The sequence below is a fragment of the Coregonus lavaretus genome, assembly GCF_964263955.1.
Source record: "Coregonus lavaretus genome assembly, chromosome: 6".
Taxonomy (NCBI): domain Eukaryota; kingdom Metazoa; phylum Chordata; class Actinopteri; order Salmoniformes; family Salmonidae; genus Coregonus; species Coregonus lavaretus.
In genome coordinates, this window is record NC_139993.1 from 49,007,048 (window position 1) to 49,078,875 (window position 71,828).

Genomic DNA, 71,828 nt, shown 5'->3' on the forward strand with positions numbered 1-71,828 from the left:
ATTTCACACATATATCATTTAGTTTATGTAAAGACAAGATTAAATCAAGAATAGTCTAATGGGTGACAACATTAGCCTATCACTTGTGAATGATATATTATCACTTGTGAATGATGCCCAGCTTGTGTGCAGCAAGGCAAGAAACAGCACATGCCTTTTTTTTTGTGACTTTTTCAAATCATAGTTGCATCTCATGTAGCCTAGCCCATAGGCCTATATGTTTTGATAAGGTTTGTATCACAACTAAAGTAGCCAAATAACTTCTTAAAATGAAGCACATCAATCCACTTTACAAACGGTGTAGAGCCTAACTGGCATACATAGGGGGTGCGTGAGTTTCAAGTTTGGGGAAGATAATTTTCACTATAAAAATGCAACTTTATAATAAAGCATTACATGCATAATTGCATTTGCGGTTACTTTTCAGAATGGTGTTTTCCCGCTAATTGATTGCATTTTGGAACATTCGCGCTTATAGCCTACTGTCGTGTGCGCAATGCTGCGCTTATAATGTGAAGATATACACTACTATTCAAAAGTTTGGACACACCTACTCATTCAAGGGTTTTTCTTTATTTTTACTATTTTTTACATTGTAGAACTATAGTGAAACATCAAAACTATGAAATAACACATATGGAATCGGGAAGTACTGGTGGCCTACCTTGGCTAAGGACGTGAGGGTGTATGTCTCCTCCTGCTCAGTGTGTGCCCAGAGTAAGGCATCTAGGCACCTTCCAGCGGGTAAGTTACATCCCTTACCAGTTCCACAACGGCCATGGTCCCACTTATCGATTGATTTTCTAACTGATCTTCCCCTCTCTCAAGGTAACACCACCATCCTGGTCGTTGTGGACCGCTTCTCTACAGCCTGCCGCCTCCTTCCTCTGCCCGGTCTCCCCACGGCCCTGCAAACTGCGGAAGCACTGTTTACTCACGTCTTCCGGCACTACAGGGTGCCAGAAGACATAGTGTCTGACCGGGGTCCCCAGTTTACGTCTAGGGTCTGGAAGGCGTTCATGGAATGTCTGGGGGTCTCAGTCAGCCTGACCTCTGGGAATCACCCCGAATCTAATGGGCAGGTGGAACGGGTGAATCAGGATGTGGGTAGGTTCCTGCGGTCCTACTGCCAGGACCGGCCCGGGGGAGTGGTTGGTGTTCTTGCCATGGGTCGAATATGCCCAGAACTCTCTCCGCCACTCATCCACTAACCTGTCATAATTTCAATGTGTTTTAGGGTATCAGCCGGTCCTGGCACCGTGGCATCAGAGCCAGACCGAAGCTCCTGTCCACCTCCAGCACGCCGTGCGTCGCCAGAAGGCCAACGCTGACCGCCACTGCAGTGAGGCCCCGGTCTTTGTACCGGGTGATCGGGTCTGGCTCTTGACCCAGAACCTGCTCCTCCGCCTGCCCTGCCGGAAGCTGAGCCCGCGGTTTGTGGGGCCGTTCGAAGTCCTGAGGAGAGTGAACGAGGTTACGTATAGGTTGCTGCTCCCTCTTGATTACCGTATTAACCCCTCGTTTCATGTGTCTCTCCTCAGGCCGGTAGTGGCTGGTCCGCTCCAGGAGTCTGAGGTGCGGGAGGTCCCTCGACCCCCTCTGGACATCGAGGGGGCCCCGGCGAACTCTGTCCGTTCAATCCTGGATTCGAGGCATCGGGTGGGGGGCCTTCAGTACCTCGTGGAGTGGGAGGGGTATGGTCCAGAGGAGCGGTGCTGGGTCCCGGTGAAGGATGTCCTCGATCCCTCCCTGTTGCGGGATTTCCACCATCGCCATCCGGATCACCCTGCTCCGCGTCCTCCTGGCCGTCCCCAAGGCCGGTGTCAACACGCTGCTGGAGATGCGCATCAAGGGGGGGATACTGTCGCGACTTCCTCTGAAGCTGCCTCCTCTCCTTGTTCGGGCAGACTTCGGCGTTCGTCGTCACCGGCCTTCTAGCCACTGCCACTCCTCTTTTCATCATTCCATTTGTTTTGTTTGTTTTTCACACACACCTGGTTCATACCCCCTCATCAGTCTCTGTATAAGTATTCCCTCTGCTCCCCATGTCTTTGTGTGTTATTGTTTTCATGTGGAGGTGTCGCTAGCTCGGTTGAGCATCATGGTACTTTTGTCGCCGGGATATTCACCGGCGTGTTTTGTTTTCCCAGTGCGCTTTTAAGTCACACTGTGTTTTGGTTTACGCATTGCTGCGAACTGCTGTATTTGATGAATAAGCCATATTCAGTGATTCACACCTCCTGCGCCTGACTCCGTCCTAATCACTCGCTACACCATCATTACTTTAAGACATGAAGGTCAGTCAATTCGGAACATTTCAAGAACTTTGAAAGTTTCTTCAAGTGCAGTCGCAAAAACCATCAAGCGCTATGATGAAACTGGCTCTCATGAGGACCACCATAGGAATGGAAGACGCAGAGTTACCTCTGCTGCAGAGGATAAGTTCATTAGAGTTACCAGCCTCAGAAATTGCAGCCCAAATAAATGCTTCACAGAGTTCAAGTCACAGATATCTCAACATCAACTGTTCAGAGGGGACTGTGTGAATCAGGCCTTCATGGTCGAATTGCTGCAAAGAAACCACTACTAAAGGACACCAATAATAAGGAGAGACCTGCTTGGGCCAAGAAACACAAGCAATGGACATTAGACCAGTGGAAATGTGTCCTTTGGTCTGGAGTCCAAATTTGAGATTTTTGGTTCCAACTGCTGTGTCTTTGTGAGACGCGGTGTGGGTGAACGGATGATCGCCGCATGTGTAGTTCCCACCGTAAAGCACAGAGGAGGAGGTGTTATGGTGTGGGGGTTCTTTGCTGGTGATACTGTCTGTGATTTATTTAGAATTCAAGGCACACTTAACCAGCATGGCTACCACAGTATTCTGCAGCAATACGCCTTCCCATCTGGTTTGGGCTTAGTGGCACTATCACTTTGTTTTCAACAGGACAATAATCCAACACACCTCCAGGCTGTGTAAGGGCTATTATACCAAGAAGGAGAGTGATGGAGTGCTGCATCAGATGACCTAGCCTCCATAATCCCCCGACCTCAACCCAATTGAGATGGTTTGGGATGAGTCGGATGGCAGAGTGAAGGAAAAGCAGCCAACAAGTGCTCAGCATATGTTAGAACTCCTTCAAAACTTTTAGAAAAGCATTCTAGGTGAAGCTGGTTGAGAGAATGCTAAGAGTTTGCAAAGCTGTCATCAAGGCAAAGGGTGGCTATTTGAAGAATCTCAAATATAAAATATATTTTGATTTGTTTTACACTTTTATGGTTACTACATGATTCCATATGTGTTATTTCATACTTTTGATATCTTCACTATTATTCTACAATGTAGAAAATAGTAAAAATAAAGAAAACCTCTTGAATGAGTAGCTGTGTCCAAACTTTTGACTGGTACTGTAGCCTAATACGTTATCAACATTTTAAGCTAAATGTTCTGATCTGTTGCATCTGCCTCATTGCTTTTAAAATGTTTTTTGATGCTAGTGGTTGTATTATTTTGGGATCTATCGCATCCCACAACTGTCCCAGACTATGTTTAGAATATTTATTTATCACACATAACTTTTGTACTATGGGGGATAGTAGATTGACATAGGCTAGTGCTTTTGCTGTTCGTTAGGTCTACTCATCTTGTTGGCTGATGAAAGGTGAATGTGGACAGTTCTTCCAACATCTTCAATATGTGCCTCGGAATTCGATAAGAAGGACAAGCGCAGTTGCATACCCGTTGAGTCTGTCTTCACTTCTAGCCTACTTCGGAGCTGAAATGTGAGAAGGGCCCGATCACATGATGGGCAGTGGCTAATAAGAATTGAGATATCCGAGAGAGCGATGTGAGTGAGAGGTGCGTTTACAATGCCAGGGTTGTGGGTTCGATTCCCACGGGGGGCCAGTGTGAAATATGTATGCACTCACTAACTGTAAGTCGCTCTGGATAAGAGCGTCTGCTAAATGACTAAAATGTAAAATGTAAATATTCAGCCCAAGGGCACAACGGACACTGGCTGCAAAAGGCATTCTTTTTTTTAGGGGGCATTACGGCCACACAAGGGGGATGCCGTCAGGAAATTTGAGGCATTATCAAGTGCTTGTCAAATTGTGAATGAGAGACTGATGAAGTGTGTCCAGCCTGCGCAAAAAACTAAGCAGAGCTCATGCCTTCATTCAACTTTTTTCAAATCATCATTAGAGTTGCGTCATGCAGCCTTAGAATGTATTTAAAATCCAAACATATAGCCCAACATTTGTATCACAGCTAAAGTTGCATAAATAGCTCTAAATTAAGCATATTGGAGGACTTGTTTCTTTGTTAACCGCTTAACCTCTCAACACATAATAGCCGCATAACTCCCTCAGAAATTGTTTGAAGAAAATATCCTTTCTATTTTATTCAGATTTGTTCAATTGTATTCTTCATACTATAAAATAATAGAAAATAATGCCACGGAATTCTAAGCAAATCTTGTCTGCTAAATTCAGTAGTGTAGCCCACAGCCATATGGCATAGCCAGATCAGTGCCTGACATAAGGACAACTCAGAGTATGCTATTCTGTTCTTCTGAAATTTATTTTTATTTCATACCATGTTTCTTTAGACCTGTCTAAAATAAATAATGGATTTATTGTGATGGTGTAGGCTATATTATATAGATTTATTAGACTTGTTTAAATGTAGATGTTCCAAAGGTCTGCACCATTGGCTTGTAGGCTATGCATGGAAGCCAGTAGATGCTAAATGTGTTTATGTTAATTAACGGGACATTACCGTGACACCTGCAGTTATTTGCTTGACTATCACCGGCTGACAAAATTTCATGACAGTCACAGCCATAGGTATTGTACAGCGGCTCTGCGTGGAACTGTTATTGTGGGGTGAGCCTGCAGACAGACTGGTGTTATTGTGAAGGCACACAGACCCACTGAGACCGACAGATTACTCATTACACACCTACAGAAGACAGCAGCAGCAACCCAGGCAGACAAAACAACCCAGACAGAGAAAAGGTAAAACCTTTCTAAGTAATAACATTGCTGCTCTGGATCGGGAGTGCCCCCCCCCCCCCCGCAACACCCAGATGGTGTGTCTTGCCACAGAGACACAGAGCCAAAAACTAAGGCTCTCCTCCCAGCTGAGCTTTTAACATGAGCAACAGCGGCCCACAGCTACTCTGTGCCAGGCGAACCCCACTGCCAAAGGAGAGAGGAGAGGAGAGGGAGAGAAGCCTAGTAGAGACAGAGCTCCCCACAGTGGCTGATAGTATGGTGGTCATGGGATGTCATCTGGGGATGTGGTGATGCATACAATCAGGTACTGTACTGTACTGTACACCAAATGGAAAGAGAGAGAGGGGGGGGGGGTGGATTTAGAGGGGAATATGGTTGTTATTGTAACATTGGAAGTGAACAGGGGTCTCCCGGTAAGCCTTGTGGTCAAATGCTAACTAGGGTGCAGTGTTGCCACAGAGCAAACAGAACAGAGGAGAGACAGGGGAGATGAAGGCTGCTGGCTAATCAACTCTCCAATCAGTTTGGCATGGTAATCATCATGACTCCTTGTGAGAATACAAATCAAATGAATTACATATGAACATCCCAGTCCTATTTCTCCTCTCATAAGAAAAGTTAATTAAGAAAGTAATAATTCAATTAAAATGTCTTGTTCGTATCCCATGTCTCTCTATCTCATTCTGTCTCTCTGTTTTTCCATCTTTCTCAATCTCCCATTTTCTCCCAATAGGGAGAATGAATTTGAGTGAATAGAGAGAGATTTGATCAGAAATCAATGCAATGTTATTTTCTTCTCCCTATATAAAATAAAACATTTATTCAGTATGCATGGAGAGCAGTGTTGGTTGTTCAAAACAGGAGTTGAGCTGAGCCAAACTACTTCAGGGAGTCTCTCTTGCCCCTGCAAATAGCCGGAAGTTTGCACACTGTTTACCTAAAGGTATGCATGAAGGTCAATAAATAAAGGTAAACAAATGAATTAATCACAAGCCTCAACGGGACTGAGATTTCTCAGCTTGTGAATGGATGAATAGAGGGAGGTTGGCTGGGAGATTAAAGGCTGTTTCATTCAGCTTGGCCGAGGCACTGAGCCCAATGAATAAACTGGCCTTCACCTGCCATGGCAATAGTTCAGAAGGAATTCATGCAAGACAAATACATGACAAATAGGAAAAGGGCTAAGCCAGGACACAGGCCAAGTAAAAGGCCACGGCAAACCACAGAACAGGGATGGCCAGTAATGGTTATGGAGAGCAGCAATGTGTACAGGCTTTTGTAACACTGAATTCAACACTAACCACCTAATATATGCTCTTAAAATAGTCCAAGGTTAGTTGAATCAGGTGTGTAAGTGCTGGACTGAACAAATACCTGCATACATTATGGAACATGGCACAGAGGCTCAGGGGAGGGAATGATCAGATCTGCCAGGTTTTGTTTGGGTAGCCAGATTCCCAGCTGCAGCAGTCAGAGCAGCAGTGTTTTACAGCACCTGTTCTCATTCTCCTAGCTGTCCCCACAGCATCCCGTCGAGGGTCCACAAATCAGTCGTCGGTACTGGAGAGGGGTGGACAGGTAGAGACACTCTGCTGTCTCTGTCCCCGTTGCTGTCACTCATCCCCATTTGTTCACTACACTGCCAGTTGTTCTGTCATCAGTCATTTTCATAGCTGGGGCACGAGTGTCTGTCTCGGTCCCCCCATCTAGCAGAGATAGTGGTGTCTACCTCCCTCCCTTCTCCAACCCCCTTCTGCCTGTCTTCATATGAGAGTGATGGGTGAAGAGTTTGTCGTTGAACTGGGTCAAACATCTCTCTCTGACTTTTCAAGCTTCCCTGATTCCCACCCTGGGAATTTCAAAGTTAAAAAAAAGCACAGTAAAGACTCTGAGTCACCTCTTAAGCCTCCCATCTGCCAATCCTCCTCCCAGCCCAACATGTGGAGACTTGTGTGTTCTAGCCAGAGGGGAATAGCAAACAGGGGAATATAATAGGGAAGTCTAACTAGAACTAGGAAAAACATCAGAGGTTGTTGAGCATATCTATGAATGCTGATCTTCAGGACGAACAAACTCTGCTTTTCACGGATATTGAAGGGAATTTGTGTAATCATATGCATACATTGTAAGTATCAGCTTTGAGCTTTGATTTGGCTGTATAGAGAAATAGAGAAATGCTTGTTACGTGACCACTCCTTTCACATTCCTTTCATTCTGTACCAAACATGGTTGGTTGACCTACAGTATATTGGTTTGCTTCAGTTTTTTGCATTTCTAAGCACAAGGGAGTTATGCGTCATTGTAAGTGATTAGTAGTTCATAGATAGGTAGTCTCTATTCACATTTGTGTATAAAATAAATGTTTGATACAGAACACTGCTCATTGATAATTGGTCAAAATTAGTTTAACTCTGGCTAATACTATTATCGATTAATGAATCAATAATCAGAATGGATGACCAGTGTCTTCTTAAACGGCTGCAGATTCTGACTGCTGAAGTTATGAGATTTCCTGTTTCTGTCCCATCATTCATAGCAAAACTGGCCGGTTGCTGTTCTGCTTCTGCATTTTTCGGCACAAAAACATCTCTGACTAGACAGGCTTCCTGTGCTCTCTGTTGCCTCTCTGTCTTTCTCCCTCATTTTAGATCAGCTGTTTCCATCATCCCTCTCTCATGTTAGAAGGTCTGATATCAGGTGAAGGGGCATGTACAGGAAGTAAGTCTACATTCTGTTCTGTATAAATGTAAACCATTTGAACATCATCATCATCATCATCATCATCATCAAAAACAAAACAATTAAGAGTCTCTAGGCTTTTTTGTTGTTTTTGTAGGGCCCCCAAGCCCCCCATCGATGAAGTTGTGTCATGGCGGCTGTCCCTCAAAAAACTTCAGGAGTCTAAAAGTAAGACAATGTACTCTACTCTCTCTCTCTACTACTATTGATACTGTTGATTGATAATGTTGATACAGTCCAACCAAAACATGTGCAGGGAAGTGGTACCAGTATAAGCCTAAAGTCATTGGAACAGGGGGGACAAGCTGGCTGTCGTTGTACACATTTTGTCTTGTGTCGATTAGAGTCAGTTCTCCAGCTGTGATTTATGTTAAGCAATTAGTGTGAGTAATGTAGGCGGATGCAGTTTTCTGTTTGTTTGTATTCCCAAAAGACTAATGAAAAATGGCACACCTGCATGGTGTAGTAGGCTAAGCAATTTGAGAAGGAACAGTAGGCTACAGGACACAAAGGACAATTATTCTCCCATAAGACATCTGCAATGGTTCACTAACATCTAAAACATGTTTTATGACATTGTACATGTTGTTTTAGGCAACAAAGGTTATTCTATTGTTTGCTATTTTACCTGCATTGGTCAGCAACTGTAAATGTCCCATTTTAAAATGGAAGCCCAGAACATCTGTTGGTGAGCTTGAAAAAGCATCTCTTTAATAACTCCCTGTCAATTTCCTGAATCAGTTTGACAACTTTGTGGGCCAGCCTGCTCTCTCTAACTAAACCTGCGTTCTGCAGGTCATGGTCAGTGGCCATGCTTGCATGTGTGTGCCTGCCTGTGTGAATGTGTGTGTTTCTGTCTGTAATTGTAAGTTCACACCATTTCCTTTTTCTGTCTCTACTGTGTAGCAGGGCAGCTGGCCTTCAGAGAGTTCCTGAGGACAGAGTACAGCGAGGAGAACATCTTGTTCTGGCTGGCCTGTGAGGAGTACAAGACCATCACCTCCAGCAATGAGATAGCTGTAGCGGCCAAAAGGATCTACACAGAGTTTGTACAGGTCGACGCTCCCAGACAGGTACGTAAAGACATCAGGCGGAATGGTGTAGCTTAATCTTCTTTCCCCGTCTCACTTTCTTTAATTTAATTGTTTTGATCGTTAGCTCTCCCCCTCAAGCTGTCTCTCAATCATTATCTCTATGTATACCTCTCTCTGTCCAACATAATGGCTGCACAAAAGACAATGTTTCATTCAATACTCAATTCCAGATAAACATCGACTGTGGGACCAGGCAGGAGATTACAAACAGCATGTCTCAGCCGACCCTGAGCTGCTTCGACAAGGCACAGAGACTGATATACAAGCTGATGAAAAAGGACTGTTATCCCAGATTCCTGAAATCTGAAATCTATCAGGGTCTTTTAGAACCGTCAGAAGCCAGCTGAGATTCCAGAACCAGGCGGAGAATAATACCTGTCAACAACCAACAGGCTGTGGGCTGACAGTGATTCAACTCTCTCCTCTCTAACTAGCTGCCCATGTTAGTTCAGCATGGTTTAACTCTGGGCTGGAGCACAAAACACAGGGCCCATGCTCTGTAGTCTCTCTAATGATAGTTCATCATCTAGCTCAGTGGCTCCCAATCCTATTCTGAGGTGTGGCCAACGAAAATATTTTCATCGTAAGGCGGGATACTCTCTCCATATAAATATGCTAATATTATATATAATAATAGATATGATTACATATTTTACACAGTACTGACTTTATTTACAGTATAAAGCATTAAGTATGTTTTATAACTTATTATTATCCATTGATAATCAATGGATTGTTACTTTGAACTGTAATAGTTCATAGTATTCTCCTGATGTCAATGTAAACTAGGATATTTCAGACTTGCCATTAAAGTCATTAAAATACATTCAAAGTTTCAGTCTATTTGTTAATTTACAGTGCCTTGCAAAAGTATTCATCCCCCTTGGCGTTTTTCTTATTTTGTTGCATTACAACCTGTAATTTAAATGGATTTTTATTTGCATTTTATGTAATGGACATACACAAAATAGTCCAAATTGGTGAAGTGGAAATTAAAAAATATCTTGTTTCAAAAAATTTGAAAACATAAATAACGGAAAAGTTGTGCGTGCATATGTATTCACCCCCTTTGCTATGAAGCCCCTAAATAAGATCTGGTGCAACCAATTACCTTCAGAAGTCACATAATTAGTTAAATAAAGTCCACCTGTGTGCAATCTAAGTGTCACATGATCTGTCACATGATCTCAGTATATATACACCTGTTCTGAAAGGCCCCAGAGTCTGCAACACCACTAAGCAAGGGGCACCAACAAGCAAGTGGCACCATGAAGACCAAGGAGTTCACCAAACAGGTCTGGGACAAAGTTGTGGAGAAGTACAGATCAGGGTTGGGTTATAAAAATATATCAGAAACTTTGAACATCCCACGGAACACCATTAAATCCAATATAAAATAATGGAAAGAATATGGCACCACATAAAACCTGCCAAGAGAGGGCCGCCCACCAAAACTCACGGACCAGGCAAGGAGGGCATTAATCAGAGAGGCAACAAAGAGACCAAAGATAACCCTGAAGGAGCTGCAAAGTTCCACAGCGGAGATTGGAGTATCTGTCCATAGGACCACTTTAAGCCGTACACTCCACAGAGCTGGGCTTTACGGAAGAGTGGCCAGAAAAAAGCCATTGCTTAAAGAAAAAAATAAGCAAACACGTTTGGTGTTCGCAAAAAGGCATGTGGGAGACTCCCCAAACATATGGAAGAAGGTACTCTGGTCAGATGAGACTAAAATTGAGCTTTTTGGCCATCAAGGAAAACGCTATGTCTGGCACAAACCCAACTCCTCTCATCACCCCGAGAACACCATCCGGTGAAGCATGGTGGTGGCAGCATCATGCTGTGGGGGTGTTTTTCATCGGCAGGGTCTGGGAAACTGGTCAGAATTGAAGGAATGATCGATGGCAATAAATACAGGGAAATTCTTGAGGGAAACCTGTTTCAGTCTTCCAGAGATTTGAGACTGGGACGGAGGTTCACCTTCCAGCAGGACAATGACCCTAAGCATACTGCTAAAGCAACACTCTAGTGGTTTAAGGGGAAACATTTAAATGTCTTGGAATGGCCTAGTCAAAGCCCAGACCTCAATCCAATTGAGAATATGTGGTATGACTTAAAGATTGCTGTACACAAGCGGAACCCATCCAACTTGAAGGAGCTGGAGCAGTCTTGCCTTGAAGAATGGGCAAAAATCCCAGTGGCTAGATGTGCCAAGCTTATAAAGACATACCCCAAGATACTTGCAGCTGTAATTGCTGCAAAAGGTGGCTCTACAAAGTATTGACTTTGGGGGGGTGAATACATTTACATTTTAGTAATTTAGCAGACGCTCTTATCCAGAGCGACTTACAGTTAGTGAGTGCATACATTTTTCATACTGCCCCCCCGTGGGAATCAAACCCACAACCCTGGCATTGCAAAGGCCATGCTCTACAAACTGAGCTACAGGAGGGAATAGTTATGCACGCTCAAGTTTTCTGTTTTTTTGTCTTATTTCTTGTTTGTTTCACCCCAAAAAATATTTTGCATCTTCAAAGTGGTAGGCATGTTGTGTAAATGAAATGATACAAACCCCCAAAAATCCATTTTAATTCCAGGTTGTAAGGCAACAAAATAGGAAAAATGCCAAGGGGGGTGAATACTTTCGCAAACCACTGTATGTGTTGTTTCTGTCTATGACAGGAATTCAACAAGCCAACTCAACGCAGTGCTGTGTGTGCAGGTGTATGTAATTAGGATTCAGAAGTCCAATCCAACACAATCAGTGCAGCTTCAGCTGAGGTCATAGTCTCTGTCTATCAGTCGTACCCTCATGTTGTTCCTCTTTATCTCTCAGACCCAGAGCAACCCCAAACGCTCTGTTCCCTAGGCAACCAGGCCAGTGGGCCATCTTTGTGACCTCTCTCTCCCATCTCTTCCTCTCTCTTGTGTGTTGTGTTTTCACACATTGTACAGTGTGATTTCATGTTGTCTACATTAATATGGCCTCTCAGTGTTATGTGTAACACCAGTCCTGGTGTGTATAGTTTCTCCCCAGCAACGTCTGTGTACGCTATCCCTGATGCAGTGAAAATATATATATTTTTTAATGAAGTAAGCTTTATGCAACATCTTTTTGAGTACGGACCCATCACACCTTTTATATCTCCACAGCATGAGGACATGAACTCTAGAAGGATCAACCACCTGCCTCCACTGCAACACACCAGACACCTCCTTTCCTCCACACACCCCCACAAGGATATACACCTGGTATCTTCCACTAGTAAACATAGACACAATTAAATGTAGCGCATACCAACCTGTTCTAGAATACGATACCATGTTCATGGCTTCCCTCAGTGAGTCCGACCAAACTTATGTGTTGCTGGTATACATCAGTCCCTGCAGGAGGCTGAAGCATACTGAGAGTAAACAGTAGGGAGTCCAACACAGCCTTCAACATACTGGACTATGGTCTTATTTCTGTCATTAGGCCTATATCTTCATGATATAGCCCCATGACGTCCTCCCCTTAGTACAAACCTGTGGCGCTTTCAGTAAACATTTATGTCCATTCATATCAACAAATGTAATCACTGTAATCACTGGACATCTTTCCAATTCGCTATATTACATGAAAGCCATGTCTCTGAAACGCTGCCTGAATCAGATGTATTCATTAGCTCTGAAATGGCATGTGGTTTTCTGTTTTACAGATGCATGAAAATAAATAGAGTTAGGATTATTATGTGGAATGGTGTTGCCTTTCCAGGAATACATTGGGAGAATATGATGCTGATGTTTCTGCCATAAAGCAGGTGGTTCTACAATGCGACCCATCTGTTACTAAGGCTCTAAGTGTGTGTGTGTGTGTGTGTGTGTGTGTGTGTGTGTGTGTGTGTGTGTGTGTGTGTGTGTGTGTGTGTGTGTGTGTGTGTGTGTGTGTGTGTGTGTGTGTGTGTGTGTTTGTGTGCGTGTGTGTGTGTGTGTGTGTGTGTGTGTGTGTGTGTGTTTGTGTGTGTGTGTGTGTGTGTGTGTGTGTGTGTGTGTGTGTGAATGTCTGAAAATATCTGAAACCTTACCTCTTCTAAGAGGATCTTAAATAATCCCACTGCACCCCCCCCCCCCCCCCCCCCCCATTTTACTATGATATCTTACGAAGGTCCTGAACCTCCCCATTTGTAACATTTCTACTGATATTGCCCTAAAAATAAATACTTTACCCAAGAGTGTAATGATATTTCCCATTGACTATCGTGGTTTTTCAGATCTCCTAACAATACAGTTTGCAGGTCCATCTGAACCCTGATATTATGACATAACAACCATTCCTGGACCTGACTCCAAAAGCGAGCCATCGATGGACAGTACCAATAAATATGTTCTATTTATTCTGTTTCCTCATGGCAGAGTCTGCACAAGGCTGACTGTTCAATGCCCAATAAATATGTTGAGCATTCTTTATGTAGCAAGTATTTTATATAATAGCTTAAATTGAAACAAACAGATAGATGTGTCATTTGTTGTTTTATATGTCAGTTCATAGACCCGATTCCAAGGTATTGGGACATCAAAAACCTGTTGAAGTTGAGGACTCAAGAGAAAACTTAATCAGCATACATGAATACTTTTGTCACTAATCCCTTAATTTCTTGCCCCTTAATGTTATCATTAGATTTTTTATCAATATCAAAAATAACTTTATATCGCTGGTTTCAAACTTCCAACCTTCAGAATCAGAGGCAGATGCCACAATGTTCTAGCAAAATCGAAACCTACTTGAAGGTAACAGTGCTCACTGTTGCCCCCTAGTGGTCGTTTCAAGGTCATCTCCCGACCTCCTCACACATGGATGGACATCGAATACTGACTTGTGTCACAGGTGACCTGGCTAAATAATTAAGTATGGTGACAGAGGGCAACCTTGTTTTACGCCTCTTGAAAATTCAAAGTTCTCAGAGAAGTAACTTTTATTTATTATTTCACATAAAGGATTGCTGTACATTACTTTTACCCATCTTATGAGATTATACCTGGTTTCCCTGCATTCTCATAGCTTTCCATTATTTCTAGTAGTTGTCTAATGTTGCTAAATTACTCAAATGGAAATGGAAAGAAATCCTAACTGTGAGAAGGCAGCAATTTAATCCCATTCCATCCCTATTCTGATAGACCCCTGTGATGGCTGGGCGCTGAGTTGGGGGGCGGAGAGGGAGGGGAGGGAGGTGGTGATGCCCCAGCAGATAGGCCTACTCTGCTGAGGAGATAACTCCCTGGGACTTTTGGTCTGGTAAAGTAGCAGCGGAAGAACTCACGGAGGGAGGGAGATAAGGTGTCTGAGACTCTGCTGAGTCCCACAAATTGTCCCTGGTCCTGACTGGGGAAGGCTGAAGTCCTTTCACAGCTTACCTCCTGCAGTAGGGCTTCCTGCACTCTAATACCAAGCTTTAAAGGTTTAGAAATGGGTTTCTTACATTATCTGGGAACATACCTTATCCCTAGTTCCTTCTGAACACCCCATTCTGAACACACACACACACACACACACACACACACACACACACACACACACACACATACATACACACACACACACACACTCCTCTCTTCTGATTCCCTCACCCCAGATGCTGCTTTGACAGTAAAGGTTAACAGATCAGTATCTATGATGAAGGGTTTGCAGGTTTGTTTGGTAAGTCAGTATTTAAGGAGAGTTAGAATCAATTTTTTTAAATGTATTTTTTAAATCATATTTGCTCCCTTCTCAGCATTACGACTCCCGAGTGGCACAGTGGTCTAAGGCACTGCATCGCAGTGCTAGCTGTGCCACTAGAGATCCTGGTTCAAGTCCAGGCTCTGTCGCAGCTGGCCGCGACTGGGAGACCCATGGGCGGCGCACAATTGGTCCAGCGTCGTCCAAGGTAGGGGAGGGTTTGGCCGGCAGGGATGTGGGTTCGTTTCCCACGGGGGGCCAGTATGAAAAAAACAACAACAAAAAAACATGTATGCATTCACTAACTGTAAGTCGCTCTGGATAAGAGCATCTGCTAAATGACCTAAATGTAAAAAGTACTCTACTACTGAAAGTACAGCTCGGTTTCTTATTCATATCCACTAGATGGCAGCAAAGACGCCATTTCAAATGCACCATGTTACAGAAGCAATAACTTCTCTTATATTTAAAAAATTTTAACAAATGAACAATCTAAAGTCAAAGTTTCAAAGAGAAATTCAACTTCATGACCAAATAAATCATGGACCAGCTTATTTTTTTGAATATTTTTTTTTTTTTATCTCAACCTAAACATTTAACAGGGGCCTATTCTATTGTCTCTGAATAATGCCATTGCATAAACTCTTTTCACTTTTGTGAACAAGTAAACCAAGTCTCTAGTCCTTGCAACCACACTGTAGATTCTGCTGACCAAGGCCCGACACACATGAGGATTTGAACCATAACGCCTGAGCTGTTTTTTTCTATGAGGGGATTTCAGAAACCACAAAATATAAAACTGTCAGTCTGACTTCTCCTGAATCCCCTGTGTTTCCTCGGGTGCCAAGCCGTTTCACTTCCACCTCAGTTCAGAGGAAGTCTGTGAGGGTTTTGCAGACACAGGCACCCACCATGTCCTCAGAGCTGTGGAGAATGGTGTCCTTCATCCTAAAACTCAGAGCTGTGCAGAATGGTGTCCCTCATCCCAACACTCAGAGCTGTGCAGAATGGTGTCCCTCATCCCAACACTCAGAGCTGTGGAGAATGGTGTCCCTCATCCCAACACTCAGAGCTGTGGAGAATGGTGTCCCTCATCCCAACACTCAGAGCTGTGCAAAATGGTGTCCCTCCTCCTTGACAATGGGTGTCAGCTCGCTCTAGCACACAGCCCATATTGCTTTTACCTCTACACCGGTTTTACGATTTCAGGTAAAGGAAAGGAGGAGAACAGGAAGCCACTTTAGATTATTGGGACCCACATTAAGTCCTGCATCACAAAACTATGATAACCTCACCTATCGTCGGTGTGTACGTCATAAGCAGCAGCAGAATAGGAAGTGTGTGCACGTCCACTCAATAAAGCTTCAGCAGCACACTGGCATTTTAATGTTGCTTTGCATAGTTTGACAATAACATTGGCACTCCTAAAATGAGATTGTCCTCATATATTTGCATTTTTTCCCCAATATACAATAGTTAACAGATAATATGCCTCTTCACATCTTCTACTGTACCTTCATGTTGTAACACTATAGTAATCTGCCTCCCTGTTCTTACACTATGTAAATGGCTGTGTTGTTCCCAGGTTATTTTTGTAAACATAATTTGTTTGCTAAATAAAAGTGAGAAGCTAGTGCAATGCAACAACTCCTGCTAGTATGTCAGATATTATTGACAGTAAGAACAAAACTGAGTACTGAGAACTGAGGCAAGACTGAGACTCCTTTCTCAACATTTTGAATATTGAAGTACAGAATTTCACAATTCACACTATGTTGCTAAATTGAGTTAAAATCAGTAGCGCTTTCACAATAGGGATTGCCAAAACACTGTAATCGGAGGAAATAAACGGTTACATTGACATCCTGAGGCGAATGTGAGAAAAGTTATGTTTCTAGTCATATCAGAGATGGTTAGGTGACAGTTGATTTGAGTGCATTCTTTGTAAACCAAATTGATGTTTTATCAAGCACATCTAGGACCTCTTTCTTGGTACAACACCATCTTACAAGGAAGCACACAAGTCAATGACAAAACAATAACTTTACCAACTGTCTGCTGACACAATAACAAAATTACAGAACAGAACAAATTGTCTCTACAAGACTTCATGCTCTACCACAAATACAGCTGTTTGGGTTCAATGTACGTCATGGACAGTGGTGTGGCCGTCCCTCTCCCAGACAGACCCAGACAGACTAACAGAGCTAACAGGGTCCTACTCTATTCACAGGCCAGGCAATTAATGAATTGACTGTTTCATCTGCTGTCTCTTAGCTACTCATTATCATTTAATTACAGCAACATTTAATTAGCCAGTCATCTAAAGACCTCATAATAGGAGTCACAGGCTGAGGCTCCACTTGAGAGAAGAGAGAGAGAGAGAAAGAGAGAGAGAAAGAGAGAAAGAGAGAGAGCGAGACAGAGAGAGAGAGGGGGGGGGGGGGGGGGGGGGGGGGGGGGGGTAAGAGGGATAGCTGCTCTAAGGGAGACTTTCTCTGCTGGAAGATACAGTAGCACAGTATAGTTTCCACTACACATGTAGGTATGTCACATCAGATATCACAATATAAAATCCCTCTGTCAGGGTTTAACCTCCAGGTCATTGTCTACAAATAGGAATAATGGTATTTTTAGTGATTTTTTAGTTGCCCTATTGGGTGGACAATTACCTTTTTATATAGTAAGTCATTAAATTAAGTTGAATGAATGTTGACTTCGATTGTAAAAAAAAAAGTGCTAGAGTAATAATGCAGATTCTAAGAATTGAGTCATTTACAATTTTAATCCATCTGTCTGTATACTAAAGCAGGAAGCACCAGTGACTCGGTTAATAAAAAAGTGGTCAGATGACGCAGATGCTAAGCTACAGGACTGTTTTGCTAGCACAGACTAGAACATGTTCCGGGATTCTTCAGATAGCATTGAGGAGTACACCACATCAGTCACTGGCTTTATCAATAAGTGCATCGATGATGTCGTCCCCACAGTGACCGTACATGCATACCCCAACCAGAAGCCATGGATTACAGGAAACATCCGCACTGAGCTAAAGGGTAGAGCTGCCGCTTTCAAGGAGCGGGACTCTAACCCGGACGCTTATAAGAAATCCCGCTATGCCCTCCGAAGAACCATCAAACAGGCAAAGAGTCAATACAGGACTAAGATTGAATTGTACTACACCGGCTCTGACGCTCGTCGGATGTGACAGGGCTTGAAAACTATTACAGACTACAAAGGTAAGCACAGCCGCGAGCTGCCCAGTGACACAAGACTTGCAGATGAGCTAAACCACTTCTATGCTCGCTTCGAGGCAAGCAACACTGAAGCATGCATGAGAGCACCAGCTGTTCTGGATGACTATGTGATCACGCTCTCCGTAGCCGATGTGAGTAAGACTTTTAAGCAGGTCAACATTCACAAGGCCGCAGGGCCAGACGGATTACCAGGACATGTTCTCCGAGCATGTGCTGACCAACTAGCAAGTGTCTTCACTGACATTTTCAACATGTCCCTGACTGAGTCTGTAATACCAACATGTTTCAAGCAGACCACCATAGTCCCCGTGCCCAAGGACACTAAGATAACCTGCCTAAATGACTACCGACCCGTAGCACTGACGTCTATAGCCATGAAGTGCTTTGAAAGGCTGGTCATGGCTCACATCAACACCATTATCCCAGAAACCCTAGACCCACTCCAATTTGCATACCGCTCCAACAGATCCACAGATGATGCAATCTCTATTGCATTCCACACTGCCCTTTCCCACCTGGACAAGAGGAACACCTACGTGAGAATGCTATTCATTGACTACAGCTCAGCATTCAACACCATAGTGCCCTCAAAGCTCATCACTAAGCTAAGGATCCTGGGACTAAACACCTCCCTCTGCAACTGGATCCTGGACTTCCTGACGGGCCGCCCCCAGGTGGTAAGGGTAGGTAACAACACATCTGCCACACTGATCCTCAACACGGGGCCCCTCAGGGGTGCGTGCTCAGTCCCCTCCTGTACTCCCTGTTCACCCATGACTGCATGGCCAGGCACGACTCCAACACCATCATTAAGTTTGCCGACGACACAACAGTGGTAGGCCTGATCACCGACAACGATGAGACAGCCTATAGGGTGGAGGTCAGAGACCTGGCCGTGTGGTGCCAGGATAACAACCTCTCCCTCAACATGACCAAGACAAAGGAGATGATTGTGGACTACAGGAAAAAAAAGGAGGACTGAGCACGCCCCCATTCTCATCGACGGGGCTGTAGTGGAACAGGTTGAGAGCTTCAAGTTCCTTGGTGTCCACATCACCAACAAACTATCATGGTCCAAACACACCAAGACAGTCGTGAAGAGGGCACGACAAAGCCTATTCCACCTCAGGAGACTGAAAAGATTTGGCATGGGTCCTCAGATCCTCAAAACATTCTACAGCTGCACCATCGAGAGCATCCTGACTGGTTGCATCACCGCCTGGTATGGCAACTGCTTGGCCTCCGACCGCAAGGCACTACAGAGGGTAGTGCGTACGGCCCAGTACATCACTGGGGCAAAGCTTCCTGCCATCCAGGACCTCTATACCAGGCGGTGTCAGAGGAAGGCCCTCAAAATTGTCAAAGACTCCAGCCACCCTAGTCATAGACTGTTCTCTTTGCTACCGCACGGCAAGCGGTACCGGAGTGCCAAGTCTAAATGCACTGTTGGTTAAGGGCTGTAAGTAAGCATTTCACTGTAATGTCTGCACCTGTTGTATTCGGCACATGTTGCCAATACAATTTGATTTGATTTGATTTGATATTTAAAGACACGGCATATGAGTGTGCAGTGAGATACACGATGGGTTGGATGATACTTTTCTCGTCAATCATCTTAAAAAAACATATACTTAAAAACTGGAAATCAACCAATCTTCCATCATTAACACAATGGAAATGTAAAATGCTTTATTATCTTGAAAAAAAAAATTTATAATAATGTATGCACTCACTAACTGTAAGTCGCTCTGGATAAGAGCGTCTGCTAAATGACTAAAAATGTCAATGTAAATGTTGAAAGTGTGTGGGCGATGGAGAGAAACAAAATGGTGCAGTTTGAGGCTATGTGGGCGCTGGAGATGGGGGTTTGAGCAGGTGTGTCTGGCCAGGGGTGATGTTGTGGATGTTTGTGTGGGTCTGTATGTTGTAATTTGAATGTGTATGTTTAGTTTTGTATTTGTATTGGAGCCATTTACAGCATCAATATTTCTCTCTCAATCATGTTGCCTGTGGACTGCAAGTCGACATGTCCCAATGTCCGCATCCTATGATGCAACATCATGGCTGACTGGTAGTTACACATCCTGTGATGAAATTATTATTTTTAAACTTGCAGTACAGTGTTCTTCACTGCTGATCCTGGAGGGCCGCCTATGTGTACAGACATTTGTCTCTGCCTAGCACTAACACACCTGAGTCAGCCAATAAGCTGATTGATTATTAGTAGCCTACATGTTGTATGTGTTGGTGTCCTTCTTTACCACCCTGAACCTCAGTTCAACTAGATACACCTGAATGGAATGGATGAAAAGATTGGAAATAGAAAAAAAATGGAAAAACAAACAGGAAAACACAATTACTTCTGTTTCAGTAAATCACATCAACAGACCTTGGATGAGTATCTGGATCACCCACAGTGATCTTTTCCACCCTGCTACACACATTTCAAAATAAAAAAAACGCACACAGAGCTCAAAGGGTGTCGTTGTAGATTACTTCTGTTTAGAACCAGTCATACATCTCAGATTCATAATCTAATCTGCCCTGAGGGTGACAGGCAGGACTTCTGTGGAACATCTTGTTATCAAAGTGTTTTCCCCATAAGATACCATTGTTGTGTTTTCTCTCACACCTTTACCAGCACATGTGGAACAGACTGTTACTAATACAATGTCAACACACTGGTAGTGATATCATATGTGTCGCGAACTCTGATGCGGATGTGGTGTGAATCAAATGCAGGACACAGGAGCTAAGTCAAACCAGACTTTACTTGCATAAACCAAAATAACAAAACGGGTCTAACCAACCCGGAGGCGAACAATACGCCACAGTGCGTAAAACACTCCAAAACCGACTGCGCACAAAACAACAGTGCGACGGTACAAAATGAGCGACTGGCAAACAGCACTGCACCAAACGACAGGTGAAAACAATTACACACAACACATGACAAACTAATGGAACATATAAAGGGTACATAATCACACTAACAGGGAACATGTGTACAACAACTAGACAAAACCAAACGAACATCGAAACATACAACGGTGGCAGCTAGTACTCCGGGGACGACGACCGCCGAAGCCTGCCCGAGCAAGGAGGAGGAGCAGCCTCGGCCGAAACTGTGACAACATGGGGCTGGTCGTTGGTGTTTATGTGAGTGGAGGTAGAGTGAAAGAATGCTCCACACACACATGCGCACACGCACACAGGCACACACGTACGATACAGTACATACTGTACCTAGGGCATGACTCATCTGTTCATCCTTGTTCTAATCTGATTCACCAAGACACATCTCTATTAGTTTAGTTTTTATTGTGTAAGACAATGCATTCTCATAGTATCTACATATATCTAATGGAAAAATGAGTATACAACAAACCATTCCATCAGTTAGTTCACAACGAATCCATAGAAAATGTATGGAATTCTAAATCCAAATGTAACCACATTATTGGTGCAAAACACAAGACACAAGTAACACAAATCAAATCACCACAAAAGGTCACATCTATGTCAGTATATTCATTATTTCTTCCTGGGGTTCAGTTTTTCCATGTCAGGGTTTACCAATGTTCATTCTGTGCCACTTTGGGACCCAGCCGTTAGTCAAGCATGAGGAGATACACATGAGTTGATTCTCAGTAGGTGGTTTGCCCTTCTGTTTTTACCCCTCCATATCACACACTCAGTACAGGGGTTTGTAGCTAGTATGGAATGTTCCAAATACTCACAATAACTATAGGTAGGTGTGACCAGCTGAACTATCCACATGAGCCCACAAACACACCACAACACTCTAAGGGGAACTCAGGGGGAAGCCTCAAAGAAATGTTTAGCATGTTATGAAATTCCATATGACTGCTATTTCAGTGAGTCTTTCTATTCTTATCTATGGCTAGGGTAACCAAAACCAAAATAAAGCAGCAATAAGCAGATCAACATAATCTGAGTCACAAGCCTTGTTGCAATAGGTGAGAATGTCCGACCACTCACAGTTTTACAGACACACCTTGGTAGGACAGTATGATGGTTACCCATTCAGATGTTTGAGGAGAAAGACATTGCCATGGTCCCTTTTTCTATGACTGTCACGCCCTGGCCTTGAGAGGCCGGTTGTCTTTAGTTGGATTGGTCAGGGCGTGAGGATCTATGTTAGAATTTCTATGTTTAGGATCTAGATGTGTATTTCTAGGTTTGGCCGGGTGTGATTCCCAATCAGAGGCAGCTGTTGCTCGTTGTCTCTGATTGGGGATCATACTTAAGTAGCCTGTTTGCCTACCTTAGTTGTGGGATCTTGTTCTGTGTTAGGATTGTATGTGTATAGCCTGAGGACTTCACGTTACGTTGTTTCTTGTTTTGTTTATGTTTATTGAGTTTAATAAACATGTACGCTTTTCACGCTGCACCTTGGTCTGACCCGTCTCTCAACGTTCGTGACAATGACATATTATTCCCCCTCTTATGTTAACAAAGTTACCATTCAGAGTAAATGACAGATGTTCTCACAAAGTTCTATGTGGAGGAGTATAGCTGTGAGTAAACCCTGACGATCATATTAAAGTGGACAGACAGACACTGCTCCTTAACATCTTCCTGTTTTACAATATGGTCACTTCCTTTCACTGGCATGCAATGTCTTCAGAGGGAATTATTATAGTGTTGAATCATGAAAGATGTGTCTTCATAAAGTGTGATTTAGTAATATATGTACTATTTATACTATAAAACATAAACACTGTAAGAAATATCTCTCAAAAGTTCCATTATATTGATGATCGGAAAAACGTCGGAATAAAGTGGGGGAAAATGTGAATTTGAAATAGGAATTGTACAGGAATGTAAATGTCCTAGGGGAGTTACGGTAAGCTGTGTGTTTATACCTGAGGTACAGTATCTAGGGGTGGCCTGCACCAGCACGTCCCAAATGTCACCATAACACACCTCTCCTGAGATGCTAAATACCTGCCTATATGGTGTACTAGGAGGAAACACTGTCAATTATGTGAAGATGCCCAAACTATTATTTTCAAAGATACGGATCAATGAATTTAAGGATCTGCTGCAAAGTATGACACAGACAAGAAGTTAAGCTAATGTAAACATCTAGGAAAGGGGCCTTTTAAGCATTCAATACATACAAACAGGAGCAAAAACATGATGTAATACTTAAAAATACAGTAAATGTTTTATATTTACACCAATACAGAAAAAAAGAGAAGCTGTTGGTAATATATCATAGATCAGATCTTAATTTATACTACTTCTTCAATTTCCACAGGATCGATATCCTTCTAAGACAGAAAAAATACATTCAGTGTCTTCTGGTACAGATGATAAATGATGACTCCTTTTCTACAAAAATCAAGTAAGTACAGCAACAGTAGAGACTATTTCACAACAATAACATGTCAAATAGTAATATTGATTTACAAAACCCATCTAATCCAAAAACGTGTTTTTATCTCTTTTTTTTGTTGTCAAGAGGACAGTAGAAGAATTCAACCAACTCTTGAGAAAGTGTTGAAGGACAAAAGTAAGGACAACTGTTTTAACTACATTCATTATCTTCAATAGTACAGTCTCATAGGACCACCTTCTGACTTTAGCATTCTAATCCCACAGGGTTCTTTGCAGCCTTCAGATCCTTCCTGCAGTCCGAATTCAGTGAGGAGAATATTGAGTTCTGGCTAGCATGCCGAGACTACAGAGAGACCACCTCACCGGCCGACCTCTTCTGGAAAGCAAAAGAGATCTACCAGGAGTTCCTCCATCCCCAGGCCCAGAGACAGGTCAGTTAGTCAGCCTACGCTTCAGCTTTCACCTTGGTAGTAGCAGTTATCCAAATGCTAACATATTACAAGCTAAAGTAGCATACCCACAAATGTATCTATAATTCCTAAAGTGTGACTAGATAATACCATGTACTTTGCTGATGTGGGAAAATGACTATTTCGTAGTAGAGATAGCAAGATGATGGGCAAAGATAACAGCCTCTCATCAGAATCATTTGACAATCATTGCAACTTTCTGACGTGAGAAAATCCCTCCTTCAAAATACAGATAGGAAGCAGATGGGACAAGATATGATTTGAGCAAGCTCACACAGTGAATGAATTGTCAAGCTTAGGGTGGAAAGATGACCATATCGTTTAGCTCAGGCCTTTCATAACATTAGCTGCACAAATGTGCGTCAAACTTTCCCTTCACACTCATTGTCAAGGTTTGTGTTTCGCCCCTACAGATCAACGTTGACCAAAACATCCGTGAGAAGATAATAATATGCCATTTAGCAGACGCTTTTATCCAAAGCGACTTACAGTCATGCGTGCATAATTTTTTTTTTTTGTGTGTATGGGTGGTCCCGGGGATCGAACCCACTACCTTGGCGTTACAAGTGCCGTGCTCTACCAGCTGAGCTACAGAGGACCAAGATCAAAACATACTTGAAGTCTCCTGGTCTGTGCTGCTTTGACGAGGCAGTGAGACATGTGTACAGACTGATGGAGACAGACTCATGCCCCAGGTTCCTCAGGTCAGACGCCTACCTTGGGCTCAGACGCAAAGCCAGGACCCTCTGGTAGAGGTCAGGGGTCAAAGGTTTCACCAAGTCCAAACAAGGAGGATGACCAAGGGAAATGACTTATGAGTTGTAGAAGAAGAAGAAATTAATATAAAGTATGGAGAAGAATTAGAGATGAGTGGTGACAATGATTCAGAGTACTAAACAGTACATTCATTCAAACCTCTAGACCACGTGTCAAACTCATTCCACGGAGGGCCGAGTAAATGCCGGTTTTTCGCTCCTCCCTTGTACTTGATTGATGAATAAAGGTCACCAATTATTAAAGACTCCCCTCACCTGGTTGTCTTGGTCTTAATTGAAAGGAAAAAACAAAAACCCGCAGACACTAGGCCCTCCATGGAACGAGTTTAACACTCCTGCTCTAGACTGACTGACGAGTCAAAAGTTGCGTTTATATCACTAGTCAAATTCTAGGGAATTGATATAGATCAGAACAAAGGTACAGGATGTCTAAATGGAAGGACTTACATTATGAATGGTTACAGAAATAACTTGCATATGGTTGCAAAAATGTAGAACTAAGAGGCTGTTAAATCTTCTATTAAAGTGTCCTTTGTTGTGGAAAAGGAACATTCCATGCTAATTGGACATTATATGTATCCGTCAACAATATGAAATTTGAGTAACTGTTATTTGTTTAACTCTGTTAATACTAGTATAGCATGGATGGATCTTGTCAGTTTCAATGTACATTATACTTCCATAAATCAGGATGTAAACGTTGTCAGAATGAAGGGTTATCATTAACTTGTCCTATGACACTGAGTAATTGTGTTTGGTCGGTGGGCAGGGAGACTCACACAAAAACATTTTCCACAGCCTGCTGCCTGCCTGCCTGCCTGCCTGTAAGGCTGTTGTGCTCACATGTCAGCTGTCTCTGCTAATTAGCCAGAGCTAGCATATCAACAGTGTCAGGAAGTTGTAAAAAATATCTCTGTCACCCTTGACGCCTCTCTGTAGATGGCTATATTCCTCAAAGTTGTGTCTTAAAAGGCAATCTAGATGGCTAACAATAACTGTGAGTTTGACCCAGAACACCCACCAGTGGATTGGAGTCAGAGGATGCCCTGATGCGTGGCAAATCACCCTGAATTTGTCCCCTTGTTAGGAAAGTAAAATCATCACCAAGGAACAACTGTTTTGTTCTGTGGCAACTTTTAGTACTACACACACTTCCTCACTCCATCTAGATGTCCAAACCGCTCAAAGACACAAATGCCCGGAGGCTAGCTCAGCAGGATCTTCAATTGAGCATTGCATGATGATTCTGAGATAAACTAAATGTTATTACACATACAAGGTTATGAATAAAAGCAGACTTCAAAGGGAATGTATTATGTGAGAGTTGTTGTTCTTTTCAATTAGGACTATTGGATAGAGGGAAGACCAGACAATAGTGCCTTATCTTGCTATTCATTTGCTCAGTAAGCCTAGAGCATGGTATAATATATTATATTAACAAACATTATTTATTTATTTTTTGGAGGGGCTGACAGGGGCTGGTGTAAGGCAATGTTCTTGCTAGATGACAGAGATCTCACCTCTCCTGTATCCCCACAGCACGCAGGCGACATCACGCCACCTTGTCCCTAACACACAGTCTGACGCTGTTTTCCTCAGTTCCAAGTGGTTGCCATAACAGCCGAAGGGAAGTGGGTAATGTGCAGTGTATTTCTGACACTGTCTGTGTTACTCAATACCGTCACTGAGGAACCTCTAGAATTGATACTGTTTGTATGGTGTTAATCACACAGGCGATTGTGGTGTGTTCATTTAAAACCTCTGGTCAGTTGAGCTTTAATGTATTAAATAAAGGTAGTTGTGGTGGTGTGGACGAGAGGGCACAAGGCACATTAAATATAAGTGGACATGTTTTGGTGTCCCTTGGTTGTGCTTGACTGCTTGTGGCCATCTTTGGGCAAGTTGAGGAGGACCACGTCAGTTACTGTGCAGAATGACAGACAGGCCATTGGACATGGCTGCCTTCTGGTAAAGATAATTTGCCAAGTGAGGATTATATGACTTTCCCTACTGTATGCAAAGGCTAGTTAGAAGAGAGTGAAAAATCTGATGTTGCCTACAGTAATCGCTCTATATTGATCAGACCAAAACTGCTGTTATTGTTTGCCAATAGAGCAAGTTTGCCTTTATAATCCATTCACAGGGGTTTTACCTGTAAACCATCAACCTTCAGAGAAAGAAACGCAACTGGTGGTGGATACAATGCTGTTGGATATAACTTGAACATCCCAATGATGTTTCAGCAGGGTACCAAAACGCAGCAAGCGAAGGTCATTATTTGCCTATCACTCTCACTGTCTCTGTCATTTGCATCTGAGCAGCCCAGATAAAAAATGCTGTGGACATACAGAGCATGCTTTTAGGGGGACGTTAGGCCCTCCCTAAAAACAGAGGGAGAGAGAGAGTGAAAGAGAGAGGGGGAGAGAGAGAGCATGTCACAGAGAGAGGGGGAGAGAGAGTGTGTCACAAAAAGAGAGAGTGCATGTCACAGGGAGAGAGAGAGAGAGAGAGCGTGGGGGCTTCCTCTCTTGCTACGGTTCGCTGGGCTGAGTCTGATGTTTCAGTGTTTCACCATCCAGCCCCTAAGCAACGGGCGCCCTGCATATAAGGCCTGAAGTGGGGGGACACCCCTCCATACAGAGAGTGAACCATCGCAGCATGAGCAGCACCAGGGGACAGAGAGTGTGGAGTTAAAACATGCCCAGCCTAATCATCACAGAGACACTGACACAAACACAGCACTTCAATATGGAGCCGGACGACAGGAGGAGGAACAAGAACCTGTGAGTTTAGTTTATAGATTATAGATTATGCAGTCAACAGCTGGGGAATTTGGAAATTGTATTGTAGAGCTTTTGTATAAGTAGTAAGCTTTATATTCAATGTAGTCTAGTAATACTATGTGTAATATACTTTCTAAATACGAAATACTTTGTATAGTTCCTTTATACAATGCTTTTACTAATGTATTAGCTTAATACTACATACTATAGGCCACATATTGTATATAAACACTGCATATGTTATACTAAACCTGTAAATACCTCCTAGATACTACATACTCAGATGTCCTTATACATAAGACTTGTTTTATGAGACGATTATGACACTTCTCTTTTTCTCTCCATAGGGGAAAGAACTTTATGTGCCGGCTGCAATGCATGTTCTCACACTCCACATCTGAGAGGTAAGGATTCTTACTCTTCCTTACACTGTCACTCTGCATTGATGCTAATTGTTATTATTTTGCAAATATTTTAATGTTCAAATACCATGTGTGTTCTTGCGTCCATCTATGGTAGTGTGTGCGGATTCAAATGAAACTTCAGGACTTATGTTAACTTTGGCACAGCACAGGCACACACGCAAGCGCACACACACGCGCACACAAATGTGCATACGCACACACACACATACACACACACAAACACACACAGGCCCAAGTGTTTGATATGTGAAAGAACTTGATAACTGTGTGGCTATAATTGTTTCTTAATTATGTTGGTTCTATGTGCCCTTTTGTCCTAACATCAAATACCAGCTTTATTTTTACCCAGATTTGATTCTAGTTTAGTCATCAAACACACATTTTCTTCCCAGCAGGCTAAGTTTAGAAGATACCCAACAATGGTCTCAGTCAATGGAGAGACTCCTCGAGTCTAAATGTAAGTTTTACTTTACGAGACGATCAAAATAGTTAGAGATAAGTAGCTAAATCAGATAAAAAATCTAACTGAAAAACAGCATGAAAGAAATGTGGAACAAAAACACCATGTGTTCCCAGGCTTGGAGCTGTATCAGTGTTTCATACCTTGGTGTGTTTTTATTCTTCCCCACAGATGGTCTGGCCACCTTCAGAACCTTTCTGAAGTCTGAATTCAGTGATGAGAACATTGAGTTCTGGCTGACGTGTGAGGAGTACAAGAAAATTAACTCTTCGTTCAGAATGTCATCGAAGGCAAAGAAAATCTATGAGCAGTTCATAAAGGCTGAGGCTCCTAAAGAGGTTAGACTGTTATGTATTACAGTACATGGCTACATGTTAGAGATCCAAATAGACGCAGTGACATTTCTACAGAAAGCAACACTGCATTTGAACTCTCTGTAACCTCATTGATGTTTCAATGTATTTCATCAACACCATCCAGATACTAAACCTCCCTAAAATGTCTCCAGACATTTAAATCTAAATTACTCTTGTTCCAGATAAACATTGACTACTACACGAGGGAGCAGATCAAGAGGGCTGTGAAGACTCCTACCCTCCAATGCTTCGAAGATGCCCAGAAGATTGTCTATGGGCTGATGGAGAGAGACTCGTACCCTCGCTTCCTGCGCTCAGACATTTACAGATCCCTCTTGGAGTCCCTCGCCTCTGACGCCATCAAGGGATGATAGGAGAGGAGAAGACGACAGGAGAACATGAAAACAGTAACTGGAATGTTTGTGCTTCTACAGGATGGAAGGCTGACCAAGCACAGAGAGACTGACATGCCTGTGTCCCTACAAAACATGGTCCCCACAATGCAGGACCACACCCTGAAACACTCTGCAAGCAGGATTAGCCAAGAGAAAAATAAAGAAGCAAAGACATAAGGAAAGGCAGAGAGGATATGGGAAACTCTACGGCGCTGTGTGTTTGAACTGGATGCTGCCGTCCTATCTGTGACTCTGGGAGTGACATGTCGTATCATAGGTGATCAGATCGTCTTTGACAGTGAATGAATCACAGAGTGAATGACGATTGAACTGAAACACAACGTCAGCGAACCATGCAGTCCCCACTCAACCGGAGGTGCTTCCTGTCTTGAAAAAGACTGTGTGTGGGTGCGTGTGTGTGTGTGTGTGTGTGTGTGCGTGTGTGCGTGTGTGTGCGTGTGCATGTGTGCGTGCGTGTGTCTGTGTGTGTGTGTGTGTAACAGGATGCCTATGATACTGTGATAAGACATGAGATGCAGGGTGGACTTTCACTAGCAGTACTAACCTACGTGGTCTGGAGGAATGTAAGGAAGGAAAGAGCATGTATACCGGCCCAACAGAATATACTTTCCTTTACACTATGAACATTTAGTCTCTAAAGTCAGTCAAGTTTCTGAAAGGCGTTTGGATCTTTAGACTTGTAAGGCAGTTAAAGACTTCTTACACTGTCTATAATTTAATAATGACCTATTGAGAAGTAGAGGTTAAGTTGTGTGAGTGTAGAGAGAAGAGTAGTATATTTTCCACTTTGTATATTGAACTTCTTTGATACAGAACGTTTCTGATTGCACAATAGAATGTTTATTAGTTAAGATTTGCATTTTGTACTATTTATAACATACAGTCCCTGTTTGGATGCTGACTTTGCAATGTTTGTAAAAAATGTAATGATTATGTAGGATGCCATTAAATTATTAAATTATTTGCAGACAAGTTAGTTGTTGTCAATCACTCCTTAGCAACAATTTCTTCTGGCTCAATTTCAATTAACAACTCAATTAAAAACCAACATTACACATTGTGATTACTTTCATCTTCACAGCTCAGTACATACTAAATGTCTGAGACAGTCCATGATTTCTCACTACAATGTTTTACCAGCGAAACATACAGTTGAAGTCGGAAGTTTACATACACCTTAGCCAAATATATTTAAACTCAGTTTTTCACAATTCCTGACATTTAATCCTAGTAAAAATGCCCTGTCTTAGGTCAGTTAGGATCACCACTTTATTTTAAGAATGTGAAATGTCAGAATAATAGTAGAGAGAATTTTTTATTTCAGCTTTGATTTCTTTCATCACATTCCCAGTGGGTCAGAAGTTTACATACACTCAATTAGTATTTGGTAGCATTGCCTTTACATTTTTTAACTTGGGTCAAACGTTTCGGGTAGCCTTCCACAAGCTTCAAACAATAAGTTGGGTGAGTTTTGGCCCATTCCTCCTGACAGAGCTGGTGTAACTGAGTCAGGGTTGTAGGCCTCCTTGTACGCACACGCTTTTTCAGTTCTGCCCACAAATGTTCTATAGGATTGAGGTCAGGGCTTTGTGATGGCCACTCCAATACCTTGACTTTGTTGTCCTTAAGCCATTTGCCACAACTTTGGAAGTATGCTTGGGGTCATTGTCCTTTTGGAAGACCCATTTTCGATCAAGCTTTAACTTCCTGACTGTCTTGAGAAGTTGCTTCAATATATCCATATAATTTTCCTTCCTCATGATGCCATCTATTTTGTGAAGTGCACCAGTCCCTCCTGCAGCAAAGCACCCCCACAGCATGATATTGCCACCCCCGAGCTTCATGGTTGGGATGGTGTTCTTTGGTTTGCAAGCAACCCCCTTTTTCTCCAAACATAATGATGGTCATTATGGACAAACAATTATATTTTGGTTTCATCAGACCAGAGGACCTTTCTCCAAAAAGTATGGTCTTTGTCCCCATGTGCAGTTGCAAACTGTAGTCTGGCTTTTTTATGGCGGTTCTGGAGCAGTGGCTTCTTCCTTGCTGAGCGGCCTTTCAGGTTATGTCGATATAGGACTTGTTTTACTGTGGATATAGATACTTTTGTACCTGTTTCCTCCAGCATCTTTACAAGGTCCTTTGCTGTTGTTCTGGGATTGATTTGCACTTTTCGCACTAAAGTATGTTCATCTCAAGGAGACAGAACGCGTCTCCTTCCTGAGCGTAATGACGGCTCTGTGGTCCCATGGTGTTTATACTTGCGTACTATTGTTTGTACAGTTGAACTTGGTACCTTCAGGCATTTGGAAATTGCTCCCAAGGATGAACCAGACTTGTGGAGGTCTACAATGTTTTTTCTGTGGTCTTGGCTGATTTCTTTAGATTTTCCCATGATGTCAAGCAAAGAGGCACTGAGTTTGAAGGTAGGCCTTGAAATACATCCACAGGTACACCTCCAATTGACTCAAATGATGTCAATTAGCCTATCAGAAGCTTCTAAAGCCATGACATCATTTTCTGGAATATTCCAAGCTGTTTAAAGGCACAGTCAACTTAGTGTATGTAAACTTCTGACCCACTGGAATTGTGATACAGTGAATTATAAGTGAAATAATCTGTCTGTAAACAATTGTTGGAAAAATTACTTGTGTCATGCACAAAGTAGATGTCCTAACTGACTTGCCAAAACTATAGTTTGTTAACAAGAAATTTGTGGAGTGGTTGAAAAACAAGTTTCAATGACTCCAACCTAAGTGTATGTAAACTTCCGACTTCAACTGTAAGTATTACATAACTATTTCATGAAGCTTGGTATACATTTATAATTGTGTGGCAATAGTATTGCCAAATCAATGATACATGCTAACGTTAAATGTTATCCCTTGACACACCACTTTCCGAGAAAAACATAGGGAGTAGTGAGAGGGCTATTACTATATAGTAAATCATGTGATAGCGTGCAGAGTTTGAGTACACTTGATGGTCTCCAATGCACGTGAAATCTCAATGTGCAAAAACACTATTTCTCAATTAAAACAAATTCACACACACACACAATCACACACACACACACACACACACTGGCCAGTTTATTAGGTACACCCATCTAGTACCGGGTAAGACCACCCTTTGCCTCCAGAACAGCCTGAATTGTTCGGGTCATTCTACAAGTTGTCGGAAACGTTCCACAGGGATGTTGGTCTATGCTGACGTGATGGCATCACACAGTTGCTGCAGATTGGACGGAGGTACGTTCATGCTGTGAACAGTTCATTCTAGCTCATCCCAAATATGCTCTATTGGGTTGAGGTCTGGGGACTGCGCAGGCCACTCAAGTAAACTGAACTCACTGTCATATTCCAGGCAATGTTTTTCCATTCCTCATTTGTCCAGTGTTGGTGATTGCATGCCCACTGGAGCGGCTTATTCTTGTTTTTAACTGATAGGAGTGGAACCCGGTGTAGTCGTCTGCGGCAACAGCCCATCCGTGACAAGGATCGATGAGTTGTGCGTTCCGAGATGTCGTTCTGCACATCACTGTTGTAATGTACCAATATTTGTCTGTTTGTGGCCCACCTGTTAGCATGCACAATTCTTGCCATTCTCCTTCGACCTCTCTCATCAACGATCTGTTGTCGCCCACAGGACTGCTGCTGACTGGATGTTTTTTGTTTGTCTCACCATTCTCTGTAAACCCTAGACACTGTCATGCGTGAAAAGCCCAGGAGGGCGGCCGTTTCATACCACGCTCAAAGTCGCTTAGGTCACTCACTTTGCCCATTCTAACGTTCAATCGAACAGTAACTGAATGCCTCGATGCCTGTCTGCCTTCTTTATATGGCAAGCAACGTGACTCACTGTCTGTAGAAGCGACTCCTTTTTGTGAACAGAGTGGTATACCTAATAAACTGGCCGGTGAGTGTATATACATTCATGCTACACATACATCATAACTGCTGCTACCAGACTCTTATTTACTATAGCTAATACTGCACAATTGAAACACTTGCCCCCAAATCCCCTGTTCCCTGATACATGTGTAAATATTGTATTATAAATTGTGCCTTCCTGTATTATACTTATGCTAAAATGTCCATTCTATTCTACATGTTTTTATCTGAAAGACTGCTGTCTTGTTTCAAAAGTTTTTTTTCTGCATCATGAACAACAGAAACTGGAAGAGCTGCTGAGTTTCAGTTTCTCATGATAAGACCATGGTGATTATGAGAAGTAATGTGTTTTTAAAGTAAATGGAAAGTAAACAATATCTGATAAGAGACTATGATCCTTGCTTTAATAACCATGACAACATGACACTGCATGTAAAGGTGTTTCATCACGGCAATGACAGTTGGCCTAACATGCTATTTTTCATGGCTTGAAAAGTGTAGTGTTTTATGTGATCATTGTACACCACTGTAATGTTTGCCAAGTTATACACAGTCGCTTCAAATACCTTTGACCAAATGAAGTCATTTGAAGCACATTTGCTTTTATTTGGCCTCAGAAACAGAACAGCTAAACATGGCCTGCAGGAGCACTAATAGTGCTTCCTGACTATGGATGCTTAGAAATCGTAGTTGGGGACAACATATATTTCACTGGTGGGAAATAGTACTACGTAAGGCTTTTTGGAAGCATTAGTGTCTTAGTGGAAACTTGGCAAATCACAATAAACACACCAGACCAGTTCCCTCTCTGTGTTGTGGTCCTCAATAGGTCTGGTGATTTAGCTGCTAGTGCCAATTCACAATGGGAATCACGACATACAGAGATGCAGATGTACTGTGCTAATAATGATCTAGAACAAAGTCCTTTTTTTCTGCTTGCTGCAACCACATGCATGTCCTCTGCTCAAAGTTTGTCAAGATGGATGGATGAATGGATGCTGTGACAGTTGAATACGTGACTCATACAGGATGAGGAAGGATGATGTACATGTGAGAGTTATTCCAAGGAAAACAGATCCCTCGCAATATCAACAAGGTATTCAAGCAAATCAACAAGGATGTAGTTTCTTAATGTGGCTATTGTCTGAGAAGTGGCTTTCATTTGAATCTGATCGGATGAGTACAGTATGCATGGGCTGGCTGGGCAGAATAATATTTACATAGGATTAGGCTACCATGTTATCAATATTGAATAAAGGAAAATCTGCAACACATTGCAGGTGTTGATTTTCTTCAGCATTGTAATAGGTAAATATAGATAAAGTGACACAGTTATTGATTTTAGAGGTTGTGAATGTGAGTCCGGCACTCTCCCTTTCCAGGTACTCTGATGACCACATGTCCGGATATCATGTGGTTAACTGCCCTTAACACTAATCTAACACCAACATCAACCCCAACCTGAACCCTAACCAAAACCCCAAACCACACACCACACTGCTGCATAGGATGGTTGTGGTTTAAGTTCTGTGCAGTAGGATGGTCTAGGCCTATCTATATACAGTGGGGGAAAAAAGTATTTAGTCAGCCACCAATTGTGCAAGTTCTCCCACTTAAAAAGATGAGAGAGGCCTGTAATTTTCATCATAGGTACACGTCAACAATGACAGACAAATTGAGAAAAAAAAATCCAGACACTCACATTGTAGGATTTTTAATGAATCTATTTGCAAATTATGGTGGAAAATAAGTATTTGGTCACCTACAAACAAGCAAGATTTCTGGCTCTCACAGACCTGTAACTTCTTCTTTAAGAGGCTCCTCTGTCCTCCACTCGTTACCTGTATTAATGGCACCTGTTTGAACTTGTTATCAGTATAAAATACACCTGTCCACAACCTCAAACAGTCACACTCCAAACTCCACTATGGCCAAGACCAAAGAGCTGTCAAAGGACACCAGAAACAAAATTGTAGACCTGCACCAGGCTGGGAAGACTGAATCTGCAATAGGTAAGCAGCTTGGTTTGAAGAAATCAACTGTGGGAGCAATTATTAGGAAATGGAAGACATACAACACCACTGATAATCTCCCTCGATTTGGGGCTCCACGCAAGATCTCACCCCGTGGGGTCAAAATGATCACAATAACGGTGAGCAAAAATCCCAGAACCACACGGGGGGACCTAGTGAATGACCTGCAGAGAGCTGGGACCAAAGTAACAAAGCCTACCATCAGTAACACACTACGCCGCCAGGGACTCAAATCCTGCAGTGCCAGACTTGTCCCCCTGCTTAAGCCAGTACATGTCCAGGCCCGTCTGAAGTTTGCTAGAGTGCATTTGGATGATCCAGAAGAGGATTGGGAGAATGTCATATGGTCAGATTAAACCAAAATAGAACTTTTTGGTAAAAACTCAACTCATCGTGTTTGGAGGACAAAGAATGCTGAGTTGCATCCAAAGAACACCATACCTACTGTGAAGCATAGGGGTGGAAACATCATGCTTTGGGGCTGTTTTTCTGCAAAGGGACCAGGACGACTGATCCGTGTAAAGGAAAGAATGAATGGGGCCTTGTATCGTGAGATTTTGAGTGAAAACCTCCTTCCATCAGCAATGGCATTAAAGATGAAACGTGACTGGGTCTTTCAGCATGATCAACAATGATCCCAAACACACCGCCAGGGCAACGAAGGAGTGGCTTCGTAAGAAGCATTTCAAGGTCCCGGAGTGGCCTAGCCAGTCTCCAGATCTCAACACCATAGAAAATCTTTGGAGGGAGTTGAAAGTCCGTGTTGCCCAGCGACAGCCCCAAAACATCACTGCCCTAGAGGAGATCTGCATGGAGGAATGGACCAAAATACCAGCAACAGTGTGTGAAAACCTTGTGAAGACTTACAGAAAACGTTTGACCTGTGTCATTGCCAACAAAGGGTATATAACAAAGTATTGAGAAACTTTTGTTATTGACCAAATACTTATTTTCTACCATAATCTGCAAATAAATTCATAAAAAATCCTACAATGTGATTTTCTGGATTTTTTTTCTAATTTTGTCTGTCATAGTTGATGTGTACCTATGATGAAAATTACAGGCCTCTCTCATCTTTTTAAGTGGGAGAACTTGCACAATTGGTGGCTGACTAAATACTTTTTTTCCCCACTGTAATTATATATTTTGTCATGTGGTTTTGCCATTTCTTCCCATGCCCTTTTCTATTCTGCATAGGACACTTCGGTCTTTTCTAATTTCCTCCTAACAGTGTGACTAACTGTAAGTCGCTCTGGATAAGAGCGTCTGCTAAATGACTAAAATGTAAATGTAAATGATTGCCAGCATGTGTGGCTGTCATCGATGGCCACTCGCAAATTACGGCTCAACCTTAACAAGCTTTTACCATGCCTTAAGAGCAGTTCCCTTTCCTCCCCACTTCAGATCCCTCAACAGCTCCACAGTGCCTCCGCCGTGTCTCCCAGCAGACCACATCCTAGAGAACTACAGTGCATTTGGAAAGTATTCAAACCCCTTGACTTTTTTCCACCTTTTTTTACGTTACAGCCTTATTCTAAATTTGATTAAATTGTTTGTTTCCCTCATCAATCTACACACAATACCCCATAATGACAAAGCAAGTGCTGCATCAGATGACCTGGCCTCCACAATCATCCGACCTCAACCCAATTGAGATGGTTTGGGATGAGTTGGACCGCAGAGTGAAGGAAAAGCAGCCAACAAGTGCTCAGCATATGTGGGAACTCCTTCAAGACTGTTGGAAAAGCATTCCAGGTGAAGTTGGTTGAGAGATTGCCAAGAGTGTGCAAAGTTGTCATCAAGGCAAAGAGTGGCTTCTTTGAAGAATATCAAATATAAAATATATTTTGATTTGTTTAACACTTTTTTGGTTACTACATGATTCCATATGTGCTATTTCATAGTTTGAAAAACATCCCTACAGCATGATGATGCCACCACCATGCTACACCGTAGGAATGGTGCCAGGTTTCCTCCAGACGTGACGCTTGGCATTCAGGCCAAAGTGTTCAATCAGACCAGAGAATCTTGCTTCTCATGGTCTGAGAGTCCTTTAGGTGCCTTTTGGCAAACTCCAAGTGGGCTGTCATGTGCCTTTTACTGAGGAGTGGCTTCCGTCTGGCCACTCTACCATAAAGGCCTGATTGGTGGAGTGCTGCATAGATGGTTGTCCTTCTAGAAGGTTCTCCCATCTCCACAGAGGAACTCTGGAGCTCTGTCAGAGTGACCATCAGGTTCTTGGTCACCTCCCTGACCAAGGCCCTTCTCCCCCGATTGCTCAGTTTGGCCGGGCGGCCAGCTCTAGGAAGAGTCTTGGTGGTTCCAAACTTCTTCCATTTAAGAATGATGGAGACCACTGTGTTCTTGGGGACCTTCAAGGCTGCAGAAATGTTTTGGTACCCGTCCCCAGATCTGTGCCTCGACACAATCCTGTCTCGGAGCTCTACGGACAATTCCTTCGACCTCATGGCTTGGTTTTTGCTCTGACATGCATGCTGTCAACTGTGGGACCTTATATAGACAGATGTGTGCCTTTCCAAATCATGTCCAATCGATTTAATTTACCACAAGTGGACTCCAATCAAGTTGTAGAAACATGATCAATGGAAACAGGATGCACCTGAGCTCAATTTCGAGTCTCATAGCAAATTGTCCGTAGAGTTCCGAGACAGTAAACAAAGCTTTTCTTTATTTTTTATAAATTTGTACACATTTCTTAAAATCTGTTTTCGCTTAGTCATTACGGGGTATTGTGTGCTGTAACGTAACAAAATGTGGAAAAAGTCAAGGGATTTGAATACTTTCCGAATGCACCATGGCAAGATCCAAACGCTTGTACTCTCATATGAGGAATTCTGCCTACTTGTAATCCCATGATTATGATGTTGAGCAGTAATTAAATGACACTGATGTAAAAGATACCACTTTGTGTTTACGGAACATTTTTAAAAAAATCCCTTATTTATGCAAATGTTCTGCAGTGCCACAGTGACATACAGTACTGTAATTGCGGTACGCTGTACTTTCTGGCTAAGGACAAACATATTCAAATCATATCCACCATGCATTTGCATGAACCCAGACAGCTTCTGACAGCTTCAAATACATACCGACATAGTAAAATAAATGAAAGTGTGGAAAGATGCAAAGCTAGAGCGAAGCCAGGTGATGAGTGTGCTATTATATTACCATGCTGGCAGGACAAGAACCAGTCATTCAGGTTGGAGCGCTACGCTGATAGTTGACTTATCACTCTGAGTCAGTTGGACAAATACAACTGCATTATCGTTCATATGAAGACAGCAAATTCCATTTCTTTCCCATATATTCAGGAAGGTGGAAGAGAGAGTGCAAGAGTGTGTGCGAGAGAGAGAGAGAGAGAGTGTGTGCGAGAGAGAGAGAGAGAGAGAGAGAGAGAGAGAGAGAGAGAGAGAGAGAGAGAGAGAGAGAGAGAGGGAGAGAGAGGAGAGGGGGAGAGCAAAGGTAAAATAGTTTAGAGGTGAAAGGGTCATCTCCACAGAAAACAAAGTGGTTAACCCTCAAAACCTGACCAGTGACCCTCCAAATATTTCCAGATAGTGGTTAACTGCATTAACTGGCACATTGTTGCATCCGGTAATGTCCCTCCTCTTTCATATCAATCTAACGAAGGCAGTTACTAAGTTAATTGCAGGTTAGCTCATTTCTAACTGAGAAGCACTGTCAATGCCAAAATCAAATTGTATTAGTCACATACACGGTCTACAGCAGGAATAAAAGGTGCAGCGAAATGCTTACTTTCTAGCTCCCTAAACAGTGCAGTACAATATCAAGCAATTTATTTCCAACCCCTTCTTCCCATGTTACTATTCTTTACAACCGAGACTCTATTCACAGAGTGTATCTTAGTGATTAAGAAACAGGAATGTAAGAAAACGTGTTTGATGGGCGATGGCATTCCAGTCAGAATGCATCTTACATTAGGGCCTATCCTTTGTGTTGTGAAGCGGATATTGCGTCATGTTCAGTCCTCCACATGATCATACTTTCCATGCATTCTTTTCTTACGACATCTCACACTGCTTGATTAGATAAGATTGGTTTAGTTCATCAAATATATGTTTGTCTCTACAACAGCTAATGGGTGGGGGGTGGGGGGATTTGAGGCTTGTGCTTAGGAGTGAAATACGTTTTTAATTGTATGAAGTGTATTACAGTCATTTCCTTTGATGTTGCTGTAACTTTTATCCTGAGACTTGGAGAATTTTTTAGTGGATAGGAAAGACCCCAACTCAGAAAAGGGTTGAAGGCCCCATGATAAACAAATGTTCATGTTGACAAAACAAGGTTTCAAACTCACCCTCTGACCAATCCTATGCTCTTCAGTCCTCTAAACTTTATTTTGGTTTTGGAGGGACTTGGTGTGCCTCTACATCATTGGCTCACCGCCTCACCCTGAGTTAAAAATGGAAGCACAAGCACTCTCAGTAGTGTTAACATTTACACTACACAGCCAATTACATTCCCTAGCACTGCCTTTACTCCCTCAGGCGCTTACCATCAGCGGATGGGCTAGTCAACTGTTTACATAGAGTGGGCCAATCATGTTACAGATCTGTTACTCTAGGCCCACCTTTCTAGCATGACGATATCAGAGAGGAACTATAAAGTGCTCTGACTGCTCTAGAGGGAGGTAGATTAATTTGACTGCTATAGTCAGGGCTATATTCAGTGTTTTACCACAGAATCATGAGAGAGTGTGTTGTATCAGAAAGGGACATGGCATGTACAGACTGTATGAAGGCATCAGATTTCTTTATTGATAAAAAAGGAATCAAGTAAGTTATTTAATGATTAATGTTTGTGTTATTACAGCTGGTTGTTATGACATTGTTCAGCAATGATAGCAGTCACATTATCCTAATATAAATTATTATATTTTTCAGGAAGAGAAACTGGAGGACAAGGATACGCTATCTCTTGAAGATCACCTCTTCATCTTCTTCTTCAAAATGCATGGCAGGAAGATCTTACAGGTGAGGCTCAGGGATCTGAATCATGTACTATTATGGATGTAAAATAAGGAGTATCATAAGGCTCTATATCCTAATAATGATCCAACTTAATATGTATCACTATAAGCAGTATTTACTACTACTACTACAGTATGCTTCTTGTACATGTTGCTCTAATATTACTCTCCTTCCTCAGGCCAACAGTGGAGGAAGTCAACCAATGGGCACAGTCACTTGACAAACTCCTGAGTCACAAATGTAAGTGACACCCACTGTGTGTTACAGCTCACATGATAGCAGCATTATTGTATGAAACGAGCACTAAGGTCATAGGGTAACAATCTATACGAATGAAGTGAGTAAACTTTAAGTAAAGTACAGTTGGATCTAAACTGCACCTCTGATTGGTTGATATTTGACCCTTGACCTCAACTCAGCTTGAAGGCTTCTTCCACTGCTTGAGAATTGCTTTGACATTCCCTCTCTGTTCTCTCTCCCTCATTCCTACCTCCTTCTCTCCTGCAGATGGAAAGGCAGCATTTCGGATATTCCTGAAGTCAGAGTTCTGTGAGGAGAATATAGAGTTCTGGATGGCCTGTGAGGAGTTCAGGACCATCACGTCTCTAGGGAAACTGTCGTTGATGGCCAGAAGCATCTATGAAGAGTTCATCCAGTGTGATGCTCCTAAAGAGGTGAGATTACCTTTCACTACTGTTAGTTGTTTCTTATTTCCAAATCACATCTATCTAATGCCAATGTGTGATTATTCTGATTGTGCAAAGACTTATTGGGGTTCTTGTCTCTATGTTTGGCTGCAGATCAACCTGGACTACCAGACGAAGGATGCTATCGTCCAGAGCCTGCGTCTGCCCAGCCTGACGTGTTTCCTGTCCGCCCAGAAGAAGGTGTTTAACCTGATGGAGAACAACTCGTACCCTCGCTTCATCCACTCTGAGCTCTACAAGGAACTGTGTGCCGTCGCCAGGGGAGAGGGGAAATATCTCAAGTCTTAAGATTACCACTCGCAATAATTGGCTATGGAGTCACGCATTACATGAAGTTGCACTGACACCATGTAGTTACATGGAATGTAAAACCATTTCACATTTGAGCCATGTGGTCAATGGCAATGCTGTAGTTCACTATTTATAAACAGTACTGTAGTGTAGGAAGTACAGCGAATAACTAACTGTAAATAGCTTTGCTTTTACACTTGAAAATGTTTTATTCAACTGTGCATCCTTGGTTTTGCAGAGTGAGACAAAACAACACCAGGACCTTTGTGCACATCATTATGCAGATCAGATGTAAAGTCATTTTGATATTGGCTCAAAATGGAACTGCTTATCTGGTTGTGTTTGAATGCACTTCAGTCAATTTCACCAAACACCAGTACCGGTAAATAACTGGCTACTAACTATTTGCAATTGAGTGCATATGATGCGCGCAAGCACTTTCTGGGACCAGTCGTATAGGTTTACATTGGCAACTGTTTTGCTGGAGAGGTGAATGGAGGTGAATGTTTTGCACTGCATAGAGATGTTTACACTAAACATTGTAGCGGAAATGGCTTTAACCATTCCAATGAGTACAGTTCATTATGGGTGAACTTGCTGTAAATAAAACTAATGACAGAGGTAAAGGTATGGTGGCAGCTGGACTGCAACGCTATTGTTTTTCATTATTTATCTTTTGTTAGATACATACATGTCAAATGTGAAGTCGAATAAAATTATGTTGAATTCAGAAACAATGTACTTTCCAGTTACTGGGCCCTGACGGTTTTAACACAGTGGTATTAATGATAAAAAGATCACAGATCCAACTGAAATAACAAACCATAATTTCAATATGACAGCGAATGACTGTCCATGACATGATAAACTATACGTTATACCTTACAATTTCCCAGTAGTAGGCCTACCTTGAGGCAGCTGAGGAAGGGAATGTTTTGGTGTAAAGAGATTACATATGAGGTCTCCCCAGTCTTCCCCTTTCCAGGACAAATATTTACTCAACAAACTCAAACGTCAAAGATATAAATACCTGCATCAGATCAACTCTTTCCTCACAACTCCTGGATGAAATCAATCTACTGTACTCTACCAGTAAAATAACGTCTGCACAACACGTAATTCTGCTTCCATTGGAACAGTGTGTTCACGCAGCAGGATGGGCTCATATCAATAAGAGGTTCCAGTAAGAATTGTTCTGTGGTCCACATGCAAACGAGAACATCATGACTGACGTAATGTACTGTATCTCTGTACCGCTGAGAATGTGCAGACTTTGTGTCACTTTCCTGACATGACAGAGCGCTGTTAGTAAGGATGTGCATGAGCTCATAGTAAAAGCTGACACTGAGCAGACAGCCAGACACCTCTCCTCTCTGACAGCTGGCCTGTAGTACTAGGACCCATGGCTTGTGTTGATATTTCACAGGCCTAATATAGGACCATTTCTCTCCTAACACATCTCAACCCAAACAGCTCAAAAATAACTCCATACACTCCTAACATGCAGACGTAATAAGACATCCAGCTAATACATTAGTCCAAACAGACCAGAAACAACTGAATATGTTTCTTAGCAACAGGCTAATAGTTTTGCAAAAGGGCAGGTTTTTCCCCACTAAACGTCCAGTCAAAACTGTGCTAGAACTATCGTGGTGGATACTAATAGACCACCACAAGAATCAGAAAACATATATCCTTTAATGTCTTTCTCCCTGAGTTTGTGCTTAAGCTATATAAGACCTCACCCATATCAGGACAACAGAGTACTACAACGTATGTTCCTAACTGTGCAGAGATGTCAGTGACAAAGCACTTAAAACCTTAAAATAACATCTTAAAGCACATTTGGAATTTATTCCAAACATACACTATCTATTCTTGACACATGCACGTGCCCTATTTTCAGGAAGGTGTACTACACAGAGTAAGTGTTTCTTCTATTCTTTTGGGTGCGAAACCTGTTTTATATGCTCCTACAGTGGAACTGGCCAGGCCTGCAAACAGCAGATTCTGCTCCAAGGAGTGCTTAGGTTCTTGTATACACAGAAAGGATACACATAGAAGAGGGTAAGTTGTAAACGTCAGCCTAAGAACAGTAAATTCAAACCGAGAAAGGCATGAGTAAAGCCTCAAACACATCATTTCTCAACTATTAGTACACAAGGAGCCGTAAGATTGAAGAGGTTTCATGCTTGAAATGGACTCCCAAGTTTCTTACAGCACTCAAAAGGTCCAGATTTCATTTTTTTGCTAAATATAGGGTGGCAACTTGAGAACAGAATCTACAGCACCCAACTAAAAGGAAACAAATACATTTTCTAATCTTATCTATTGCAGAAAAACTGATAATTCCTTATATATAAATGCATGTTCATTGGCAGCGCTTTAATGTACATTAAAGATGCAGAGTGGTGCAGTGGTCTAAGGCATCGCAGTGCTAGCTGTGCCACTAGAGATCCTGGTTCCAATCCAGGCTCTGTCGTAGCCGGCCGCGACCGGGAGACCCATAGGGCGGTGCACAATTGGTCCAGGGTAGGGGAGGGAATGGCTGGCAGGGATGTAGCTCAGTTGGTAGAGCATGGCATTTGCAACGCCAGGGTTGTGGGTTCAATTCCCACAGGGGGCCAGTATGACATTTTTTTATTAAAATGTATGCACTCACTAACTGTAAGTCGCTCTGGATAAGAGTGTCTGCTAAATGACTAAAATGTAAATGTAGGCTACAGATCAAGCATACTAAAACCAAGTTACAAATTTCATCACAGAACCTGGTTATCAGTGAAGGACAGCGTCTGTGTGCGTCTCTGACTGTCTGCAAGTCATGGCCCTACGCCTGCGTGCGAGGCACAATCTGCAGAAGGTAAAAGGAGGAAATGACTGTTTGATGCGGTTTGCTATGGTCTGCCAGTGTTGTGGACATGGCTGACTACAGCTAGCCAACTCTGCGTCATTGTGTCAACCTAATGTCACGTGGTCAAAACTCACTGCGCCAGCTAAGAGGTTCAGCAAAGGTCTGTAAGGTGAAACATGACTAATGTGCTGATCTAAATAATTTTAACCTGGTGAGGTATGCTTATTTAAGACTGAGTGGCACTTATCTAAAGACAGTTGGATGTGACACTTTTGCTTGTGTACAATCAATTCTTGATACAGTGCCTTGCAAAAGTATTCATCCCCCTTGGCATTTTTCCTATTTTGTTGCATTACAACCTGTAATTTAAATGGATTTTTATTTGGATTTCATGTAATTGACATAAACAAAATAGTCCAAATTGGTGAAGTAAAATAAAAAAAAATACTTGTTTCAAAAAATTCTAACAAATAAATAACGGAAAAGTGGGGCGTGCATATGAATTCACTCCCTTTGCTATGAAGCCCCTAAATAAGATCTGGTGCAACCAATTACCTTCAGAAGTCACATTATTAGTTAAATAAAGTCCAACTGTGTGCAATCTAAGTGTCACATGATCTGTCACATGATCTCAGTGTATATACACCTGTTCTGAAAGGCCCCAGAGTCTGCAACACTACTAAGCAAGGGGCACCACCAAGCAAGCGGCACCATGAAGACCAAGGAGCTCTCCAAACAGGTCAGGGACAAAGTTGTGGAGAACAGATCAGGGTTGGGTTATAAAAAAATATCAGAAACTTTGAACATCCCATGGAGCACCATTAAATCCATTATTAAAAAATGGAAAGAATATGGCACCACAACAAACCCGCCAAGAGAGGGCCGCCCACCAAAACTCACAGACCAGGCAAGGAGGGCATTAATCAGAGGCAACAGAGAACAAAGATAACCCTGAAGGAGCTGCAAAGTTCCACAGCAGAGATTGGTGTATCTGTCCATAGGACCACTTTAAGCCACAGAGCTGGGCTTTACGGAAGAGTGGCCAGAAAAAAAGCCATTGCTTAAAGAAAAAAATAAGTACACATTTGGTGTTCGCCAAAAGGCATGTGGGAGACTCCCCAAACATATGGAAGGTACTCTGGTCAGATGACTAAAATTGAGCTTTTTGGCCATCAAGGAAAACGCTATGTCTGGCGCAAACCAGTTATGCACGCTCAAGTTGTTTTTTCTGTCTTATTTCTTGTTTGTTTCACAATAAAAAATATGTTGCATCTTCAAAGTGGTAGGCATGTTGTGTAAATGAAATAATACAACCCCCAAAAAATCCATTTTAATTCCAGGTTGTAAGGCAACAAAATAGGAAAAATGCCAAGGGGGTGAATACTTTCGCAAGCCACTGTACATGAAAAACAGAGTTGCCTGTATATTTGTGACATCGTAGGCGGCTCTTAATGATTAGACACAGGATGACATTTATTGTCATGAGTTATGTCTGAGTGATTTCCCCTTAGATAGACCAGCTGCAAAGTAAAAATTGGCTATAATATAAAAATTAATGAACTCAAGAATTAGCTTTTTGGTCTTAATTTAAGGTCATGGTTAGGAGTGTGGTTAAGGTTAGGTTTAAAATCAGATTTTATGACTGTGCCAGCTAGTGAGCACTGCAGAGCTGCCTCCAGAACAAGATTCATGATGGAAAAAAAACGCTAACTTGCTGATTAGACCAGCAACATCAGGGAATTTGTGGATCATACACCATGGGATACAACATGATCTGTGACGTTAATGAGTATTGATGGGCACTAATAATGATGGGAGTTGAATACTATTAAACCTGCAAACTTACTTGCGTACACACACTTGACCATGTGGGCCTACACTATGACAGAATGCAATTAACAACCAAACTACAGCACATTTTATTATGAAAATAAGACAGGTTCATTTAAACATATCTTTCCAGGTATACATTACAGCTTAGGGGTAGAGGTGGGTGGGAGTCAACACAGTTATTGTCTGTCTCACTGCCTGTGTGCTTGTGTCTGTGGTACAATGGTGGGGAGGGGGGTCCATGGCCCATGAATACGACGAGTGATGATTGTGAGTGCTAGTGCTGAGCGATTAGTGCTTTTTGAGGTCGGTTCGGTTTCGGTTCAATTATTAAAAAATAATCACTGTTTGTTTATTTTTTTTAAACATTAAATGAATTATGAAATAGCTTTTTGATGGAAATTCCAAAGCCAGAACTAGTGAGCATTGAATTGCCAAAACATTGAAAATATTCCATTGTCTTTGTCAGGTCGACATCAATAGAAAAATAAGAAATTATTATGAAATAATACAATATTTCAGTTGTGTATATTACGTTTTTATTTGATGACTATTATTCCTTAAAGTCATAATTTCATCTCTACTCAGGAAGTAGCAGTCTGCCAGCCAGACGTAACGTTATTTAGGTGCTCCCCATACTGTACTGTCTTTAGTCATCCTATTTAGCTAGCCTGCCTAAGTAGCCTATGCTGCAGAGCTGTCTGATGAAATCCTTTGACTAGTTCTTCAAAGTAGATCAGGCATACTTTCACCAACTGTCTATCCCTCTCATCATTGTGTTATCTATCTCCCCACCAGCATCCCACATAGTTCTTGACATGATTTCTGTCTTGAATTATTTAATTTCTCTCTAGAGAAACAGCGCGTTGGGCTCACAAAAGAAGTTGGTCAATTAGTTGTTTAATAACCCCCCCCCCAAAAACAAAATGTTGGTTAATCGCTCAGCACTAGTGACCGTGTGTTCACTTGGCTTCCTGGACTTTTCTGGCACTCTGCTTCTCCTTTGCCTGTGGAGAAGACATACATTTGTTAGTGCCAGTGAGCAGCTGTCTGTGAGAGGTAAATATCACCCTCTAGTGGATATGTTGTATAACACTATACATCAAAACAGTTCAAAAGACTCAAAAGTTTGCCATATATTGCATGTACCTTGTAGAGAACCTTCAATTATCATCATACAACAAAATTATACACACAAAATTCAAGTTTCTGCATCGGCTAAAGAGACCTCACCTTTTCCACCAATGGTATCAACTGCTGGTATTCTGCCAGTGTCTTCAGTAGTTCCATGATGAAGGGTAGGTAGTTATGCTTTCGTCGAATGTTTTCGATCTATAAACGTAGTAAAAATAATTATATTTAAGACAGCTAAATACCCATACCATTATATTTATCAGCTATAGACCCATGGTCAGTGAACACACCTTGTATCGTTTGAGTTTCTGATTCTCCTCGTCGATCAGCAGCTGATACTTGGCAATTTCTGATTGGATGGAGCTGAGGAGGGTGCTGCTCTGGTCTGTGTCCATTGGCTCTTCCTGGGGGGGGGAAATGAGGGTGAGACAGCATTTCCATTCAGTCAAATGTCCAATCAGATTTTGCAGGACAGATGTGAGATTTACCGGCCATATCAAATACAAACCCATTTGAATGCCACCACATGTAGGGTCATGCTTTTTAGGAGTGCCCACTTGTCAATATCCTCTGTTTCAGTGTCAATTTATCTTTCCAAATGTCTGTGCCTCCATCCTTGATACAGTAGCTAGTTAGCTTGATTTGTACAGTTATCATTTTTAAGATAGCTGCTCGACCAGGCATTAGATTAGAGGAAGAAAAGGAAAACTCACTTAATCTTAACACTCCTGGAAATGTCTGTAAATTCTATTTTAGGGGGATTAATCTAGCAAAATGGTCAATTTCATGTGATTTATAGAGGATTTTATTTTTATCAGGATATTTTCTGCCGGACGGTAATGTTTAAATGTTTTAGTTATTTATTTATTTTTATCTGCCAAAAGCCGGCAATTACCAGCTAATGGAAACGCTGGGATGAGACCAACGTTACTTACCGCAGGTAGACTACATATTTCTTTCATCATTAGCAGCAATTTTAAAGGACTTGATAAATGACAGTGACATGGGTTGAAGTCTATCCATGGCCCGGGAGGTCTGGTAATTGAAAAGTCCTGGTCTGAGGGCTGCCCCAGGGAAATCATGGGTAACAGTGACACCACTTACAGTACCTCTGCAAGCTGAATCTGCAGCTCCGCTATCTTCCTCTCGTAAATCATCTTCCTGTCCGACACGATGGCCATCAGGTTGAAGCGGATCTCTCCCTCACTGTACCTGATAAGCGTGACGGAAGATGCAAGAGCTAGCATAAACACAAACAGCATCAATATGACGCACTAATCAACTGTGGTCAAAATGTAATGGATCAAAAATATTTACTTCTGTATTCTTTTCTCAATCACTGGCCGAACTGCGTTGATCCAATCGTCCTGGTTGCATACACCTGAAACACAAAACAAGAGGGGGTGAAACAGTAAATAACGTTATTAAAGATATATAGATTTCATGGTAGAGCAGTGACTATAGACATACAAGCATGTATCCTACTTTCCCACAGTCATATGGAGTTGCCTGCCTCAGGACCTGGACGACTTGCCTTATTAGAAGGAACCATTAATTCTGCTCTGTATCAGAGAATTCTACAGGAGAATGTCAGACCATCCGTCTGTGAGCTGAAGCGCAGCTGGGTCATGCAGCAAGACAATGATCCAAAACACACAATCAAGTCTACATGAAAATTGCTTAATAGCAACAAATTGGAAGTTTTGAAATGGTCTAGTCAAAGTCCAGACCTAATCCCAATTGAGATGTCATTGCAGCTAAAGGTGGCACAACCAGTTATTGAGTGTAAGGGGGCAATTACTTTTTCACACAGGGGAATTGGGTGTTGCATAACTTTGTTTATGAAATAAATATGTAATTGTTGTGTTATTTGTTCGCTTATGTTCCCTTTGGTGTAAAAAATAAAAAAATCACACATTTAGAAGAAAAAAAATTCAAATCATGTGTCCCACAATTATTGGCACCCCTGATGTTAATACTTTGTACAACCCCTTTTGCCAACAAGACAGCACTTAATCTCCTCCTATAACATTTCACAAGATTGGAGAACACAGAGAGAGGGATCTTTGACCATTCTTCTTTGTACAATCTTTCTAGATCATCCAGTGTCCTGGGTCCTCTCTTATGCACTCTCCTCTTTAGCTCGCCCCACAGGTTTTCGATTGGGTTGAGGTCTGGGGACTGAGATGGCCATGGGAGGACCTTGAGTTTGTGACTGCTGAACCATTTTTGTGTAGATTTTGCCACATGTTTTGGATCATTATCCTGCTGAAAGACCCAATGACGACCCATCTTCAGCTTTCTGGCAGAGGCCATCAGGTTTTTATTTAAAATGTCCTGGTAGTTCAAAGCGTTCATAATGCCATGCACCCTAACAAGGTTCCCAGGGCCTTTGGAAGAGAAACAGGCCCACAGCATCACAGATCCTCCACCATACTTCACGGTGGGCATGAGGTGCTTTTCGGCATACTCATCTTTTGTTTTACACCAGACCCACTTAGAGTGTTTGTTGCCAAAAAGCTCAATCTTAGTCTCATCTGACCAAAGCACACGATCCCAGTTGAAGTCCCAGTGCCGCTTAGCAAACTCCAGACGTTTACGTTTGTGAGTGTTCGTGAGAAAAGGCTTTTTCCTTGCATGCCTCCCAAACAGCTTGTTGGCATGTAGAGAGCGTCTGATGGTTGTTTTGGAGACTTTGTGACCCCAAGATGCCACTATTTGATGCAATTCTGTGACAGTGAGCTTAGGACTTTTTTTTACTTCTGTTACCATCCTCTTCACTGTGCGTTGTGGCAAGATAAACTTGGGACCTCTTCCAGCCTTGTTTGTCACTGTTCCAGTTGTTTTAAACTTCTTAATGATTCCTCTGACTGTAGATCCGGGCAAGTTAAGGCGAGTGGCTATTTTCTTGTAGCCATTGCCTGACTTATGAAGGTCGACACAAATCTGCCTTACTTGAATGGTGTGTTCTCTTGTCTTTGCCATGTTGACAAATGGGTAAGAGAATTAGGCCTCTGTGTCACGTCATATTTATACCCCAGGGAAACAGGAAGTCATGAATTACTAATTAAAAGTTCCTAGATACCCTGACCAACTTTAGCAACTACAGAAAATATATATATTTTTAAATCAATTAAAAATTTCAGCGGAATTGTTAGGGGTGCCAATAATTGTGGGACACATGATTTCAAGTTTTTTTTTTTCTAAATGTGTGATTTTTTTTTACCACCAAAGTAATGTACTTAAATAAAAGGTTGGATTTTTCACTTTTTTTGCATTTGGGTTCTATGTTGTTTAAAAAAATGAGAATTTTTGGAAGTCCTCGACCACATCTTAAACAGGGGTGCCAATAATAGTGGAGGGCACTGTATATATATATATTATATATATATACACACACACACATATCCTTTAAAAATATATATATTTCCCTTTATTACTTTCCAACCCCACCATCCCTTCCCTAATTGGAGTAAACAACAATGCTTAGGCCTCTACTTCATGCTTATACTATATACATTTTATGGACACAGTCAATAATTATATTTTGTTTGTTTTTACTCCTGAACTTCCTCTGATCATTTTCATGATGTCCATCTGGTATGCTTCTATGCGCCATATCTTTCTAACTGTGCTCTTTCACAACAGCTCACAATATATAACCTATATACTTATTATGGACACAGCATGTCTTACACTAGTTATCTTGTTGTTATTAGTTGTTATTAGTCCCATCCTTCAGCTCCATTCAACACCTCCCATCCATCTCTTAACGCCATCCATATTGGATTTCTATTTGCCATATATTTTTCAACTGTACTGTGATGTTTTACAAAAATTCTGAACCTCTCTATTCTCATTATTTCTAGTTTGCTAAAAGTATTATTATATTATTGATCGATTGACTATGACTTTTCAGATCACCCAGTAGTGCTATCTGCAGGGTCAGCTCCATGCAAATGGAGCTGTTGTTCTTAATGTTTTGTATACTCAGTGTATATGACCGGTATGTGCATACCGAGGTCGATGGGCCCTTCACGTAGTCCGTCCAGCTCATAGAGCCTGCCGTTGACAGGGACGTAACTCACAAAGTGGAATGCTTCCTCATCCTTCGCTGAAGACTTGGCATCAAACTCAAACATCTGCTGTCTGAAAACATAAAGAAACAATAAAATAAGATTGCAAAAATAAGAAATTGACAGTTACAGTATCTCACAAAAGTGAGTACACCCCTCACATTTTTGTAAATATTTGAGTAGATATTTTCATGTGACAACACTGAAGAAATGACACTTTGCTACAATGTAAAGTAGTGAGTGTACAGCTTGTATAACAGTGTAAATTTGCTGTCCCCTCAAAATAACACAACACACAGCCATTAATGTCTAAACCACTGGCAACAAAAGTGAGTACACCCCTAAGTGAAAATGTCCAAATTGGGCCCAAAGTGTCAATATTTTGTGTGGCCACCATCATTTTCCAGCACTGCCTTAAACCTCTTCGGCATGGAGTTCACCAGAGCTTCACAGGTTGCCACTGGAGTCCTCTTCCACTCCTCCATGACGACATCACAGAGCTGGTGGATGTTAGAGTCCTTGCACTCCTCCACCTTCTGTTTGAGGATGCCCCACAGATGCTCAATAGGGTTTAGGTCTGGAGACATGCTTGGCCAGTCCATCACCTTTACCCTCAGCTTATTTAGCAAGGCAGTGGTCGTCTTGGAGGTGTGTTTGGGGTCGTTATCATGTTGGAATACTGCCCTGCGGCCCAGTCTCCGAAGGGAGGGGATCATGCTCTGCTTCAGTATGTCACAGTACATGTTGGCATTCATGGTTCCCTCAATGAACTGTAGCTCCCCAGTGCCGGCAGCACTCATGCAGCCCCAGACCATGACACTCCCACCACCATGCTTGACTGTAGGCAAGACACACTTGTCTTTGTACTCCTCACCTGGTTGCCGCCACACACGCTTGACACCATCTGAACCAAATAAGTTTATCTTGGTCTCATCAGACCACAGGACATGGTTCCAGTCATCCATGTCCTTAGTCTGCTTGTCTTCAGCAAACTGTTTGCGGGCTTTCTTGTGCATCATCTTTAGAAGAGGCTTCCTTCTGGGACGACAGCCATGCAGACCAATTTGATGCAGTGTGCAGCGTATGGTCTGAGCACTGACAGGCTGACCCCCCACCCCTTCAACCTCTGCAGCAATGCTGGCAGCACTCATACATCTATTTCCCAAAGACAACCTCTGGATATGACGCTGAGCACGTGCACTCAACTTCTTTGGTCGACCATGGCGAGGCCTGTTCTGAGTGGAACATGTCCTGTTAAATCGCTGTATGGTCTTGGCCACCGTGCTGCAGCTCAGTTTCAGGGTCTTGGCAATCTTTTTATAGCCCAGGCCATCTTTATGTAGAGCAACAATTCTTTTTGTTCAGATCCTCAGAGAGTTCTTTGCCATGAGGTGCCATGTTGAACTTCCAGTGACCAGTATGAGGGAGTGTGAGAGCGATGACACCAAATTTAACACACCTGCTCCCCATTCACACCTGAGACCTTGTAACACTAACGAGTCACATGACACCGGGGAGGGAAAATTGATAATTGGGCCCAATTTGGACATTTTCACTTAGGGGTGTACTCACTTTTGTTGCCAGCGGTTTAGACATTAATGGCTGTGTGTTGAGTTATTTTGAGGGCACAGCAAATTTACACTGTTATACAAGCTGTACACTCACTACTTTACATTGTAGAAAAGTGTAATTTCTTCAGTGTTGTCACATGAAAAGATATACTCAAATATTTACAAAAATGTGAGGGGTGTACTAACTTTTGTGAGATACTGTATATCTCATTAGCAGAGCAACTCACATGGTATTAAAATCAAAGCCTTTTTTCTCCCAATCTCGAACTCGGTCTTATGAAAAACTACACACAATCAAAAATGGCAGTTTGTCTGCATACAGCTAAGCCTTCAATTTGTCTAGTGATGTCTGCGGTGAGACTATCATTCTCTGAAATCAAAAGAGTCAACTCACCTGGCAAAGCTGTTGTGAACTTGTCGAATAACTTCAGAGTTGCTGAGAGCCAGACCTTTCATCTTTATAGAAGAGAATATCATCAATGTGTGGGTGTTATGCACATCCCAAGGACAAAAACACAGACTGAAAATAAAGAACAGCCTGCATAAAGTAAACGCTGCCTACTCTTAGCATAAAATGACATCAATAACCAGAATCATGCACAACTTACAGCAGCATCGAAGCTGAGTGAGAATTCTCTGAACTCTGTGAGTGTCTCTCCCAGCAGCATATCAGTGTGAGTGCAGTTCAGCAGCACACTCACAATGGCCTGGGTAGCACATGCGTTATTTATCACCTGAAACAATACACACAGAGAGACATTAGACATATGAGATCCTGTCAGACGCTCTTAACCAGAGTGACTTACAGTCAATACATTGAACTTTTAAAAAAAACATCAGTTACTGCAAGTAGACTCTTCTTCAAAATAGCAGCTATCAGCAGAATCAGTGCCAGGAAGAAAAACAACTTCTGAAAACACTTTGAATATGTGCAAACGCTCTGCAATACATACAATGAATACATAGTTTTCTCCTGTCAAAGATAATAATCATAATAATAATAATAAATAATATGCCATTTAGCAGACGCTTTTATCCAAAGCGACTTACAGTCACTCGTGCATACATTTTTGTGTATGGGTGGTCCCGGGGATCGAACCCACTACCTTGGCGTTACAAGCGCCGTGCTCTACCAGCTGAGCTACAGAGGACCAAGATGTCTAACCAAACCATGTACCTGCTTGGCAAAGAAGATGTTGTCAAGCCTTGAATCCTGAACGATAGATCCTGCTGGCGCCTCACCTGGCTGCCACTTGAACAGGAAGATCAACCCATGAACTGGTCTGGAAGTAAGGAAGAGAAACCTATTATTATGAATTTGTGAAGTGAACTGTTTCGAAGCAAAGAGATTAGGGCATGGCTTACTTCAGGTTTTCAAAGTTCTCTGGTTCCATACTCCATATTTCTTCCACCTGAGCTCCTTTACAACCTGAGTTAGTAGAAATGAGAAATCTGGGTTAGTTACTATGATGGATAGTGAACAGGACACTACCTATGCAATTTAACTAGTTACCGTTAGCTATGCAGTTGACAAGACTCTAGCCATTTGAATTCGCAGAGGATTGCACCAACTATGACCAGTTTATCTAACTAGCTAGGCCTTCATAATGTGTACAATATTCAATTGGAAAGGCATGCAGTCAAATTGATTCTAAAGGAATTTCAGTACTCAGCTAGTTAACCCAGATACGGAACCAGCGAGTGTCATGTTAACATGCTATCTCATCATGCTTAGTTAGCTACCACGCTGGAATAAATGACGCCCCTAGCTAACTAGCACGTTAGCTATAGCAGATAGCTAGATGGTGTTCAATCTGATTCACAAATAGCTAGCTAGCTATGTTTATGAAATTTGCTGCACTGCAATCTAACACTATGGCCACAAAGGATGTGCGTAGCCAAGGCTACTTAGTTAGCGCATAGACTTTGCTGCTAGGGCTTGTTGGCAATCTAGCTAGCAGGTATTGGTAGCATGCTAGCTACCTATCGTATAGCACACTCACCAAAGCCTTTGATCAATTCTGTGAAAACCCCAGGATCACTTTCCATAAGACACCATTCTCCTGCGCTTCCAGCCATTATGATTATTTTTTTTTAATTCAAGAACGACTGTAGGGCAAGTAATTTTATTGCAGTATTTTTGCAGCAGACTAGCTTATATCTGTAGTGGCTAGCTTAGCTACTTAGCTAGTAAAATGAATCAACCCGCTGCGTACAAGCAATATCTCCCGGCAGGTCTTTCAACAGAAATCATGTGCAAATCGCCTATGGGGTAGAAGAAGGGGGGCTGTCTGCAAGGGATATTTTTTAAAAACATTTTAGTAATTTAGCAGACGCTCTTATCCAGAGCGACTTACAGTTATTAAGTGCATACATTTTTCATACTGGTCCCCAGTGGGAATCGAACCCACCACCCTGGCGTTGCAACACATGTATTAGTATATATTATATATAATTGTCATTCTATTGGGCAATTCAAATGTTGCCATATAACGGTGTTACTTCGCAAAAAATAATAAATAACACATTGTGACAACTAACACATTGCTGCTTTTATTACAAAGCACTACCTTAATTTTAACCAGTGTATCATGTTAAACCAGTTAATGTACCTCTTACTTCACAGGCATGCAAATAATTAGGTGCAGTCCTCCCTTGTTGAAAAGATTGGAGTTTAATTCTTTAAAATACTGTACATTCCCTGAATGTAGAGGAAGGGCGATGTGTGCATCTTGGTAAATAGACAACATAGAACCCATATAATGTATCACACAAAGTCGAGCAAACATGAGATAAATACAGGATGAATTACAGTGAGAATTAGAACGGTTAGTCATTTGGTGGACTCAAACTGTCCACTGCCCGAGCCTTCAGAGTTAGTTTTCATGCAGCACGGGGCACATTGTTCTATCAGAGGCAGCAGCTTTCCCTTCTGGTGTAGCTCCTTTGTGTCAGAGCCTCCTCCAATGCAGTTTCCATTGATGAAGACCCTCGGCACCTGAAACCACAGGTAATAACGAAGTAATGCCATTAAAATAACTTACACTAAATTGTGCTCAGTAAACTAGTTCAGTTCAGCTGTTCTGTTTGTGTGTGTGTTCATAATAATCAGAACGATGTCCCTACTGGTCTGGTACCAGTTGTGTTAACGCAATCAGTCAGTAACAAGAACAAACTATTGCTATCAACATCAACGAGATAGCAACATACAGTCAGGTCAAACGTCAGAAGGAGCAGTAGAATCAGCAGATACATACTGTACATCTATGTAGCATACATATTACATTTAGGGTAAAACATGAACAGTATTCAATCAACAACCTACTTTTCACTTTGAGGGTTACAGAGAATTCTCTGTTATACTAAAGCTAAGGTGACATATGCGAGATGTAATGTGATATGTAATTTAGCACATAGCAATGTAAAACACCATGGCAAAATAGATTGCAGAATGCAAATTGGTCATGACATAAACATGAGGTTGTTTCATACCGTTCTGGCACCGGTCATCTGAGCCAAGGCCTCTTGTAGTCTTCTTCCATCATTGTGTTCATCCAGCTCGATCACCTTGTATGTAGCACCAATTTCATTGAATACATTCTTGGCCATTTTGCAATATGGACAAGTGGTCTTGGAGAATATGACAATGCAGTTATGAGACACCACCTCCTGAAGAGAAAAATAAAATCAATGTGAGACCAAGTCACTAACATACACACAGAATCATATGAGATGAAAATGTGAATTTTTACCTGTAGAAACTGGCCACACGCTGCTGTGCTTGACGGACCACTTGAGCCAAAGGATGTGAAGTTCCCCATCCTGAAAGAAGGACACACACAGGTTGTTAACTAGCTAACGTTATGTCAGTAATGTAAATAGTTAGCTAACTAGCTAGCTAAAGCATTGATACAGACATGCACCATCCCATCAATGAAAATATTGTAGCAATAACCTTAAACATGTCAAAGCGTGTGCAGAAGAGATTATCCCTATTATCAGTGATAATAGAACAATTAAACAGGTGAGACTCAGTTTGTATTTTGTGTCCATTCTGATGCCAGCTAGCTATCTTCATCTGTAGTGTTAGCTAGCAAACTGTCGAAAATTCACAGCAAGGCACTGGCTGGGTACTAATCTGAAGGATTAGTTTGCGGTGGGAAAAGGATTACTGCAACCATCAATTGGCTACCGATCTTCACGAGACTCGTAAACATTAGAATGCTGGTCACATTTATTTATTCGCTAGCTTTCCAGTTTCGCCGTCCAAATACATTACGATAGTTTACAATGAATAACACATGGCTGCCTACAGACATTATACAAATATTGACATTTTAATGTTAGCTAGCAGGGAAAGTGACCTTCGGCAACCGTTCCATGCGAATCTGGACAGGAATCCTCCTCGCGCTAACATCATTAGCAAAGAGAAAACAAATAACATATAATCAAGCTGTTGGCCGTGGTGGAACATGCGGTTAATATACACTCAGTAGTGTAGTAAAACATTAGCGTTTCTGGGTGACCACTACCTCTGCTTTCTCTGTTTACGATTTACAATTGGCCGCACATGCTTACCTTGACTACAGGAAGTACATTATTATGCAAGAGGGGTGTGTCAAAGACATTTATAACTAACCCAAGATAGTTCATCTGTGTCGTTTACAGTGGGAGCAAATGAAGCGTAGTGGGCAGAACACGCAAGGAGGTAGGCAAAGCACGAACTATCGAGATCCTATTGGCGTGTTGTAGCATGTATTTGTATATTTCCGTTACGGAATGCATCCTCAATGAAGTGCGCGTGTGCACAAACTCCATTCCGCTTTGCACTACTTCTAAAGAACGCAATTTAAATAAATAAAAACTTTGACAAACCGTCAAGTCTATAAAACGTAGTGCACTGTGTTCGTAACATATTTTAGTTTTGGGAACTGAAAAATGTATTGAGATCAGATGTTTCATCGATGACAAAATTAGCAGAATGTCGGCCCAGTTTCACATAGTTCCATCCTCTCCCACTACCCGCGACTGGACTTCCTCACTACCATATTTGGTGGGAGAAAATCTTCTTCTTCTTCTTCTTCTTCTTCTTCGAGATTGGGTTGGCAGGTAGCAGCCAACTTTTAAGGTGCATACACTGCCACCTACTGTACTGGAGTGTGAGGCCAGTCACGGCCTACCTAAATGTAATTATCTTCATGAGTCCTGTTCCTCTAAGTAAAACAGAGCCCTAAACATCACTTCCCTCCCCTTTCCTCCCCCCACTACACTACACTACCCAAACCCCAACCAGCCTCTCTAAACCCTTTCACACAATCTCTCCCTATCTATGTCATACAGTTAAAAAAATATCAACACATGCTCCACTGTTTCCTCCACTCAACACTCATCACACAGACCTCTTTCATGTCTCCCTTTCATCCACAACATGGCATTTAAACCTGTGTGCCCAAACCGAAGTCTACTCCACACAACCGAAGTCTACTCCACACAACCGAAGTCTACTCCACACAACCGAAGTCTACTCCGCACAACCGAAGCTACTCCACACAACTTCCTCTCTACTACATCCCATACTCCCTGCCTCTTCCTTAACTTTTGCCCGGATCAAGGACCTGCGGCCCAACAGGACCTGAATATCTACCCCCTCTCTCCTTACCGCACTTTTAGCCACCACATCAGCCTTCTCATTACCCTCCACACCCACATGGGCGGGAACCCAGCAAAAGCTTACCACCCCTCCCATCCTCTCCAATCCCATTAACAGCATCTCCACAAACAAGTCTCCCCTATTCGACCTGTCAGACTTCACACTACTCAACACTGCAGCCGAATCAGAGCAGATCACCACTCTGAGTGGTTTCACCTCCTCCACCCATCTAAAACCTATAATCATGGCCATCAACTCGGCCACATACACTGACAAATAATCACCAGTTAACCGCTTAGATACTCTAACATTGAAATCTGACATATACACCCCTGCCCCCAGCCTACCACTGACTGGATCCTTTCAACCATCTGTATACAGTGCATTCGGAAAGTATTCAGAACACTTCAGTTTTTCCACATTTCGTTACGTTACAGCCATATTAAAAAATTTATTAGATATGTTTTTCCCCTCATCAGTCTACACACAATACCCCATAAACACAAAGCAAAAACTGGTTTAATTTTTTTTTGCAAATTTAGACGAAATAAAAAACAGAAATACCTGATTTACATAAGTATTCAGACCCTATGCTATGAGACTCGAAATTGAGCTCAGGTGTATCCTGTTTCCATTGATCATCCTTGAGATGTTTCTACAACTTACCTGTGGTAAATTCAATTGATTGGACATGATTTGGAAAGGTACACACCTGTCTATATAAGGTCCCACAGTTGACAGTGCATGTCAGAGCAAAAACCAAGCCATGAGGTCAAAGGAATTGTCCATATAGCTCAGAGACAGGATTGTGTCGAGGCACAGATCTGGGGAAGGGTACCAAAACACAGTGGCCTCCATCATTCTTAAATGGAAAAAGTTTGGAACCACCAAGACTCTTCCTAGAGCTGGCCGCCCGGCCAAACTGAGCAATCGGGGGAGAAGGGTCTTGGTCAGGGAGGTTACAGAGTTCCTCTGTGGAGATGGTAGAACCTTCCAGAAGGACAACCATCTCTGCAGCACTCCACCAATCAGGCCTTTATAGTAGAGTGGCCAGATGGAAGCCACTCCTCAGTAAAAGGCACATGACAGCCCGCTTGGTGTTTGCCAAAAGGCACCTAAAGGACTCTCAGACCATGAGAAACAAGATTCTCTGGTCTGATGAAACCAAGATTGAACTCTTTGGCATGAATGTCAAGCGTCACGTCTGGAGGAAACCTGGCAACATCTCTACAGTGAACCATGGTGGTGGCAGCATCATGCTGTGGGGATGTTCTTCGTCAGCAGGGACTGGGAGACTAGTCAGGATCGAGGGAAAGATGAACGGAGCAAAATACAGAGAGATCCTTGATGAAAACGTGCTCAGAGCGCTCAGGACCTCAGACTGGGGCAAAGTTTCACCTTCCAACAGGACAACGACCCTAAGCACACAGCCCAGACAAAGCAGGAATGGCTTCGGGACAAGTTTCTGAATGTCCTTGAGTGGCCCAGCCAGAGCCCGGACTTGAACCCGATCTAACATCGCTGGAGATACCTGAAAATAGCTGTGCAGCGACGCTCCCCATCCAACCTGACAGAGGTTGAGAGGATCTGCATAGATTAATGGGAGAAACTCCCCAAATACAGGTGTGCCAAGCTTGTAGCCTCATATCCAAGAAGACTCACGGCTGTAATCGCTGCCAAAGGTGCTTCAACAAAGTACTGAGTAAAGGGTCTGAATACTGAATACTTATGTAAATGTAATATTTCAGTTTTTACTTTTTTATAAATTTGCAAAAATGTATATAAAAACATGTTTTTGCTTTGACATTATGGGGTATTTTGTAAAGATTGAAGTGGGTGGGGGGGGGGGGGGGGGGGGTACAATTTAATCCATTTTAGAATAAGGCTGTAACATAACAAAATTTCGAAAAAGTCAAGGGGTCTGAATACTTTCCGAATGCACTGTATATCCTTCAAAACGAATAAAAACGATTATCTATATATCTCTGCACATACTGTCTCATGTCCTCATCCCATTCTCTCCTGCCCTCAGTCATATCCACATCTACACTTGGTTTTGGAAACAACCACGGAGAAACGTTCCCCAATGTAATTGCCGGCCACATCTCTCTCTCCCCTGGTCCATATTCTACCCCTTTCTGCCCAATTGTCCACCCGTATGCCCTCTGCTTACCCACTCCTTGCTCCCAGCATTCCCCAGTTGCCGTGACCCCAGGATATCCTTCTGAACTCCCTTTCAACCTCGCCCAGTATGCTAATGAAAGTTTGTCCCACCTTATCCTCAGTGGCAGTGCCCCACTCACTCATCTTCCTCATCACATATTTCACATTCCCACCTCTCTTCCATACAGCCCCATCATCAGCATACAAGGCCACACACACTCCTTGTCCCACTTCCTTAAATATGTAATCTATCATCAGGGTGAACAACACCAGACTAACCACACTTCCTTGAGGAGTATCATTGTCCACTTCAAACCACATTGACAATTCTGACCCAACCCTCACCCGTATGACTCGATCGAACAGGAAGTCCATGATCCAGTTATACAGACGTACCCCAATGGAGAAAATGTTCTAAACAGATGCTTCAGCTTTATATCCCCTGTGACGTGTCTGGGTTACCCCTTCTGTCTGTGGTTGGGTTTTCGCAATCACACCATATTGGGTCAGAGATGGTAGAAAGTGAAAAGCAAGACACCCCACTCCACCATTTTTTCTGATCAGGGCGGAGGCCACTCTGGTCTACTTATTGCCCGCGGAGTGGGTGCCCCAGGGCGAGACATCTCACTGGCCAATTTTTTTGGGTCCGGGTGGGGCGAGCAGGAGGGGACAATGGGCTTGTTCGACATTGCAGCCGACAGTACAGGCGACTTCTGACTGACTGATCTACAAATCACCTTGCATCATAAATAACGACTCATTATTATTTGTAGATCAGTCAGTCAGCCAGTCACAATTTCCCCATGATACATCACAGTTTTGATGCTCTCGAACACGGCCAATAAGTAGAGCTGTTCCCTCTCTCATGTTAGCATGCGGGAAAAGCGAAATGTGAAAAAAAAAGATTTTCAGCCCAGGCTTGATATTCTAAGGTGTTGATTTGGGTTGGGCCCGCGTTTATGGTTTGCGCAACATTGTAACCTATGTTTGAGACCAACGCATGGCCGTGGCTGTGTGAGAAGCGCACCTGTATCTCTCACAGAACTAGATATTATTTTTTAAATGATCTTTCTCCCTCTCTCTGCTCTGATAGACATGAGCCTGCAACTCTCATTTCTCCAGCTTGCACTTCATCATTTATTTCCTTACAGAATCATAGCTGCGGTCTGGAGGAGCTACAGCACCCCTGATAAATGTAAATACATTTGCCAAAGTTATAGAATTACTGCTGTCTGTTCAGAAAGAAATGAAATTATTCAGAATAGCCCAATACACCATGGGAAGGCATATAATTTAGCCACAGAGGATCAATAGCTTCTTTAAAAAAATAACCTAGCTGTGGATGTAGCCCAACAACAAGGCATAGCCTACAGTCTACATGCATACAAAACAGGCCTTTCGCAATATTTTAAATACAATCCTGGGAAAACACAGGTTGGAAAGCAAATGGCTCCTGCTGAAAAGAGAATACTCTAATCTGTCTGCTGTAGGCTACCAAAATATTTGATCAACTACAAAGTAAAACAAGAGAGAGATAGGCATTTGGCACAGCGCATAACTGGGTGAGTCATTGAAACTGGAAAGCATTTTTAGGACTATAACTTCCTCCTCATATTGTAGCCTACAATATGTGTCTCGACACACCTAGGACTATTGGCTATTGATTGATTCAAGACAAGGTCGTTTTTACTTAGCTCAGATTCTCAGTTTGTCAGTGTCAAAGGAGCCTGTCATTTCGATCATTTGTGCTGTATTAAATAATATTCTGCCAAATAAGCATGCAATCCTTTATCCTCCCGAGGTCACCCCCCTCTTGCGCTCACTTTTTGTTCCAGCACCTCCCGATTTACAAATGAATTACTGCCTCGCCTCCTCAAAACCCATTAGATGAGAATGCCGGAAGGATTTTGAGAAGAGGCGAGGAAAGAGGAGACTGAGGATGCGAGGAGTAGGCCTATGTTTATATTTTTATATTTTTTTTGTCGAAATGCCACGTGCAATGAACAGTCCCTATTATTCTCTATGCTATATACTGACTAGTTACATACTATTATGCTTTGCCTCTTCCTCTCTGCCATTATTTGTAGTGGGGTGACTATGTCGTGCACATGTTATGTAGATCTACTTGTCTAGCAGGTGCTCAAATCTTCACAGTCTTGCTCACCTGAGCACGTCCATAATGGAATGCAGTAAGGAAGGCTATTTTAAAATTGAGAGTGACTTCCCCCTAGCCCAACTGGCCACCAGATGGCAGTATTATTCCTTTTACATTGTTTGTCATCTGCTTCCGACTTAAATGTGCCCAGCTCATACAAAAAACATCCTTCATTTAGGTTTCAAAGGCATCAGATTCCTCCCTTAGTTCATTTTAATGCGCACCGCATTCAGCCAGCGGTAACATACTGCTGCAACCTGATTGGCTGAACATGGTGTGCAACATCCAGAAGTTATCTGAAAATCCGAAAATGGTGGCGTTAAATGTTGTTTTATTAAGACAGTACGCATATTTTACCAGTTTCTTTAGTCCAGTGGGCCATTAAATCGAGTTAAGGAGGAAACCGATGCCTTTGCAGCCTAAATGAAGGATGTTTTATGTACAAGCTGGTCACCGGGGGACACGTGTATAGCCGGCTGGGCACATTAAAGTCAGACGCACACAGATGACAGCACGCAGATGACAAACAAAGTATAAATAATCTGGTGGCCGTTTGGGCTAGCGCAGGGGTGAGCAATAATTTTGGTATGAGGGCCACATTGGGATAAAAATAATTCAGTGGAGGGCAGAACAGATTTTATTTTGGACCGATTTGTTCGCCAAAAGCAATTTGCCAGCCAGAAAAATTGCAGTTATTTGAAAACGTAACGTTCCATGATCATTTCTACATACTTTCTATCTAGTGTTAGACTTTCAAGAGTGGCCTGGAGTGTTTTTTAACCCAAAACCAGTTTTGGGTAGGTTATTTTCTAAATGTAATCCGTTACAGTTACTAGTTACCTGTCCCAAATTGTAAATCAGTAATGTAACTTTCGGATTTCCCAAACTGAGTAATGTACTTTCCCCTTAAGAGGCATTATAAGAGGTCAAAAAGGATCCATCAAATGCATTTGGTGTGTCATCATAGTGGTCTCTGACTTGTGGTCAGACTCGCTCAGGTGGAACAACCTTAAACTTGCGCCTTTTTTCAATGCTGAATTGAATTTCATTGAGAAAACAGAAAGGTCCCACTGGGCACAGACGTCAATTCAACGTCTATTCCACATTGGTTCAACGTAATTTCATTGAAATGATGTGGAAACAACGTTGATTCAAACAGTGTGTGCCCAGTGGGGTGTCAATGTATTTTTTCGCAATCCGAGAAGTAATCATCTAGTTTTTCAAAAGTATCTGTTATCTGATCACAATATTTTTGCTGGTAACGATGTTGATGATGGTCGGTCGGTAACCCCTACACCATAACCCTTGAAAATGGAGGGGCAAGCAGAGCGCTTCAATGTAGTCCTATGACTCTTTTCCATTCGGAAACTCCCTGTTGCCGCATCGAATGTGCCCTTCATCGCAAAGACTTCCTCCGCGAAGTTCTGGCTGCAGATCCTGCTAGCTCGAGCTGGCATGTCCTTCCTCTTCAGGACATGGAGCCACTTCTTCAAAAGTTGTGGGTCTTTGGGCAGCCGATGGTAGCTTACCGAGGGATTTTTTATTTTGCCAATTACTACAGCCTGGCGCTATTCAGTTCATGTTTTAATTACTACTTGTTGTTGCCATCTTTGTTGTCCGCACCTAACATCACTCTCTTTGATTCACTCTCCGCGCGAAAACTCAATACCACAGACAATTTACTGATTCCTGCCAGTGACGCACTGGCGTCAGTCGTTACTATGGCAATTTAAAATGGCGCTGACCATAGCTCAAATAAACCTTGTCGACGATCAAAATACTAAATATAGAGATGTTTTTATGTTAAATGCACATGTTTAGTATTAGTGGATTGAATATATCTATTTTCTTAGATTTACTTCCTAAAGTGTTTCCATTCCCCTTTAAAGTACTTTTTTTTGTAATCAGATTACATGTAACTGATTACATGTGATCAATTACTCCGCAACACTGGTTGATACTGATAGGATCGAAAGAAAGGCAGCGCTGCTCTCGGATCAGCTTTCTCCATTCAAATCTTACCTTAGCATTAGAATTATTCCACTATACTGATGACGGATCAGCACCTAGAGATACACTTTATATACAAAAGTATGTGGACACCCCTTCAAATTAGTGGATTCGGCTATTTCAGCCACACCTGTTGCTGACAGGTGTATAAAATAGAGCACACAGCAATGCGATCTCCATAGACAAACATTGGCAGTAGAATGGCCCGTACAGAAGAGCTCAGTGACTTTCAACTTGGCACCGTCATAGGATGCCACCTTTCCAACAAGTCAGTTAGTCAAATTTCTGCCCTGCTAGAGCTGCCCCAGTCAACTGTAAGTGCTGTTATTGACAAGTGGAAACGTCTAGGAGCAACAACGGCTCAGCTGCAAAGTGGTAGGCCACACAAGCTCACAGAAAGTGAGCGCCGAGTGCTGAAGCGCATAGCGCGTAAAAATCGTCTGTCCTCGGTTGCAACACTCACTACCGAGTTCCAAACTGCCTCTGGAAGCAACGTCAGCACAATAACTGTTCGTCGGGAGCTTCATGAAATGGGTTTCCATGGCCGAGCAGCCGGACACAAGTCTAAGATCACCATGCGCAATGAGAAGCATCGGATGGAGTGGTGTAAAGCTCACCGCCATTGGACTTTGGAGCAGTGGAATCACGCTTCACCATCTGGCAGTCCGATGGACTAATCTGGGATTGGCGGATGCCAGGAGACCGCTACCTGCCTGAATGCATAGTGCCAATTGTAAAGTTTGGTGGAGGAGGAATAATGATCTGGGGCTGTTTTTCATGGTTTGGGCTAGGCCCCTTAGTTCCAGTGAAGGAAAATCTTAACGCTACAGCATACAATGACATTCTAGACGATTATGTGCTTCCAACTTTGTGGCGACAGTTTGGGGAAGGCCCATTCCTTTTTCAGCATGACAATGCCACCGTGCACAAAGCGAGGTCCACACAGAAATGGTTTGTCGAGATCGGTGTGGAAGAACTTGACTGGCCTGCACTGAGCCCTGACCTCAACTCCATTGAACACCTTTTGGATGAATTGGAACGCCGACTGTGAGCCAGGCCTAATTGCCCAACATCAGTGCCCGACCTCACTAATGCTCTTGTGGCTCAATGGAAGCAAGTCCCCGCAGTTATGTTCCAACATCTAGTGGAAAGCCTTCCCAGAAGAGTGGAGGCTGTTATAGCGGCAAAGGGGGGACCAACTCCATATTAATGCCCATGATTTTGGAATGAGATGTTCGAAGAGCAGGTGTCCACATACTTTTGGTCATGTAGTGTAGCTTAAAACCCCATGATAATGACCATTGCATTTTATTCATTGCATAAGAAACATTCCTACCCCTTTTCCAAATGGCACAATCATCTGCATATAAGGCCGCCCCTATACCCTGTCCGACATTTCCAAAGATATCATCAATGTAAATAAAATAGGACTAATTGCACTACCCTGTGGAGTTCCATTTTCCATCTCATATTCTCTTGATAGCTCCGATTCCACAGGCGCACTGGAACAAACATGCACACCGGGAAAATACCCCGGCAATACAAAATACTGAGCTCAACCGAGCTACTAATCCTCACAATGAACAATCACCCACAAGGACACGGGGGCAGAGGGAACACTTAAACACGTACTAATGAGGGGAAATTGAACCAGGTGTGTGTAATTGACAAGACAAGACAAATGGAATGATGAGATATGGAGCGGCAGTGGCTATAAGGCCGGTGACGACGAACGCCGAAGCCTGCCCAAACAAGGAGGGGAGGCAGCTTCGGAGGAAGTCGTGACAGTAGTCCTAAACAAATCTACTTTGAAACAAGAGTATACACCTCACACACATGGTTATGGTCTTAAAAAAAGAAGACACCTGTACCATGTCAGATATAGATATAATTTAAATGTATAACATTTTGAGTTTGCATCCCAATATTACACTTTATATACACATCACAGAAGACTGAAATATAACAAAACCGTTTGACATAGAAACACCGGAGTTTCAGCATGTTAAAAAAAATAATGTTTATGAATTATGAAATTATGAAACATATTTTTAACATTCCACCCATGAAGTCACTAAGGGCGATTTGGTCATTTGACTGCAGGAATGGGATCAATAGACATTCCCGCCACATAAACTCAGCAAAAAAAGAAACGTCCCTTTTTCAGGACCCTGTCTTTCAAAGATAATTTGTAAAAATCAAAATAACTTCACAGATCTTCATTGTAAAGGATTTAAACACTGTTTCCCATGCTTGTTCAATGAACCATAAACAATTAATGAACATGCACCTGTGGAACGGTTGTTATGAAACTAACAGCTTACAGACGGTAGGCAATTAAGGTCACAGTTATGAAAACTTAGGACACTAAAGAGGCCTTTCTACTGACTCTAAAAAATTAAATAAAAAAATGCCAAGGGTCCATGCTCATCTGCGTGAATGTGCCTTAGGCATGCTGCAAGGAGGCATGAGGACTGCAGATGTGACCAGGGCAATAAATTGCAATGTCCGTACTGTGAGACGTCTAAGACAGCGCTACAGGGAGACAGGACGGACAGCTGATCGTCCTCGCTGTGGCAGACCACGTGTAACAACACCTGCACAGGATCGGTACATCCGAACATCACACCTGCGGGACAGGTACAGGATTGCAACAACAACTGCCCGAGTTACACCAGGAACGCACAATTACTCCATCAGTGCTCAGACTGTTCGTAATAGGCTGAGAGAGGCTGGACTGAGGGCTTGTAGGCCTATTGTAAGGCAGGTCCTCACCAGACATCACCGCAACAACGTCGCCTATGGGCACAAACCCACCGTCGCTGGACCAGACAGGACTGGCAAAAAGTGCTCTTCACTGACGAGTCGCGGTTTTGTCTCACCAGGGGTGATGGTCATATTCGCGTTTATCGTAGATGGAATGAGCGTTACACCGAGGCCTGTATTCTGGAGCGGGATTAATTTGGAGGTGGAGGGTCCGTCATGGTCTGGGAGGTGTGTCACAGCATCATCGGACTGAGGTTGTTGTCATTTCAAGCAATCTCAACGCTGTGCATGACAATGCCACAAGCCATACTGCTCGTTCTTTGCGTGATTTCCTGCAAGACAGGAATGTCAGTGTTCTGCCACCATGGCCAGCGAAGAGCCCGGATCTCAATCCCATTGAGCACGTCTGGGACCTGTTGGATCAGAGGGTGAGAGCTAGGGCCATTCCCCCCAGAAATGTCCGGGAACTTTTTTTGCTGAGTTTAGTGTCATGTGCTTTTTTGATATCAAAATATACTATTGACAGGCACATGCAGGCCTGGTCCTGGCCATTCTGCTGCCCTAAGCAAGACCCAAGCAATTGCTGCCCTCCTCCTATACCCCACAAAACTAGAATAGTCCCAGTAAGCAAAATTACATTGAAGACGTCTTTCAAGGCATCTTTTTCCAGACGTTGAAGTTAGGTTAATTTTCAGTTCTGAATTAAAGTTGAAAAGACGTCTTGAGTAGAGTACATTAAAGTAAAGTAGGGTACAATACAGAACACTATACTGTACTATACTATACTGTACTGAACTATACTTTACTTTTCTTCACTTTACTGTGCTGTACTGTCCTCTACTATAATGTATTGTACTGTACTGTATGCTAATTTTCTTTACTGCACTGTAATGTAATGTACTCTGCTGTGCTGTATTGTGCTGTCCAAACTTGTGAAACATAGATGTCTATAATTCGTTCAGATTTGGTCCGGTCAAATATTTGGGACAAATCAAGGTCGGTCCAGACTGGACCAAATCTGAAACAAACATATATGTTTATGATTGGTTCAGATTTGGTCCGGTCCGTGGATGTTGAAATCAAGGTCGGTCCGGAGCACACAAAAAAAGTACACAAAAAAAGACGTCCAAAAGACATTGATATTGGTCCGTGCTTACTGGGGTGTAGCCTACAGTGGCCCGCAATGGAATTTTATGAATGCCCATCAATGTGGTCGGCCTACCATTTGTAAAACCGGCAATTGCATTGGCTTTATTAGTCCTGATTCCTGTGACTAATAATTTTGGCTACTTAAACTCTGAATATCAGCTACCCAACTTTATCAGGAGTTATCCTGAGCCTATTTGCAATGAGAATCAATGTGTTTACACAGCGGGAAATGCAGAAGTATTTTATTTTTTCGCTATGATCATCTCGTCACAAAATTGGCGGATACCAACTTGAAACCACTGACTATCATGACAATTTAGCCCACATGGTAAAACTCCTGGACAGCAGTTGTGAGTAGCCTGATTTTCCAATCCATATATAGTCCATTTTACTTTTACCTGTCCTGGTTTATTGTTAACATGCCATATTCACGTCAAAGCACCTTTTTTTTTTCTCATCGAAGCGCAGTGTCTTCAAATTGTATTCATACCCCCTTGACATTTTACACATTTTGTTGTGTTACAAGATGGGATTAAAATTGATTTAATTGTAATTTTTTGTCAACGATCTACACAGAATACTCATAGTGGAATGTCAAAGTGGAAGAAAAATTCGAACATATATATATTTTTTAAATAATAAACTAATATCTTGATTACATAAGTATTCAACTCTCTGAGTCAATACATGTTAGAATAACCGTTGGCAGCGATTACAGCTGTGAGTCTTTCTGGGTAAATCTCAAAAGCATTGAACACCTGGATTGTACAATATTTGCACTTTATCATTTTTTTAATTCTTCAAGCTGTCAAGTTAGTTGTTGATCATTGCTAGACAGCCATTTTCAAGCTGATTCGAGTCAAAACTGTAACTAGGCCACTCCAGAACATTCAATGTCATCTTGGTAAGCAACTCCAGTGTATATTTGGCCTTGTGTTTTAGGTTATTGTCCTGCTGAAAGGTGAATTTGTCTCCCAATGTCTGTTGGAAAGCAAACTGAACCAGGTTTTCCTCTAGGATTTTGCCTGTGCTTAGCTCTATTCCGTTTTCTTTTCATCCTAAAAAACTCCCTAGACCTTGCTGATGATAAGCATACCCATAACATGATGCAGCCACCACCATTCTTGAAAAAAGAATAGTCCTCAGTGATGTGTTGTGTTGGATTTGCCCCAAACACAATGCTTTGTATTCAGGACATAAAGTTAATTTCTTTGCCACATGTTTTGCAGTTTTACTTTAGTGCTTTATTGCAAACAGGATGCATGTTTTGGAATATTTTTTATTCTGTACAGGCTTCCTTCTTTTCACTCGGTCATTTAGGTTAGTATTGTGGAGTAACTACAATGTTGTTGATCCATCCTCAGTTTTTTCTATCACAGCCATTAAACTCTGTATGTCACGCCTGCTCCCGCTCCCTCTCCCTGGCCCTCGAGGGCGCCAGGCTGCCCATCATTATGCACACCTGTCACCATCGTTACACGCATCAGCGCTTCATTGGACTCACCTGGACTTCATCACTGCTTATTACCTCCCCTATATTTGTCTGTTCCTCAGTTTGATCCTCGTGTCTGCATTGATGTTGTTTTGTTTCTCTCGTCCAGATGCTGTTCTTGCTTCGTTTCATGTCTATTTATTATTAAATCCTCACCCTGTACTTGCTTCCCGTCTCCCAGCATCTGACGTTACAGAATGCAGACACCACAATTGGATACATCAGGGAGTGTTTAGTTTTTTTGTTGGTGACGTCGGTGCCGCTGCCGAAGCAACCGGGGATGCCTCAGCTGGCTCGTCAGGCTCCCATGCCTCAGCTGGCTCGAGAGGCTCACAAGCCTCAGTTGGCTCGGCAGGCTCTCACCCCACGCCTCAGCCGGCTCGTCAGGCTTCCATGCCTCAGCCGGCTCGTCAGGTTTCCACACCTCAGCAGGCTCGTCAGGTTTCCACGCCTCAGCCGGCTCGTTAGGCTCCCACGTCTCAGCCGGCTCGTCAGTCTCCCATATCTTAGCCGGCTCGACAGGTTCCTGTTCCTTGGCCGGCTCGTGAGGCTCCCATGCCTCGGCCGGCCCGTCAGGCTCGACAGGTTCCCGCGCCTCGGCCGGCTCGGCCGGCTCCCATGCCTCGGCCAGCCCGTCAGGCTCGCCCAGGTGGGACGCTGGGTGGTGTTCCTAGAGGGGGGTACTGTTACGCCTGCTCCCATTCCCCCTCCCTAGCGCTCGAGGGCGCCAGGCTGCCCATCATTAAGCACACCTGTCACCATCGTGTCAGGGTGGGCCTTATGGGTGGGCCTTAGGGGGCCTGGCCCGCACTACCGTACCTCCTTGCCCATCCAAATAAAATATTGAAATATTGATCATTTATTTGACCTAGACACGCGCCGACAGAAAGACACATCAATCTCAGATAAAGCATCTGAGCAAGCAAAACAGCACCCCTTTGTCTCAGTATTTGTAGACCATGTATCTGATGCTGTCTGGACAAAAATAATATGGCATGTCATACTATTTCTGTCCAGATAGCATCAGATACATGGGCTACATGTAGTAAGACAGAGGGGCACTGTTTCACTCACTCGGATACTTTCTCCGTTGAGATTGTTTCAGCAGAGGGCTCACTCTCGCCAAAATCTGCCCAGAATAAGGCCAATGCGTTTCTATGGCCATAACATGCAGACCTAAGCTTGTCGCCTGCCTTTCTGACTTAGGGGCAACGACTCCCATTATTAGGGTGGAGACATGAGCATCTAGTCATTATATACAGATCTCTTGTTTCAGCGTCTTGCGAATTGGAAAGTGAAGTTGACGGGTGCACAGTGAGTGCACTGTTCAGATGCTGGCTTCCCCTAAAGTAAATTAATGTTTTGCCAAAATTATATAATTACTCCTGTCTAAATTAAATACATCAAAATACTTCACCAGAGAGCCTCCACAAAAAAATATTCTCCATAGACCCTTATCATAAATCAACATTTAGGCTATAAACCATTTGTATTTCTAAACCTTTGATTGTATGAGAAACACAGGTTTTGTGTTTTGATGCTGCCTTTTACATGAACTGAACCCCCCAAAAGTGTTTTCACAATGCTTTCTTAAAAACACCAATATTCAGATTGGAGAACCACTTTGGGTGTTTCAGAGTACTACCGTTCTGTTTTAAAACACATTCTGTGTATTGAAACACTTACATTGGGTTTAGATTCAAACACCCTCCAAACACAAGATCTCAGTTTAGGTACCCTACTTTTCATGGTTTCAATACACAATCATGGTGTTTTGAGACTTTCTATTTTTACAGTGTATAATGGTAGGCTACAGTATTTCTTACAATCTTTTATTTTGACTGGAATTGTGTTGGTCATTGTTAACAATAAGTGCAGCATTTATTCCAGTTCAAAATAGTTTTTGGAAAATACTTTACTCATGCTGCTTTCCCCTCTTGTAATAATTGCTCAGAGTGCCCTTTTTTAGTTTGAGAACAGACCCCCAAAAGGTCTGTGCACAGCCCTGACTATTGACATCACTTCGTTCATTGCCAAAGCTTTGGTCAACTCAGTTCTAACTGGAACCAATCAAGGGTAGTCTTTACTTTTCTGGAACAAATCTGAGATGGTCTTCCAGATAATACAACAATCTACCCACAACGTTATTGAACAGACTTTCGGTAGGCCTACATTTGCTCCGTTTGATGGG

The 71,828-nt window shown here is 42.5% G+C and overlaps 4 protein-coding genes across 5 annotated transcripts; 2 read left to right on the top strand and 2 right to left on the bottom strand.

The window, feature by feature from the left end:
* Positions 1 to 6,987: 6,987 nt before the first annotated feature.
* On the top strand, positions 6,988 to 28,893 carry LOC311131062 (regulator of G-protein signaling 1-like). The gene is made up of 10 exons (XM_084163879.1): positions 6,988 to 7,141; positions 7,665 to 7,734; positions 7,832 to 7,923; positions 8,662 to 8,828; positions 9,020 to 9,187; positions 27,109 to 27,197; positions 27,545 to 27,601; positions 28,015 to 28,079; positions 28,254 to 28,420; positions 28,621 to 28,893. The coding sequence occupies exons 2-10, from the start codon at positions 7,724 to 7,726 to the stop codon at positions 28,807 to 28,809; spliced, it is 1,005 nt and encodes a 334-aa protein (XP_084020005.1). The 5' UTR covers positions 6,988 to 7,141; positions 7,665 to 7,723; the 3' UTR covers positions 28,810 to 28,893.
* A 10,558-nt stretch (positions 28,894 to 39,451) lies between these two features.
* rgs2 (regulator of G protein signaling 2) lies at positions 39,452 to 41,521 on the top strand. The gene is made up of 5 exons (XM_084162909.1): positions 39,452 to 39,597; positions 39,706 to 39,795; positions 39,971 to 40,032; positions 40,300 to 40,466; positions 40,593 to 41,521. The coding sequence occupies exons 1-5, from the start codon at positions 39,509 to 39,511 to the stop codon at positions 40,785 to 40,787; spliced, it is 603 nt and encodes a 200-aa protein (XP_084019035.1). The 5' UTR covers positions 39,452 to 39,508; the 3' UTR covers positions 40,788 to 41,521.
* A 4,020-nt stretch (positions 41,522 to 45,541) lies between these two features.
* LOC311131322 (ubiquitin carboxyl-terminal hydrolase isozyme L5-like) lies at positions 45,542 to 54,508 on the bottom strand. The gene is made up of 11 exons (XM_084164229.1): positions 54,256 to 54,508; positions 53,618 to 53,681; positions 53,430 to 53,535; positions 52,861 to 52,986; positions 52,647 to 52,708; positions 50,624 to 50,754; positions 47,923 to 47,986; positions 47,715 to 47,817; positions 46,896 to 47,009; positions 46,705 to 46,803; positions 45,542 to 46,478 (listed from the first exon to the last, which is right to left on the bottom strand). Exons 1-11 carry the CDS (start codon positions 54,329 to 54,331, stop codon positions 46,434 to 46,436), a joined length of 990 nt encoding a protein of 329 aa, XP_084020355.1. The 5' UTR covers positions 54,332 to 54,508; the 3' UTR covers positions 45,542 to 46,433.
* Positions 54,509 to 54,907: 399 nt separating this feature from the next.
* On the bottom strand, positions 54,908 to 57,292 carry glrx2 (glutaredoxin 2). 2 transcript variants are annotated; one of them, XM_084164231.1, is made up of 4 exons: positions 56,892 to 57,292; positions 56,005 to 56,074; positions 55,745 to 55,921; positions 54,908 to 55,250 (listed from the first exon to the last, which is right to left on the bottom strand). In XM_084164231.1, exons 1-4 carry the CDS (start codon positions 56,903 to 56,905, stop codon positions 55,086 to 55,088), a joined length of 426 nt encoding a protein of 141 aa, XP_084020357.1. In that variant the 5' UTR covers positions 56,906 to 57,292; the 3' UTR covers positions 54,908 to 55,085. The 2 variants fall into 2 exon arrangements, with proteins under 2 accessions (XP_084020357.1, XP_084020356.1); XM_084164230.1 differs by lacking the exon at positions 56,892 to 57,292 and adding an exon at positions 56,617 to 56,839.
* Positions 57,293 to 71,828: the final 14,536 nt, after the last annotated feature.

Bases quoted from the DNA above. Each gene is read 5' to 3' on its own strand.
- LOC311131322 (XM_084164229.1), bottom strand. From the start codon at position 54,331: ATGGCTGGAAGCGCAGGAGAATGGTGTCTTATGGAAAGTGATCCTGGG. The intron at 53,536-53,617 runs GTAAGCCATGCC...CCTTACTTCCAG, and splicing joins GAGAACTTTGAAAACCTGAA to ACCAGTTCATGGGTTGATCT. The intron at 47,987-50,623 runs GTATGCACATAC...TTTGTGTTTCAG, and splicing joins TGAAGGGCCCATCGACCTCG to GTGTATGCAACCAGGACGAT.
- LOC311131062 (XM_084163879.1), top strand. The intron at 27,198-27,544 runs GTGAGTTTAGTT...TTCTCTCCATAG, and splicing joins AGGAGGAGGAACAAGAACCT to GGGAAAGAACTTTATGTGCC. The intron at 27,602-28,014 runs GTAAGGATTCTT...TTTTCTTCCCAG, and splicing joins TCACACTCCACATCTGAGAG to CAGGCTAAGTTTAGAAGATA.
- glrx2 (XM_084164230.1), bottom strand. From the start codon at position 56,726: ATGTTCCACCACGGCCAACAGCTTGATTATATGTTATTTGTTTTCTCT. The intron at 55,922-56,004 runs GTAAAAATTCAC...TTTTCTCTTCAG, and splicing joins CGTGTGGCCAGTTTCTACAG to GAGGTGGTGTCTCATAACTG. The intron at 55,251-55,744 runs GTATGAAACAAC...CTGTGGTTTCAG, and splicing joins AGATGACCGGTGCCAGAACG to GTGCCGAGGGTCTTCATCAA.
- rgs2 (XM_084162909.1), top strand. From the start codon at position 39,509: ATGAGAGAGTGTGTTGTATCAGAAAGGGACATGGCATGTACAGACTGT. The intron at 39,598-39,705 runs GTAAGTTATTTA...TATATTTTTCAG, and splicing joins ATTGATAAAAAAGGAATCAA to GAAGAGAAACTGGAGGACAA. The intron at 40,033-40,299 runs GTAAGTGACACC...TCTCTCCTGCAG, and splicing joins CAAACTCCTGAGTCACAAAT to ATGGAAAGGCAGCATTTCGG.